The following is a 70,977-nucleotide window of genomic DNA, read 5'->3' as shown; positions in this document are numbered from 1 at the left end:
CTTTTTCTTTACCGCTATGGCTTCCAACAGTGATCGAACAAAGGTTTTCACAACGAGGAAAATGGATTTGGAAAGAAAGGGGCTGTTCAGATAGATTTTAGATAGGGAACTTTGGAGGGGTGTGTCATTTTATTATTTCTGATCTGGAATTTAGATCATTTCATTAGGAAGCTGCCAGGTCAGACTTTCTATCTAGCCTAGCATTGTCTATTCTGGTCGCGGTTCTCCAGGGTCACAGATATTTCCCTTCATGGGCTTGGCCATCTCAGAGCAAAATATGGTTTTGTACTTGACCATCTCTCCAGTATTGTAGGGGCATCCACAAGATGTCCTTCCTATCCCAGTGTTGTCCCAGACTGTTCTTTCTTTAAAAACATAGGTTCTCCAGTGTGGGGAGGTTTGGACTTCCCAGGGATTTAAAAAAACCCTAGAATAGAGATGAAATTGTGTGCATGCCCACATGGGAGACAAAGGGATACAAAATCACATTTTGCTCCATTGTGCACCCCCCCCCATCTGCTAACTGGAGCTTTTTAACTGGAGATGCAATGAACTGAATGTAGGACCTTCTGCCTGCAAAGCATGTGCAATGCTATGGTCCCTCTTATTTAAGCAATGGGGATTTCACTGGCATAAAACAGTGAACTGTGCTATATTCTTTAAATTGTAAATTGGAACCACAATCCACAAAAACCATTTAAATGTTGATCTTTTAATCCATGGAATTACAGTGCTTTACAGTTTCACTTTGAGGCTGACCACATACATTCTTAACCCTTGCTACTTAAAAGCTAACAGGGAGTGGCTAGATGGGTAAAGGAAGCGATATTAAATACCTCCCTTTGTGAGGGCACATACAATCTGAATGAAGGAGTAGTAAAATTGGTTTTGTTTTTTAAAACAACAAAAACAGCACAAGCATTTCTGGATCTCTCCACTTTGGATAACTATCAGCCAGTTTCCATTCCCCTATTTGAGGCAAAGTTTCTGAGTATGTGTTGGCTACCCAGCTCCAGGTGCAGACAAATGATGCAGATAATCTTAACTCATTCTAGCCAGAGTTCTGACCTGATTTGGGAACTGAAAATGCCATCCTTGATGACTGGGACACAATGACAGCAAACTTATTAGTTCTGCTGGGCCTCTCAATGGCATTTGGTGCCATTGACCAATGATATATCCTTCTGGACCACCTTTTTGGATTGAGGCTATGGCACTGTATTTCGCTGGGTCTGATCCGCTCTGAAAGTTAGGTGCCAGAAGTTTGTGTTGGGGTGCTGTTCAGCACTTTGAGGGAGCAAGATTTCTCAAGGGTCCATGTTGCCCCAAGAGTCCTTTACAGTTACATTAGTAATGTTTTTAAGGACTCGGAGCTATCTTTAGTTCAGAGATGTGCTTGAGGATCAGGTCAATTTTTAATATATATTATTGTGACACACCTAAGGTGTAGATATGTTGGACTACAACTCCCATTATCCCTAACCACTGTCCATGCTGGCTGGGGTTGATGGACAGTGGAGTCCAACAGCATCTGGACAGGTTGCTTCCCACTCTAGTTCTAAATGAAATCACCAAGAGATATCTATAATGATCTGACAGCAGTATGAAACCCAAACCAAGTGCTTAAGGGGGGAAATATGACGGTACTCACTATGAAGTTGTTACAGTAAATGTCACACTTTTAACATTGGGGAAAATCGGTGCTGGTACTGCATACTCTGGAGCACCCTCAGAAAAAAAGTGCTGCCCAAATCTACTGTCTGAACTCACTGGTTTGGATGGCTTGGATGTGGAACTTGTTTCAGACAAAACAAGGTGCTTTTGTTCAGTAAGAACTCTGATACTGAGAAGGTTATTTCCCCTGATCTGGATGGAATAGCACCCCTTCTGAAGGATCAGGTGTGCAGTTTGGGACCCTCATGGAACTGGCTTTCCTAGCCAATAATTGTTGCTATCAAAGGGTTAAAAGAGTAGCAGAAACGCTCTAATCACTGAGCAGCTGGAGGTCATTAGGCTTCCAGGAACATGAGTCTGTATAAATAGTCCCCCTGTTTGTTTGTTCTTCCCTTTCTCCCTTTTGGGTGTGTGTTTTGCTGAGATGTGTGATTCGTCGCCAGGGTTGTTTTTTGGTGTTTTGTAAATAAACCTTATTTTTGATTTACAAACCGCATGCTCCAGGGCTTCTTTTTGGGAAGATGCTGCCTCTCCTGCCCTTCTTAGCTGCTGCGCGAAATCCTCTGCCGTGGTGAGACTTTTAAGGAAGGAAGTGCACTGGGCATTTACATTAAACTAATTAAAGTTTAATGGGACAGGTTATGGATGTTTGTACGTCAAGAAGGAGATAAGGAGAGCAGTTCAGAGTGATTTATGCAAGGACTGGAGTGAAGACAGAAGCGGTTGCCGACAACGAAAGCCTCCAAAGCAGCTTGAGTCCTGCAACGTGCCTAGAAAAGTTTTAAAGAGGCACTGCGCAGTTTGTACTCGCTGGAAGACGTCTGATTCCTCAAGGAGCCACCTCAGCAGCTGGGAGACGGTCTACAGGTGTGTGAGTATCGTTCCTAAGCCCCAGGGAGGATGGCAGAGTCCCAGGAAAGTTTTACTGTCCCGTTTACGCGACTCAATGGGAAAAATTGGCAAGATTGGAAGGCTAGAGTAAGGGTTTGGTTGCAAGCAAAAGAGCTGTGGAGCTGTACTGAAGCACCGCCTTTACAGGCAGCTGCAGACGCGTCTGCAGAAGCCAAAGCAGCAGCAGCAGCTTCACAGAAACGCGACAGGAAAGCCCAAGGTCTACTAGTTTTGGCAGTGGGACCAGAGCAAATGCCTTATGTTTCTGAGTTAAAGAACACGCATGAGGTCTGGACGGTTCTGCAGCGGTTAAATTCCAGAAACACTGCGGGGGCCAAGATCCATGCTACAAGATGTTTGTTTGATTTACGTCTCCAACCGGGAGCGTGTGTGAAAGAACATATTGCCAAAATGGTGTCTGCCTTTAATCAACTAAGACAGCTGGGCATTCCTTTCTCTATGGAGCAGCAGTCATACATATTGTTGTCTTCTCTTGATAAAAGCTATGAGACTCTAGCTCTAACTTTGGAAGCTATGCCTTCAACTGAATTAACCCTTGAATACATTTCTTCTCGGCTTGCGGATGAACAGGATAAAAGGCAAAGAGAAAGAGGTTTGTCTTTAAAGGGGAGTTATGCTGTGCCTAAGAGTGTTGATGCTGAGTTTGAGCACACAGTAAATGCTTTTGCAGCTAGACACTGTTTTCGCTGTGGTTCCCCTTCCCACCTAATCAGGAATTGCACACGTGAACCTGGTCAAGACAGCAACAAGGCCGTTACCCCTAGTTACCAGACAAGGAGTTCCAGGGGACGTCGAAGAAGAGGAGGAGGTCGTGGCTACTCCCACAGCACACAGCACATGGCTTCAGCAATGGCGTTGATGCAAGGGCGTGGCCAAGGCAGCAATCTACGCTGGTTGATCGACAGTGGTGCATCTCACCACCTGGTGGCGCCATCTAGTGTCCGTTTGCAGAATTGCAGACATTTGCAAACCCCTAAAGTTGTGACTATGGCAGATTCAACTAAACGTTCCTTAGAGACTGTAGGCACAGTGTTCTTGAATTGTTTGCAAACAGAAATTGATGCCTACGTGCTAAAGGGACTGAAGGGATGTATTTTGTCTGTGTCAGAACTTGATAGAAATGGGTTTAAAACTGTGTTTGAAAATGGGGTTTGCACTATTTCAAAGAATAACGTATCTCTTTTGCAGGTGGAATGCAGAAATGGGTTATATTATTTTGAGACAAGTCCAGATGAAGTTGGAACAGGTTCATGCTGGTTGTGTGAACACGCCTACCCATAATTCTTGTGTTCATTTATGGCACCGCCGTTTAGGGCATATTAATTTTCAGTATGTTAAAAGGCAACCTGAATTATCAGAAGGGTGCAAATTGAACAAATGTACTAAGTATTTGGATTGTACTGCATGCAAAGTGCGAAGGTTCATAGATGCAGCTATCCCAGTTCAGATAGGAAATCTGACAAAGTATTCCAACTTGTGCATATGGACCTATGTGGCCCAATGCCTGTTGCTAGCATGGGAGGTTCAAAGTATGCACTGTGTCTCTCGGATGACAAAACAAAGGTTACATGGTTTTTTCCTCTCAAAACAAAAGCAGATACTGCAGAAACAGTTAAAAATTGGGTTCATGCGGTAGAACTTGAATTCGGTACTAGAGTACTTGCTTTTCAGACAGACAGAGGGTCAGAATTTACCGGGTCTGTGTTGCAGAATTTCTTTAAGAAAAAGGGAATTAAGCATCGTCTGTCTACACCTTATTCCCCCCAAGAAGGAGGCGTGGCCGAACGTAAAAATAGGGTTCTGCAAGAGTTGGCAAACTCTATGTTGTTTGATGCTAAACTTCCTCAAAGTTACTGGGCGGAAGCCTGGCAGGCGGCTACTCATATTCTGAACCGAGTATATAATTCGGTAATTGATACTACGCCTTATTTTGCTTTATATGGGAAGAAGCCCAAAGTTAATTACTTTCGGGTGTTTGGATCTCAAGCCTATGTACTTATCCCAAAAGCGTTAAGGAAAAAGGGAAGTCCAAGGGCTAGGAAACTCATCTTTTGCGGGTACGAACCACATGCCAAATCTTGGAGGTTTGTGGACCCAGGTGGGGATACTACAAGAGTGGTCCTCAGTAGGAGCGCTGATTTTTGTGAGCAGTCCGGATGGACTCACTTACACGCTAACCCTGACATTTTGAGAGATAATTTAGGCATTCATGCTGAGAAAGAAAGTCCAGAGAGTGATGAGCCAGAAGGGGATGGTGCACATGGTTCAGATGCAGATTCTGATCAGGCACGAGGTTCTTCTCCTAAGGTAGAAAAGCCAGAATCTAGGAGTGCTCCAACTTCGCCAGTCAGTAGGCCTAGCAGACAGCAAAAGCAAAGCAGGTCACCTGCAACACCAAGCCCAAGGGAGGTATCTAAACGGAGGTCTTTATCCCTAGGGGCACGTCCAGACATAAAGTCTGAGACAGATTCTGACAGCCAACGGTCAGAGGGGGCACAAGAGGAGCAATTGCGCAGGTCAAAACGCGCCACGAAGGGCAAGCCGCCAGAGCGGTTTAAGGTGACAAGTGTATACGTAAATATGGCACAGTGTGAGCCAGAAAGCTATATGGAAGTACAACAGCTTCCAAGCTCAGAAGCCGTAAAGTGGCAGGAAGCAATGGAAAAAGAGATGGCTTCAATGAAGTCTCTCGGTGTGTTTACAAGTACAGAGCTTCCGAAAGGGCAACAAGCTGTAGGTTGTCGATGGGTATATCGTTTAAAGCCCACAACTACTGAAGAGTTGCAATATAAAGCCCGGCTAGTTGCAAAAGGGTTTTCGCAGCGCAAAGGTGTTCACTATTCTCAAATCTATGCCCCTACTTCAAGATCGGAGTCATTAAGAATGCTTCTAGCCTCTTCAGCTAAGAAGGGTAATAAGCTGTTTCATTTTGATGTCAATGTGGCTTATTTAAATGCAGACTTACAGGAGGAAGTCTATATGACACCACCACCAGGTTTTGAAGGAGACAAGCCAAACCAGGTCTGGCGCCTACACAAATCCATTTATGGGTTGAAACAGTCCGCCCGTAATTGGAATTCCTGCTTAAACGATGCTCTAGAGAGCATGGGGTTCAGAAAGAGCGCAGCAGATGCGTGTCTTTATCTAAAAGGCTCGGGATGTGAACAAGAAGCAGTTTTGATATTTGTTGACGATTTATTATACAGTGGAAAGGATGATAAACTTGCACAACAATTTGCCACAAAGCTTGGAGAAAGGTTTCAGATAAAATCACTAGGCAATGTATCTGTTTATCTAGGAGTTAAAATTCAGCAAGAGGAAAATGGTAACTATTGGCTTAGCCAAGAAGCTAAAATCCAGCAGTTGCTGGAAAGGTTTAAAATGAACAACTGTGCTGGTGTTAAAACCCCAATGGAGTTAAGTTACACAAAGGATGCTCAAACTGAGCAAAAGGCAGAGTTCTGTAATCCCGGGGTTTACCAGTCAGTGATAGGCAGTCTACTCCACATTGCACAGTGGACTCGGCCCGATATAACATATGCTGTCAACATGCTGTGTAGACAAGCTGAAAAACCATCAATGCATGCTTGGCAAGGAGTAAAAAGAGTTTTAAGGTATCTCCAAACTACCAAAAGCTTTCGCTTAAAACTATCAGCAGAGGGCAGCACACAACTTGAATGTTGGGCCGACAGCAGTTGGGCAGATGCTGGACCAGATAGAAAATCAGTGTCAGGAATAGCGATAAAATTTGGAAATGCACTAATTGGTTGGAGATCAAGAAAACAATCACTTATAGCTTTAAGTTCAACTGAATCTGAGTTCAATGCGTTATCAGATATATGTAGAGAACTGGAATTTTATAAGCAACTGGTACAAGAATTGTTTGGAGAATGTTCCCTACCTATCAGAGTGTGGGAAGACAATCAACCTTGTATTAAACTAGCTAAATCAGGTCAATTCAAGGCGCATACAAAACACTTGGATATCCGTTATCAAAATGTATGCCAAAGTGTAAAACAAGGTTTAATTGAACTAAAGTATTGTCCAAGCCAAGAAAATCTCGCAGACGGTTTTACAAAAGCTTTGAGTCCGCAATCTCATAAATGTTTCTGTTCAGGTTTAAATTTGTATTAAGGTTGGTACAGCTCAGTGTTACGAGCGAGAGGGGGTGTTGCTATCAAAGGGTTAAAAGAGTAGCAGAAACGCTCTAATCACTGAGCAGCTGGAGGTCATTAGGCTTCCAGGAACATGAGTCTGTATAAATAGTCCCCCTGTTTGTTTGTTCTTCCCTTTCTCCCTTTTGGGTGTGTGTTTTGCTGAGATGTGTGATTCGTCGCCAGGGTTGTTTTTTGGTGTTTTGTAAATAAACCTTATTTTTGATTTACAAACCGCATGCTCCAGGGCTTCTTTTTGGGAAGATGCTGCCTCTCCTGCCCTTCTTAGCTGCTGCGCGAAATCCTCTGCCGTGGTGAGACTTTTAAGGAAGGAAGTACACTGGGCATTTACATTAAACTAATTAAAGTTTAATGGGACAATAATGCTTTTGCCCAACTATGCCTGGTGCATGAACTGCAGCTCCTCATGAAGAAGGCAGATCTGACCACTGCCACATATGAATGTTTTGATTGCATCCAGGTTAGACTATTACAAGACTGCATCAGAGCCCAGTTATTTTGAGCATCTATAATTTGCTTAATTAAATTTTGTGCTTCCAATTATATTCTGAGTTCTATTCAAAGTGCTGGTTGTGATCTTTAAAGCTCTAAATGGAATGGCTTGGGTTCAGGATACCCGAAAGACAACTTGCCTATCTGTTTAATTCCTTCAGTGACAGCTTTGTTCTGCATTCTGCTTTTCTCTGAGGTCCTGCTTGTCAGCATGTGGGATAGGTGTTTCACCATAGTAGTAGCCAAGCTCTGGAGTATACTTCCTTGATATCAGTTGGCTCCTTCACTGTCCCCCATCCTGATGGGCTGTAAAGACTTGTGTTTTCCTACAGCTTTTAATGAAAACTGAGATCTTAAATTTGGTGTTGGCTATATATTGTTTAGTGTTGGCTATATATTGTTGGTTCTTTGATTGAGATTTGAACTGTTATTTTATTATGCTTATTGTTCACAACTTTGGTGACCTTCTGTCCCAAAATAGTAAAGAAATGAACTTTACTTACAAACCAAATGTTCTGATTTAGTTGGATTGTGCTGCAAATAAAAGACTATCTTATTTTAACAAGCTCTCTTCAGGTATAAATTCAGTTTTGGGATAATATCAGATAAACCCTGCGAAAAGGCAGGGTTCTTACCAACTTCATCTCGGCCATAATTTCTAACGTCTATGACCAATTTTTTTCCTGTGTCTTAAGTTCATTTCATCATATAAATCCTCATATACATGGTCAAATACCACCAGTGGAATTAGAAAGTCAATAAACGTCCATTTTTTTATATTCACAGTAAAACGTAGTACTTCCAGAATAGTAAATCAGGAGAACTGCAATTCCAGCTGACAGGGTTGATATACCAACCAGTGATAATGAACCTTACAGAAGTTAACACCTGCGGTGGTAAAACATTGAATCCCTTGCTATGTAATAAAATGCTCTCCCATGCACCACAATAATTATAACTGCTGCTAATAGTTACTGTAGTGGTTGATCATATATATACACCTGACAACACCTACCATCACCAATAGCGTAACATCTCCAAAGGCCTTTTCTTACTTTCTTCAAAACATGAACAGAGAGAAGGAACTGTGCAACGAAGAGTGACAAAGACAAAATTGAAAACAAAATTGCCTTTTTTTACGTCAGATTCCAAAGCTGGGGGAGAAATTGAGAAAGACATTTTCCCCAACAATGGAAGATGATAAAGGACTTCCCATTAGAAAGCAATGAGGGAAAATGGTGCCTGACCCGGGGGAGAAAAGGCGCACAAGCTAGTTCGAATAACATCTTGAAGTGCAACAACTTGCTGCCATCTCCTAGAGGAAACTGATTAATGAATCCCCAGCTGCTACTACAGAGCCTTTATTGTGGACAAATATTGCCTCTCTCCACCTGAGATTTTTTCCGTGGTCACAATTTGTCTGGTTCTTGATGCTCATATAACATCATGAATTTCAGATGTCTATGGAATGGCGTCTATTTAGTCGTTGGAGGTGCTTACAAAGTCAGATTGAAAATAGGATATGTTTTCTGGTAAACAAATGCAGTTATAAATATTAGTTGCACAGAACAAGAGGAGTCTGCGGGTATGTGTGTGCGTATCATTGATTAATACTAGGATTTTGCCACTGGATTACAGCTGGAGCTTCCACTGTTAGTAACCTAATATTGTTATAAGGTTCATACTTCTTCATGGTATACCTGTATGTATATTTAAGAAGTCTCATAATCTTTTCTCTAAAAGTTATAACACCTCTAGCAAAGTTTGTACACCACTTCGTGGGGAAAACCCATTGAGAAGACTAATTAAACATACTAACTATACAGTATGCACCAAGTCTGAAGAACAAGGTCAAATAGAAAAAACATGTTTAGTATTTATTTTGTAGCATAGAACTTTACTGTCCCTGAGCTTTGCCAAACTGAGCATCTCTAGATATTAGATGTTCTTCTTCAGGCGACAATACAAAGGCCAGGATTAAGCAAAGGTTATTTTCTGATTTCCTAAAGGTTCTTCTCTATCCAAAGTCCTCTCGAACTCACAGAGCAGCAGTGTCAATAAAAGCATGTTTGAATCCTGGCAAAATAAGAACACTCCTTATGGGATCTAGAGGCCTGAACTGGCTGGAGGTCTGGGTAGCCTTGTTCTGCTTCCAGAAATGGAGAACTTCACACAGAATTGTAAGACCAATAGAGAGACTACTGATAGAGAAACTTTTTGAAAGCCTCAACCTTTTAACATTCCTGATGCACTGTAGCCCTTTCTATACCCATCTTTTGCAAACAAAGCTGATTTGATAATGCTTCCTTGCCCAACAGATATTATTGCAATGGGCTTTCATTTTAGGCAGGTGCTATTAGAAGCACAATATGGGTGTTTTCTTTAAATATATATAATGACATAGTAACACTTGTCCCAAATACCTCAGGTGTTTGTCGCTATCCACAAACATTTATAAAGGCTTTGAAAGTTGGTAGTGCAGGGATGAAATAGTCACAGTGTTACTCATAGCTTGTCAATGTGGAAACTAAATAAGCACATATTATGTATAATTAAGTACGTGATCCCATTGCACCTCTGCAGACACTCTAGCTAGTAGCTAGATTTCCTGTGTTCCATATTCCTGTCTGTGGTCAGTTTTCTAGTTGCTCATGTACATCTTTAATTTTAATGCACTCAGGGATCGAGTCTTTGAACATCACAATTCTGCATGGATGAGGTCACCCACTGAGAATTGTAAAACTGTTAGTATGCTGGCATTGTTAAAGGGTATGAAAACTGTAGACTTTGCTGTGTTCTATTACTTTGCTTTCCAATGGGGATGTACAGATAACCTTTGCAGATTGACCTTCTAACATTGCTTACTTTCGCTCAGGTAAACACAGTAAACATTTTGAACAAATTCAAAACCTGAAAAAAAAAGCTGGAATCCATACTCGGCTTTTCTAATATTCCAAATTTTGCACCTGAAATTCAGCTAAAGGGAAAACAAGTATAGTAAATTATGTATCTAGAAACTGTCAAACTAAACACTTTTCTAATTTGGGAGTGTAGGGTTGTTGTTTTGTTTGTTTGTTTTAAAGACTCAAATTAAACAACATAATTGGAAATGTTAAAAAATAATATAATTAATTTTATTCAATAGCAAATTTAAAAGAAAATTCAAGTTAAGAAAATTAGGCTGAGAATAATTTTACTCAAATATTTTAGTTGAAGAACTTGGAGCTATACACAGCTAAACCATATTATATATTTTTAAAAATGGAATATATGCGAAAAAATAACTTCATGTTAAAAAATCAGCAAATGTGATTTAGATACATTTGCTAGTTAAGGAAATGTGTCTGTTGCCTTGTTTACCTGATTATCATACCATCCAACAACAAAAACACATTAATTTTCCAGCTTTAGCTAAAAATGAATTTTGCTCATAGGCTTAAGTCTCAGCAGGCCCTCTAGACAAAGTAAGCAGGTATTACTGTGTTAAAAACAGCATGACATGGGGCGCTTCCAGAATATCGCTGTTTTGTGAGTATGATTCAGTTGAATTGCCAGGAAATTCAGGTTGCACAATTAAAGTGGATTTAGGCTCTTGCATAACAAACCCCCTTCCCAAAAAAATTGATTTTTTTTCAAGGAAGGCAGCAAGGAAATGCATTAGAAAGTGTGAGATAACAATGGCTTGACACAATATTCTATAACCTCCCTGTAAAATTTGTTGCAAACCAAGCAGGATGAATATTCAATAAACAGATTGTCTGGAAAGTGACCATGGTAAAGGGCACTTGCAAAATCTAATTCAGTCCATATGGACATTGCCAATGATGCCAGAGCTACTCAGCTGCTTTGAAAGACACGTTCTGTTAAATATGTTGGCATCTTGAAGCAGTGTTGTTGTAAGCATGTGGACCTTTCCAAAGTAAACATAACTGCATTCAGCACAATATTGTATGTTTATATACTTTCAGCCAAAGGAAGCTGATTAGTCAAGAATCTCTTATTTTCTGGGGCAAACATGAAGGGCTTAGCTTTAGCTGCAGCTCAAGAAGGGGTGGCTTTTTTGTGGCCATCCTTGTTGGACTCCACATCCCATCAGCCACAACTAGCATGGATAATATTCAGGGATGCTAGGAGTCCAGCAACATTTGGAGGACCACAGGTTAACCACCCCTGGTATATGTAGTTCAGAACCTGTTTTTCAATGCAACTCCATAGCCCAGGGACATGTGCAATGATAGTAAATAAAAGTGCATTTTAACATGTGCAACGTATATTCTGCTCAGTGCTACAATATAATTATAGTCAGCCACCACCCATTTAGGATTTGTTTTTTTAAAAAAGGACGTACAGGGGAGAATATGTGATTTCCAAGCAGACGCAAGCCCTAAAATTTCTTGTTTTGAATTTCATGCTGCCAGTTGAACAACAGATACGGCTACAGAACAATACAATCGACACAAGACAAGTTTTCTTCGACTTGGTGGCTGTTTTGTTTGATGGGGTCGCATTACCTCAAAACCACATAACTCAGCCACTGGCTTGGCAAATTTACACGGTCACGATTTTCACGGAGTATCTGTTTTCCTCATATTCCCTTCTACGTACTGATTAATCAACTGGACGACAATTGATAACAAGAGGCAAGCATTTCTCTTTGTCTGGCTCCTGGTGCTACATCCCCTACCCAGGGACGGCAGACAAGAATTGTCTTCCCCATCCCCCACCCCACCCCCTTATGTTAAGCAACGGCCAAATAATGACATTATCTGCCAATGCACTTAGTCGCTGGTGCCTTAGACAGCCTCTGGGAGCTGTGCTTTAATTATAACTGCATTTCCTAACAGGCTTCAGTTCATATCCCCATTAAAAAATATCAATGCACAGCAGCATTTGCGCGACACAAGGCCTGTCTGCCCTTCCCTCTGCGGAGTTCAATAGAAGCTGCTAATCCGCGGTGGGGAATGGGCTATAGCTGGTCTACATCTAAGGCCTTTGAAGATAAAGCTTCAAGAATCCCGAATTCAAAGAAGCATCAGGCTCAGACGGGGTCAGTTCATCCCCGCGGAATGCCTCATGAGCTAGCTAGAGGGCTATGGCAATGTGTCTCGGTGCAGCGGAACAGCCACATTTAGCTACTATGCCCAGGGAGTAAATGGTAGTCAAATTTAGGGTCAAGAAGAAATTTCTCCGCATTTTAAAACTGCTTAGTGGTTCTGATGGTTTTTGGCCTTCTACGCCGTCCTTTCCCCCTCGAATGAACCCGGCGGGCTTTGTTTCAGAGTGCATTATTGCAGACCTTCTCTTCTTTGACACGTGGCATGGGTAACATTCCTGCTCCTTGAGACATTGAATCCTGGTCTCATTTTAAATACCTGCTGAAAGTAGTGTTTGAAGTAGCTCCTTATTGTAATGCTCCGTTCCTGCCATTGAAAATGAGGGTGAGAACACATTTTAATGAAGGTCGCTCAAGGACAAAACACCTTGTAATGTTGAGGCATAATGAGGAACATCAAGCTTTCTATAAACTAGGGCATGAAGCAGTCCATTATGGAGAGCCACAGGTTTGTCGGAGATGAAGGTGATCTCTGGAAGAACTGGAGTTTTTCTGGGATACTGCCTGTTCTGCATTGTGTGAAACTAAAAGAAACACTGAATTAATTTGTAGCCCTTTTCAAATTGGTTACAGAGATTGCTAAGGTTTTAAAATTAGTTATCACTACTGTATTATGATTATTACTATTCTTCACCTGATGTTTCATGCTATGAAATTATTTTTTCATCTGGAATGCTTTTGCAGCTTTCATGTTTGTTAATATTTTCCATGACCTATTTGATAGATTTGCAACAGCCTATGGCCATTTAAGCCAATGATTCCATTTGCTGGCCTACCCTATGGACCTAGGGAGGAATTATTTATAGAACAGGAGTGTCCCAAATAAGAATCCTGAACTGCCTAGAAAAGGAGCCATTCCTAAGATATCATGTAAGATTATATTCAACACTAGTCCTTTTCAGTGTAGACCCAGTGACGTTAATTAATTTAGCTGCATTAATTTCACTGGGTCTATTCTGAGTATGACCAGCATTGGCTACAACCCTATGACATTTGTGTGTGCATTTTGCCTGCTAGTGCAGAAAGACAGTGCTCTGTAGTGCCTAAAACAGGCATAGGCAAACCTCCGGCCCTCCAGATGTTTGGGACTACAATTCCCATTATCCCTAGCTAACAGGACCAGTGGTCAGGGATGATGGGAATCGTAGTCCCAAACATCTGGAGGGCCAGAGTTTTCCTATGCCTGGCCTAAAATGTAAAGGCACAATTGCCTGCAGATACAGTCATACCTCATGTTACGTTTCCTTCATGATACGTTTTTTCAGGTTGCGTGCCGTGGCAACCCGGAAGTACCGGAAAGGGTTACTTCCGGGTTTCACTGCTCGTGCAGGCACAGAAGTGCTAAATCGCGCTTTGCGCATGCGCACAAGCGCCAAATCGCACAGTGCACCTGTGCAGATACGGCGCTTCAGGTTGCGGGCTTTTCATGTTGCGAATGGGCCTCTGGAATGGACCCCGTTCGGAACCAGAAATACCACTGTACACACTGTACACACACCCAAACACACACACTTCTTCTGCCTCCACTTGTGAGCATAGCTTCCTCACAAGTCAGGAACAAGAGACAAACTTGACATTAGTAAAAATCCAGCCCACCAAACTCCTACCCTGCCACTTAGGTTCTGGGCTTTCCCTGACATTCCACAATTTGTTCTCCATGCTGCGGCTGATAACATCTAATCAAAATCCTTGTCTCTTTCAAAGTGTGTGCCACACTTAGACACATGGTTACAATCAGTATTGGTAAAAGGACACAGGAGGCCGTCTTTCCTTTGCAGAACTCTCACCGTCAGCTATGCCTCGGTTTCTCTATGGTGTGGCAAGACAGATAATGTTCCAGTAGTCTGGTTCTTCCGCCCTGGGAGGAGGCTGCACTGCTCCATTCCCAACCCTGCCTTAATTTGCTGTCACAACACAATGGACAATACCAGGCAATGTGATCAGGAGATTGCTAGCGCAGCAACAGCCTGCAGGAAGGAGGAAGATGCGTCAAGTACCAGCCCCTCCACACCACGCTAAAAGCTTCGATTGTTCGGCTGCGTTAACAGGAAGATAGGAAACCACAAAGCCCATTAGCTTCATGAAGAAAGCTCCTAAATCATTAATGGCAAAAAAAAGTAGCCTGAGATGTCAACTCCCAGCGGCTGGCCACAAAGTCACTGGCCTCAGTATCCTACCAAACCACACTGTACAAGCCAACATATTTTTTTGTGCCACTTTGCTCCTGTTTTCTCACAATTGCCATTTAATTGAATAAAAAAAGAAAGACAAGTGTAGCTTGGAGAATGAGTTGCCGGCCACAAGAGGCCCCTTGTAACTTTAAGCGCCTGCTTGGAAAAGGTTGCCCCCGCAACCTTTTCCCATCATAGTGCTATGGTGAGAGAAAAGCTGTCTTTGGCTGAATGTGCCCTTCCACGCAGGCACACGTGGCATTTCCAGGCATCCTCAGGGATCCGATTGCTTCTGTGATGACCGGAACACTGATTACTGATTCGAGCCAGCAAGTGAGAGTGCACTGACCTCAGTGCTGATCTTGTATCCTACTTTACAGAAGATGGTCCTCTGTTTGAAGGGTTATCTGGCTCAAGTTCAGATAAGAACCCCAAGAAGGGAAAGGAAGCAGGGGCCTTGAAACTGCCCATCAACAGTTAGCACACAGCTCAGCAAGCATACAGGTTATTTGCTTACAGATTTCCCCCACTATGGGAGGGCGGGGTATTAATATTATTATTATTTGTTATTAAAATTGCACTGGTTATTTCTAAATTTGCATCTACACATTGAGCGCATGCAAAGTCTACACGGCCTCTTTTGTCCTGTTTTTTATGATGAATTTCCTCTTTCCGGCACTCCACTGTCTCTGCAGACTACACTTAGGATTCTTTGGGAGTGGGGGAGATAATTAAATTGGAGCAAAAGGTACGGTATATATACGTTTGTCTTGAGGAACCACTCCTGAGCAACTCTCCGGTTCAAAGCTGTAAGAAGAAGAAGAAGACGAGTTTGGATTTGATATCCCGCCTTTCACTCCCTTTAAGGAGTCTCAAAGCAGCTAACATTCTCCTTTCCCTTCCTCCCCCAGGGCGGCTGGATGCACCAGGGTTCTCAAACCAAAGGACTCACTGCTAAAACTGCCAAAATCAGAGCTTTTGATTTATAATAGGTGTGAGCAATTCTATATGTCTTGCTTACACCACCTTTGAGCCTCTTTTGCAATCTCTGGGTGGGGCCAGTGGGTGCTTCCAGGCAACCTGCTTGTTTATCACTCATCCCAATTTGCTTGCAGAGAGTTCAGACAAAGTTATCTATTTAATGAGCAATCACTCTGATTTCCTTGCAGAAAGACTAGATGACATTGCGTCAAAGTAAGCACTTCCTGCTGCATTTTACATCACTTTCCTTCTCATAAAATATCTAGTCTTTTTTTGGGGGGGTGAGTTAGTTGGACAAGAGCAGAGGTCAGCAAACTTTTTCAGCAGGGGGCCGGTCCACTGTCCCTCAGACCTTGTGGGGGGCCGGACTATATTTTTTGGGGGGGGGAAATGAACGAATTCCTATGCCCCACAAATAACCCAGAGATGCATTTTAAATAAAAGCACACATTCTACTCATGTAAAAACACCAGACAGCCCCCACAAATAACCTAGAGATGCATTTTTTTAAAAAAGGACACATTCTACTCATGTAAAAACACGCTTATTCCCTGACTATCCGCGGGCTGGATTGAGAAGGCAATAGGGCTGGATCTGGCCCCCAGGCCTTACTTTGCCTACCCAGGGACAAGAGCTTCAATGGCATGAACCAAATTTACTAGTATGCGACTGAATCCCACCTGAAAGTACCAACAGTCTGGATGTGCCCTTTATGTGAATATTTCGCCTTTTTTAATGCAGAAAATGGTGGCTAGGCATTCTCTGGCTAGTCCCAATTGGACATTCACATATTAAATCATTTGAAGAGGGAATTTGTTTTAAACCTTTTGTAAAATAAACAAATCAAGTGCCTCGGTGTAACAGAGGAAAGAGCAGCACCTAGGAATTGAATTCTTCTTTCATTCTGGTTTCATTTCAAAACACTTTTTGCACAGCTCCCTTGAAATAATGTTTCCTTGGAGGGATTGGAGTGTGGGTTACATTGCCAGTATTTGCAGATAGATTCTCCCTTTAGCACGGAATGTGGGTTTTAGGGATGGCTTCACAAATCTTCAGGAGAAATAAACAATGGATCTGTCTTTCGGACGAAGGGAATCTCCAGCTACCCATCTTACCTGGCAGTGGAAACAGCAGATGAATAGCCTGAAGGCATATGACGCAGGTTTTGACTGCTGAAGCTAAGCAGGCATTGATGTAAGCTGCCTGGATGTAAGTTGTCTGAAACCTTCCAAGGAAGAGAGGGGAGTAAGTGAAACAAATAAGCAAAGAACAAGACAGAGTCCCTGCTACACCTCTGCTTCTTCTCCAATCTCGGGAAAGGTTTCTGGCACTTCGGTGATGGTGCATGGCCCCAGGCGTCCCATGGAATGCTATCCCATAGGGCTTCCCACTCCTAGTCCTGCAGAGACAACCCACAACCAAATACAGAAGCTGACCTTAGAAGGAGGAGCACTTTCTTCTAGCATCCCATCTTCCAAGGCAAAAACTCAAGTCGCTGCTATTTTCAGAATAGCTAGGGGTGGAGCCAGTTGGATACCCCTCTAGGTACCAGTGCAGCAGGCGTTGTGACCCAGCATGTGCCTATGACCTCAGCCCCTCCAAGTTTCCCTATTTTCCAGGAACAGCCCCAGGTTTACAGAAGCCGTCCTGGTTTCTGATCTGATCCCAAAATGTCTTGCTTTTCCTTAGGACATCCCTATTTTCATCAGAGAAATGTTGGAGGGGACATCTCTACAACCGTACCTTGGAAGCCAAACGCCTTGGCACTCGTATGTTTTGGCTCTCAAACGTTGTAAACCCGGAAGTGAGTGTTCTGGTTTGCGAAGGTTATTTGGAACCCAAATGTCTGATGGGGCTTCCACAGCTTCTGATTGGCTGCAGGAGCTTCCTGCAGCCAATAAGAAGCCGTGCTTTGGTTTCCGAACATTTTGGAAGTCGAACGAACTTCTGGAACGGATTCCGTTTGGCTTCCAAGGTACAACTGTATTTTCATTGGACAAATATTGGAGTGTATGTGATAGAAGTCTTTTTTTCCTTGTCTGCCTTGAATCTTCCAGCATTTGTTCGGAAGATGCCCCTTGCTCTTGAGCAGATCAGACCTGGAATAGTCTGTCACTCCATGTAAACAAGATGTGCAGTTCGGTGTTAGAGCGCACACCACCAAGGCAATGAAGGAGGCTTGAGCACAATATACCAAACTGCAGCCCCTTCCTCCGGTTCCTTGCATCCATGTTGTGGGAAGTTCCAAATGGAAGCGAAGAAGCTTCTGCTATGCCCTCGAGGGCCCTGGCAGCCGATCCTCAAGGGCGACGGTGCTGGGCTAAAGGTTAAAAGCAAAGGGTGAGCTTGTCACATTTGCAGATCGGGAGCCGCGGGCAACAGCGCTGATCTCATCGCAGGCAGGGAAAGATGTTAATCCAGAGCAAACGATCAGCGTCAATATTTCAAGCAGTGCATTAGGCGCAGTCAATTTCAGTTAAGGCTGCGCCTGGCTTATGTATAATTCAGCAACACAGCCCTGCCGCCACAGCCAAGGGGCTTCAGTTCTCCATAGCCTTATTGTTTATTAATAGAAGCACTACACGGAATGGGGAGGGGGAGAGGCTGTCTATATTAAGCCTCAAGATTACATGCGCACAGCTACGCAACCCCAGAGGTACCCACGTTTCCTCTCCGCCACCCCATTGCCTGCAAGAGGTCGCGTGCCCCTTTTTGGCCCTCAGAGAAGGCCCAGCTGCTGAACATAAAGCTTGCCACCCTCAGATGAAAAGGCCGCTTTGAAGGCTGCATCTTCTCTGCAAAGGAAATTGCAGCGTTTTCTCTTTCCGCAGACGAAATTGTTGCTGCTCCCTGGGGGAAGCTGATTTGATGAGCGAGGGCGGAGCTTAGGGAGAGAAAGCATGGAAGATGGGGGCAGGGGAGGCAGGCAGCAATGGAAGTGGGTTGGAAGCCAAACTCCTCCGCGTTCACTGTGACAGGAACTGGGAGCCACTGGATGCAAGGACGCCTAGACGGCTGGATACTCAAACATGGCGCTGGCCTTAACCAATCAGCTGGTGTGATTAATCAAATGAAGCTCAAAATTATTTCGTGGGGTTGGCAGGGGTGTCATTATCAGCTTCCTGTGTTCCAATGAAAGAAACCAAAGACTCCAGAAATTGGGATCCCTGAAGAACCCACCATTTTGCAAGGCCCTCGTGCCCTCCTCAAAATTCCAGACAAGTTTGATTGGGGTGGGGGGTGCGACGGGGAGAGAGAAAATGGAAGTAAGTGGATGAATTGTCTTCTAGGGTGAAACTGTAGTGATATATCTCTCTTGTGGCCAATGAGAACGGCAAACAACTGAAGGTGACAGCGGTCAATTGAAATCAACATTCATGGGCCTTTTAGATGTGGGTTTTCCACATGGCAATCTTTGATTGCTGAAGCTGTTTTGAAGCTGGTGTTGGTGTAAAATATGGAATTTATGAGCATACTGAAATTGAAGCTCAAGAGCGGATATAGTATAGTGAGGGGTGGGGGGCCTGTGGCCCTCCAAATGTTGACTCCGGCCCCCATCAGCCTCAGCCAACATGGCCAACTGTCCGGGATGACAGGAGCAGGAGTCTAGCCACATCTAGAGCACCACAAATTCTCCGCCACTGATGTAGCGACTGGAGTACCGAACTAGTAGTGATGTAAATGAATCACCTGCATTTCCATTTCATTTTCTTTTGTATACTTAGCTGCTGCGTGTGGCTTGATTTTAATCAGGAACTGCGGGGAGCAAGGGGGGGGCTTAACCTTTTCATCTGCCATCATAGTTGTGCTTTGCAGCTTCTGCTATTGGTCCAGACAGGAAAGCTCCCTGTGGCATCAATGGAAGATTCCTTTCCCCAGTTGATAGCAACTGGGGCAGGGGATGGCGGCATTTCCTTCATAAGCACGGTCCATGTGGAAACGGGTTAAAAGCAACACGCCCACATGCCATGTCCTGACCCAGACCCTCCAGTGTCCCTATTTTCCAGGGACAGTCCCAGATTTACAGAAGCCACCACAGTTTCCAATTTGATCCCAGAATGCCTCCTTTTTCCTTAGGATGTCCCTGTTTTCATTGGAGAATGGAACGTCAGATGGACGGGGTATTATTATTATTACAGTAGTACCTATGGTTAAGAACTCAATTCATTCCAGAGGTCTGTTCTTAACCTGAAACTGTTCTTAACCTGAGGTACCACTTTAGCTAATGGGGCCTCCTGCTACCACCATGTTGCCGCCACACAATTTCTGTTCTCATCCTGAAGCAAAGTTCTTAACCTGTGATAATATTTATGGGTTAGTGGAGCCTGTAACCTGAAGCATCTGTAACCTGAAGCGTATGTAACCCGAGGTACCACTGTATGATGATGATGATGGAATAGGGCATCCCTATTTTCATCAGAGAAATGTTGCAGGGTATGAAATCCCTCCTCCTTTGGTGAAAATTATAGTAAGAAACAGAGCTGCAAGGGGAATGTTAAGGGCCACATCCAATATGGTCCCAGGCACTGGTGATTGGTGGCCATTGGGGCTGGTAGGGAAGAAGAAGAAGAAGAAGAAGAAGAAGAAGAAGAAGAAGAAGAAGAAGAAGAAGAAGAAGAAGAAGAAGGGGAGTTTGGATTTGATATCCTGCTTTATCACCACCCTAAGGAGTCTCAAAGCGGCTAACATTCTCCTTTCCCTTCCTCCCCCACAACACTCTGTGAGGTGAGTGGGGCTGAGAGACTTCAAAGAAGTGTGACTGACCCAAGGTCACCCAGCAGCTGCATGTGGAGGAGCGGGGAAGCGAACCCGGTTCACCAGATTACGAGTCCACCGCTCTTAACCACTACACCACACTGGCTCACTGGGAAGAAGACAGGGAGCCCCTACAGTAAGTGGAGGCAGAGCCAGCTGAGTCCCGCCTCATCCCCATTGTTCACTTTCCTGCATTCTAGAAGGGGCAACACTGAGACTAAGGAGGAGGAGGAAAACGACAGCCAGGGCCACCCCACCTGGACTGGATATAGTAAGGAAGGCCAGACTGAAGTTGGTGGGGCAGTGCCAAATGGACCAGGCCTCCAGTGAGCCTAAACTACTGAAGTGCAAATCAGGAAGTCGTCCATTTCAATGTCTCCTCCATGACAAACTCTCTCTGCTTGTCCTTAGGCAACCCATTATTCCAGCAGCTTCGCTGAGAAAGACACCTGCCTACCCATTCAGGCGGCTGTTATAAGGATTAAAATACGGCAATGCATTTAATTTTTAATATAGCATTTTACTGTTATGTTTCTTTTAAATGTGAGCCACTTTGGGAAATTAGTGTGAAAAATCAGAGTGTGAATAACCTGGGAATAAATACATAAATGAAAAGGGATTTTCCTTGCATTTCATTATTACATTTCTATTAAAGTGCTATATAAATGCTGTCATTAGTATTCCTACATGAAAGCTGGGTAGATTGATTTAAAACAAGGCAATTGAAAGCTGGCTGCCAAGTTCCTCATCATGTTAAAATTTGTATTATTATTTTTAATTGTTTAATCCAGCCCAGATGAAAAAGAAGACAGCAATATGCATTTTTCCCCCTCAGCAGTAAGTCTTGCAGTTTTCAGCTGGTCTTATGCTTAGGTAACTGTATAGAATTGCTCTGTATATTTGACTTTTCCTTCTGACAATGAGTGGTGGCTTTCAGTGGCGTAGCGTGGGTTGTCAGCACCCGGGGCAAGGCAAGTAATTTGCGCCCCCTAACCCGTGGATTTGCGCCCCCTAACCCATGGATCTGCGCCCCCTAACCCTAACCCCCAGATGTTGCGCCCGGTGCAGCCGCCCCCCCTGCACCCCCCACGCTACGCCACTGGTGGCTTTGTATTATTAAGCTGTCCTCTCTATTTAAAAACAAATGTAGCTGAGGCTGCATTCACACTACAGTTTATTCCATTTCCCCAGTGTTTCCCTAACTCTTAATTTCCGTATTATAATTGAGCTTTCACATGACGTGAAAGCCACTTCTGGAAATCTAGTGGAATGTAGTGGAAATTTAGCGCTTATTTCCATGTTAATTGCCTCCAGAAAAAAAATCTGCTTGCAACCCCATTAAGCCAGAAAATTGCAAAGTGACAAAATCTGTTATTTCCTGCTGTTTTCATGGGTGCATCATGGAGGAGCAGTAGTGAGCAGGGAAGTTGTTCATGGATGTGTATTCTTGTGTCACCACACTCACTGCTATGAATGAAATTTAATACAACGTACATACCGGTACAGTCACACCTTGCGTTACAGATGCTTCAGGTTGCGCGTTTTCGGGCTGCGCGCCGTGCTGAACCCAGAAGTACTGGAATGGGTTACTTCCGGGTTTTGGCGCTTTGCACATGCGCAGAAGCGCTGAATCGTAACCCGGACGTGTGCAGAGGCGGTGCTGTGGGTTGCGAACGTGCCTCCCGCACAGATCACGTTCTCAACCTTAGCGTCCACTGTATATTGATCAAAAAAAGGTGCAGTTGCATAACATCAGGTACTGTACAGTGGTACCTCGGGTTACATACAGTTCAGGTTACATACACTTCAGGTTACAGACTCCGCTAAGCAAGAAATAGTACCTCGGGTTAGGAACTTTGCTTCAGGATGAGAACAGAAATCGTGCTCGGTGGTGCGGCGGCAGCAGGAGGCCCCATTAGCTAAAGTGGTGCTTCAGGTTAAGAACAGTTTCAGGTTAAGAACGGACCTCCGGAACGAATTAAGTACTTAACCCGAGGTACACTGTATTACAAATGGGAATGTTAGAAAACAGAAGTGCTAGCATTATAATCAGGAAAATGAATACAAAACTACCCATGTTAAATAGGAAGCCTCAGGAGGCTGTGAATGTCAGGGAGGAATATGGGCAATGCCAGGGTGTGGGGAGGAGGGCAAGTGCCCCAATCCAAACAAGGAGCTCACCCTGCCGTAAGCCCCTGCCCCATTGCGGGACACTTCAGTAACATATGCTGTTGTTGTTTCTTTACTTTCAGAAATCTTAACATGTGGCATACAACTCACTCACTTAGAAATATACTTTGCCCCTTTCTGTCCCTGCCTCAAAATGTTTTCCTGTGCTACTACAGGATAGGCACGGTGTGGGGTTGAGAGGATCCATATGAACCTGTTCGGACCCTGAGATCATCTTCTGAGGCCCTTCTTCATGTGCCTCCTCCACAAGATGTCCAGAGGGTGGCAACACAAGAATGGGCCTTTTCTTCAGTGACTCCCTGTTTGTGGAGTGCTCTCCCCAGGGAGGCTCGTCTGGCGTCTTCTGTTCCTTTTCAACCAGGCCTTTGGTTGATTGACATCTAATGCCTTTTTAAATGTGTTGTGGGAGGGGGATTATTGGTTCATTTTTGTTATGTATTTTGGGTTTTTTATCTTATATATTTATGTTGTGAACTACCTTGAGATGTATGGATGACGGGCGGTCTACAAATTTAATAATAAGTAAATAGGATCTGCTTAACCCAGTGGAGGCTGGTCCATTAGGGTGAATCGGTCTCCACTAGTCTCAGTCTGACCTCACCTAATCCAGACCTGCCTATCTTCTTACTTACAACCAGTCAGTGGTGAGGTGGCTCTGCCTTTCAGCAGCTCTAGCGCCACCTACTGTTGGCCTCCTGGCCTTCTGCCCTATGAGCGGTAGATACCACTGGCTTAACAGTTCTGCTTCTCAAAATCTGTTCCCTTCCAACTTCTTTTCCTCTTCTGATGAAAAAAAAGATGATGCAATTATCTACATCTTTTTCTCTCAAGTAGGAAAGTGTGCTGGTCCTGGGAGGATTGCCCGTGAACTTTATCTTCTGACTGTAGCATCAATAAGGCGGAAGGGTTATGCATTGCCAAAAAGTAGATTCTGATCTGAAGGGAAGGGTCCCATCAGGCTTCGCGTGAGTGGCAGAATCGTGCAGTCTGCATGTCTGCGATAACACTGCTATGTTATGCTCTGCACTTAAATATATATATATCCAAAGTTCTGCAGAAAGAACAGCTGACCCGTAGATATTATGCAAATCATGCACATTTGCATATACTTGCTTATTTTGCATATAATCCATTCTGCTTCTGCGAGTCACGAGAAGAGGCACTGCAGCCTTGCCTGCCTCACGTCCACCAAACTGTCTGCTGAGATTTTAGATGTACTGAGCTGCTTTCACCACATGGTTCCCCCTACCCACCCACACTCATCCTCCTATCTTGACAGCTGAAAAATTGCTCTTTTTTTTTTTAAGTACCTTGAAATTCTCTGGATGTTGAATTCTGCACTTGCTAAAAATGGCTGCCTTTGAGTTGCAGGATTGCAGGATCCTCACAGCTCCAGGCCTGTGGGCCCTGCCAGAGGCAAAAGATGCTGCGATAGACTTTACCTAACTGGCTTGTCCAAATGGAAAAAAACAAGGTGTGTGTGCATCCACTATGGGTGTGGCAGATATGGCATGCAAACCTCTGGTCCACTGGAGACTGGTCCAATAGGGTAAATGGACCAACCAACCACTTGCCTGCTTTCTTACTTGTATCCAGCCTGGCAGAGTGGGGTGAGTGGTGGGATGGCCCTGGCTGTCACCTTGAGGAGGGATCCTGGAGCTTAGTTTAGTCCCTGCAGAACGCAGCAAGGAGGAGGGGGGAGACCCAACTAGAATTAGTTGGTTTCACCTGTTACTGTCTGGCTCCCTGCATCTTGGTGCTTGTCGTTGTTTTGCAAATGTCCACATTTCCAGTTCAGATACAGGAAAGGCACACCTGAACACCTGCAATGCAAGACTCTGGTGCTCTCTGAGACAACCTGCTTCCCTGTTTCTCCTGATTTGTTTGCACAAAGTCTGCACTGGGTGGTTATGTTGGCTATTTGCTGATCGCTCGTTCTGATTTGTTTGCATGGAAGACAGACCAGGTTGCATCAAGCCATCATTATCCCACACTTTTCAGTTGCTTTTTCCTGCAGCTTACAGCAAAACTCTGTTTTTTTAGGTGGTAGCAGGTTTGTTGCACAAGGCCTTCCAAACCACTTTAATTGTACCAGAATGTGAAACCATAGTCCACCACCCCACCCCCCGCGCAGAGCTAAAATCCCGGGACCCCTTAAGAAACTACAATTCCCAGTTCTAGTGAATATAAGAGCAGAGAGGCTGGAGGCATAGCATGATAAAGTTAGAAGCCAGAAAGACTCCCTGGTTCCCATAGGAGACAGCTCCTAGGGGCCAAGGTCCCTTTGCCCGCCCCCCCCAATGAAATATTCGATGGGGCCGTGCCCCCACAAAGGTGATAGCCATTGCCATTCAAATAGTGTGCGTGCTCCGCTTCTTGTGATCGATTCTGCAGGGTGGGGCTTACCTGCCCCCCACTAAATATTTTATTCAAGTTGGCACCCCTGCTGGTTCCTTAGAAATCTAAACTGGGGCAGGATACAAGGCGTGGGAGGGGGGAGGCCGACTGGAGCGGGAACAGGAGGCGGGATGGATGTGGAGGGGGGAATCGGCGTGGCAAGGATGTGCGCGCTTGCCTTGTCATCTCAGCTCCGAGAAAAACCAAACGGAGAGAGAGAGAGACCGTCTGAATTCTCTTGATCAGATTCGGGGGTGCTACAATGCAGTCGCCTGACCCAATTATCAGAATGCACTCCCCCAATCCCCCGCCCTAAGTTAGGAGCGAGCGCCTTGAAGCTTCAAAGCGCTTTGTAGCTGCGCAAAAGCGCAGCGTGCGCCCCGGAAGAAAGGAAGACGCCATCAAAAAGATCCCGCGCCTGGCGAGGCTTTCATCTTCCAGACACGCAGACACACACGCCAGCTGTCGCATCTCCAGCTCCTCTCTCTCTGTGTGTGTGATTGTGTGACACATAATGAGCCGTGCCTCCACTAGCCATTTATTTATTGCGCGCCCCTGCGCCGGAGTTGGCGAGGGTGGGTGTTTCAGGTCAGGGAAGTTCAGGCCCAGCCGTGGGAGGCCGGGCGCGTCTTTCACGGGGCCATCCGTAAAGGGGGTCGGGGGAGCGTTCAAAGGCGAGGCGAGCACCAGGAAAAGAGCATTTTTGCCTTTGCAAAAGATAAGATTTGCACGCGAGAGCGCTGGGAGGGAAAGCGATGGAACGGCTCATGCGGCAACGGCGGAGATAAATATTATCTTGTCAAGTCCAAGACTTAGGCGTGTGCGCCAGGGCGGGGACGGATCCACAGATGTTTTTGATTCCTTTGGCGTCACCGAGACGTGGGTGTAAAAAACAAAAAAACCAGGAATCCAGAGCCAGGAGGGACCTGGGGCTGGAAGGACGAACCTGACCTTAAGCAACTGCCTGGGATCGCATTCCACTTCACGCAGACTCGACGGGGTGGGATCGAGGAAGGCGCTCTCCTGCCCCCTTTCCTCGTTCTTCTGACACTGATATCCAGCGAGAGACACGAAGGCTGTCAGAAAAGAGGGAGCGTTGCTCCCGGCGTGCAGACTCGCTCCAGTTTTGGCTCCGGGGGTAAAACAGGTCGGGCAGGGCTTTGCATTGTTTCAGGAACCTGCCAAACCTGCTCGACAGCGGTACAAAAGACGCGCGTGCGCGCGCTGCAGAAAAGTCAAGCTCCCTCGAACCACTTTTCAGTTCCCTTAAAAACGATTGTTGTCAGCCTCGACGTGCGGTCTCAGTCCCATAAACTGCTAGTTATAGATTCAGCCGTTTCTGAAAGCCTCAACACCATACGTCTAAAGCACCTTGCTTCCCCCAAATAAGGAATTTAAGGGAACAATTCTGACTCTTTGGCTGCATATGCTTTACCCTTGACTCCGACTCTCGTGTGCTCCCACTGCTAGTGTTTGAAGCAGAGTGCACATGACATTAGCCGCAATCCATATGCATCCTGTAGCTTCTTGAGAAATGCTGCTCTTTGAGGCATTTCCCCGCAAACCTACTTCTGTCCGATTTGAAAACCTAAGCCACATTTGGTTTACAGAGGTGCGCACATTTGAGACAGTCATTGCGCATGTGCAGATGACAGCTTTGTTGATAGGAGTTTGGGTGGCTGGAGACATCCTCAACCCACTCTCTTGTGTGTACAGCGATGTTTAAAAAGTGGCATGAAACAAACAGAAGCTGCTAATGTGCCCACTGCCTGTGTGTTATGGACTAGTTGGACACAGAGAAATGGTGGGAGGCACCAGCTGGGGAACCACCAAGAGAAGAAGACTCAGAGCCCAGGGCGTCATGGTGGGATGACAATGAGTGAGAAGAGGGAAGCTGAAGAGGTAACAGGGCTTAGTGAGCTGGGAGAGCCTGCGGCAGAGAGAAGTCCAGAATGAGGGGCAGAGGCTGAAGAGCAGCAGGGTCAAGAGGCAGAGATGAGCCAGGTTGCTGAAGAGTCACAGGTGTCTCCTCCTGCGACAAGCTTTTCTCTCCCCTGATCTCCCAGAAACAGAAGAGGTATGAAAAGGGCGGAGAGATCAGTGATGTGCAGACCTCACCTCTTATTGCTTGGAGAAAGCCCTGGAGAGGAGGAGACTTAGGCAGCTGTGGGGAGGTGGGGACCGTCAGTCTCAGCAACTGCTTCATGGGGCAAGACCTGCTGGAGATGAGTGTCTGTGCTCATTAGGGTACGGACGCGGGTGGCACTGTGGTCTAAACCACTGAGCCTCTTGGGCTTGTTGATCAGAAGGTCAATCAGCTCATGAGGCCTGACACTTCTATGCCAATTGTGGTTTTGGTAATAAAGAGTTAACTCCAAGTTGCAGGGTGTGATTTACTGCTGGCTCACTTCAGATACTAGGTGTGGTGGGGAGGAGGCAGGGAAGAGGATGCCAGCTCCAGCAAGCCCTGTTTCTTAGCAGTGGTCGGTTTCTTAGAAGCTTTGGGATCCAACAGATATTTGCAGCCTTCAGATCGAAAAGCCTAGCCCTCATCCTCAGACAGCTCTGTGTGGGATGTGCTGTGATTCCACAGCAACAAACAAAAATGCCCTCTGCATGTGCTCAGAGGAGTTACCGTCCACACCATTAGGTCACCTGTTTGTGGGCTTGGAAACAATTTACAAGCGTTGGCTGCGGTGAGCAATAGTTCTGGATCCTTTCATGCCAGCCTGCTTAAAATTAACGACTGTCATGGCACAATGTATTTAAAGCCTGGAGATGACCCATCCTGCCTCCTTGCCTCTCTGCCCGCCCCTGAGATAGGCCCCTGCCCCTCCTTGTTCCATGCCCAGAGGGGGAACGCACTGACTCAACCTTCTGGTTTCAATGCTCAAAGCCAGCACCCAAAAATGCCAAGTTCAGCAAAGCAGGAGGGAGGCTATGGTGAGGCTGGGCCAGGGTGTGGGCACCGGCGAGCTTGGGAAAGGCCTCGCTCGTTTCTGCACAGGAGCTGGCTCATCGAGAGCAGAAACAGGCTTGGCACCGCCTTTGCCTGGGGAAGTTGGCACCCTTGGCATAGAAACAGGCAGACTGTTCCCACCGGTGTTTCACTGCCAGTTGGCCCATCACACACACACACACACACACACACACACACACACACAGAGTCCTCCTTGCCTGGTTGGCACACACAAAAACAAGGCCTTATCATAAGCTGCATCCTTAGTTTCCTCTCTTCCTACAGAGCCCAGAGGAGAAAAAAGCTAGGAGAATTCCCATCGCCAGTTTCCAAAATTGGGTTACCACTGTTCTGAGGGGCAGAGAGAGAGGTGTGAGCATCCAGCCACAGCAGGAATCAAAAAGTCATCTTCCTCGATCTAAGCATCTCTACAGCCCAGATAGTCACGTTCTTGTGGCGAGTGCTGCAATTGACGATGTAGAACAGAAAAAGAGAGACAGGGAGCGTCAAATGTTAGCATTGCCACTGTTTCCCCCCACCAGCCCCCAATGGGCACCACCTCCACTGAGTGAGGAAAATGCACTCCGCAACTACTCTCCATTATTTATGCTGCAATCCTGTACCCACTTCCCTGGGAGTACAGTGGTACCTCAGGTTACATACGCTTCAGGTTACAGACTCCGCTAACCCAGAAATAGTGCTTCAGGTTAAGAACTTTGCTTCAGGATGAGAACAGAAATCGTGCTCTGGCGGCACGGCAGCAACAGGAGGCCCCATTAGCTAAAGTGGTGCTTCAGGTTAAGAACAGTTTCAGGTTAAGTAAGGACCTCCGGAACAAATTAAGTACTTAACCTGAGGTACCACTGTAAATGAACTAAATGGGGAGTTGCTTCTGTGTAGACATTTACAGAATTTCCTATGGGCTTTGCTTATGGGCTGAGGTTCTGGGACTTATCACTTGCACCCAACCTGTCAGGGGTGGAGCCAGACACAGGTTGGCAAGAAAAAAAGGAGATGTCTGATGCCAGTGATGCTCAAGGAAATGAAACAAACTCAGCTCGGCCTCGTGGTCTCAGCAACCCTTCCCAGAAGAACTTGCTGCTATGGGGCAGTTGCCAGGACTAAAGGTTCTTGCCCTCCACTGTCTCTAAAGCTCCTCCTCTCCCGGATGTTTCCCAAGCAGTTTCAAACTGTGTCTGCCCACCTCTGTTACACTAGTCTCATTACTCTGCAAGTTATTGGAGACCAGCCAGGAGGAGAGCCTGTCGCAGCAGGAGACTCCCTGGATTATTCAACAGCATATTGACCCCCCCCCGTCTGCTTCAGTCTCAGAGTCTGAACTGCTCCCTGTCACCAGCTCTTCTTGCTCACTAAACCCTGCTGCCCCTTCAGCATCTAACTCCTTCTCCCAATCTTCTCACTCTGACCTCTCCTCAGTGTCCCACCACCAATCCCCGGGCTCTGAGCCTTCCTCCTCTGGGTTTTCCACCACTCCTCTTCCTCCTCTGGGCCTCCCACCACTCCTCTTCATCCAGCCAGCCCCTGACACAAACTGGCAGCTGCATACTCCATACTAGAATCCTTTACCCCTCATCTCCTACTAATGATTTTTTGTGGAAGATGGGTTAACAGACTATGCTCATCATGAGGAAAAGGCAGTCCGTACATGCCCAGCAGCTTTTGCTTTCAAGATAACTGGTCCCGCTCCAGGGCTGTCATGTTTCTCTCAGCCTCGTAGTTCCTGTGCATGTTTTACTTGAGAGCGAGTCCTTCTGCGGTCCCAAGGCGAGGCCCGGCTCAAACGAAACCCTAATCACAGGCCTGAACAGGTAGCCTTCTGGGAAAGAACGTAAGTGAGCTGCTGTTAACCTAGAGAGACAACACACACCTTACAATTCCCCATTCCTTAGAAATTACTCTCATGGCCAAGTGACATCTGCTGCGCTCTCTCTGTGTGTTGCCTTCTCCTAGATGCGGAATGGGAGGACATAGTCATGCTCATTAAGAATTAAAAAATAGAAGTCCCGTTTTCTCTGCCAAGCCTGCTGCAACATGCAAGAGAGATTTAAAGCCATGCGCGGAATTGCAGCTGAAGGCTGGAAAATAGCAAGTCTGCCGTCCTCCTGGCTACAAAAAGAAAGCATTGGTAGGAGAAGCCTGGTTGGTTCTCACCTCTATGTTGACTCCAGAGTAGGGGTCAGCAAGGTTTATCTTGCCTGGGCTGGATTGGTCCATGGAGGTGCCTCCGTGGGCTGGACCGCGTGTGTGTGCGCACGTGCACCTGTGATTTTCGGCATCTGTGCAGACGCAATTTCTGGTGCCACGGAAGTGAGTCCCTGTGCTGCCCTGCACTGGTTTAGTGCTGTGTGCAAGCGGGCGGCTTGGTTCACGGGGCCGGTCCTTCACTGGCCACTTCCGACCCATGGGCCTTAGGTTGGTGACCCCTGCTCCAGAGCCTACCACAATTGTGTCTTGGGGGTAGATTTATTTCTATACTAGCCTTGTGTTGCTTGTGAATTCTAAGAAAGAAAGAAAAAGAAAAAGAAAAAGAAAGAGAGAGAGAGAGAGAGAGAGAGAGAGAAAGATCTTATCCAAAATTTCATTGAGTTATATCCACACAAAGATGGAAACCTGTCCCTGGATGTCAGGAGCCACCACGCAAAATTTGATGAAGGTTTACAAGAGGTTTACAAAAGCATAGCAAAGAGACTTTTTAAAAATTTAAAACATACAGGGCGATATCTGATTAAATAGATCTTCTTATGCAAAGACTTTGGGCTGTGCAAAGGACTTTCCCGTCCCGTTCCCTGTGCACCCCCACACCCATTCCTCCTAAATCTTTTTTTTTGGGGGGTGGGGTTCCTCCCAACCTTTGGAGCAGATTTGGGGAGGCTGTGTGAGGCACACGGGGAGAGGAAGGGGAAGCCGTATTGCCCAAGTAGAAATCCTTGCGCTGGTAGATCTGGTGGAATGCTGCTCCCAGCACGTTTGAACAAATTTAGGTACCACTTCATCATAAAAGATAATTAATGAAGTGGTGAATGACAAGGAAGGATAAAAGGCCTAGCGGAACTTGCTGCTTAGAGGGGGGCAAATACAAAGGGTCACGGACTTCCTGCACCTTTGGCAGTGAAGGAGGCATTTTCGGCAAGCGTGGCTTCTCTTTCATTCCTCCATAATTAGTTTTGCACCCAACAACATCCTTTTCTGCACCCTTCTGGCCTCTGCCTTTAGCCAACCTGCTGCTGCTTTGGTTCCATTAATTCCAACAAATTAGTAAATTGTTCTTTTTGAGAATACCAGAAGTCTCAGTCTCTCTCTCTTTCTCTCTCTGTGCAAAGACTGTCCAAGAAGCTCATATTGTCGAACAAAGGAGGAAGCGGAACAGTATCTTAAGTGGAGCACGTTCACAATCGAAAGATGTGGCAGTAGCCACTCGATCGCATGGCTTCAAAAAGAAAGGGGGGGGGAAGTATTGGGCAAAGCTAAGGAAGAACATCCGTTTCCTCTAATAGTGAACTAAAGTGGTGAGTGCTGATGGGAATGGAACCAGCACAAGGCTGATGAGAAACAAGAGTTTCTATTAGCAGGTGGTGTGTGTGCGTCTGTGGACTGCTGGATCTGTAAGTGCTTTTTCAAAACACACACACACACGGGGGGGGGGCTAAGGTGTGGCACCTCCCTTGAAGCCCAATGAAAACTGAGCATACTTGGTAGATGTTGAGAATCAGCTGGAAAGAAGAATGGAAAGCCTGAGGGTGGGGGAGCCCTAATGGAGCTGTTCATGGCTTGCAATAATACTAGTACTGTACATAGCAAGCTGGAAAGCTGAACACACTGCAACATTTTGTTGAAGGTCTCCATTCAGTTACATAATGAGTAGTATACCTGTATACCTGAAGAAGCGTCTCCCAGTGGCGTAGCGTGGGTTGTCAGCACCCGGGGCAAGGCAAGTAATTTGCACCCCCTAACCCGTGGATTTGCGCCCCCTAACCCTAACCCCCAGATGTTGCGCCCGGTGCGCCCGGCCCCCCCTGCACCCCCACGCTATGCCACTGGCGTCTCCACCCCCATCATCCAGCCCGGACACTGAGGTCCAGTGCCGAGGGCCTTCTGGCAGTTCCCTCGCTGCGAGAAGTGAGGTTACAGGGAACCAGGCAGAGGGTCTTCTTGGTAGTGGCGCCCGCCCTGTGGAACACCCTCCCATCAGGTGTCAAGGCAATAAACTACTATTTTACTTTTAAAAAACAACTGAAGGCGGCCCTGTTTAGGAAAGTTTTTAATGTCTGATGCTGTATTGTTTTTAATAATTCAGTTGGAAGCCGCCCAGAGTGGCTGGGGAAACCCAGCCAGATGGGCGGGGTATAAATAACAAATTATTATTAGTATTATAGTATCTGAATGGAATCTTTGTGTACACCTCTTTGAAGAAATCAGAGAGAGAGAGAGAGAGAGAGAGAGAGAGAGAGAGAGAGAGAGAGAGAGAGAGAGAGAGAGAGAGGAAGTCGTCATCTTGATGGCCTTATTTTGAACACCTAGCAGCTCACAAATGACAGAGGGTGAACTAGTTTAGGGGTGTGGAACCTGTAGCCCTTGGCCTAATGTCATGCAGGTGGCAAGGAGAGCAGAAGGAAAGTGGGCGGCCCTCCTCCTTGGGGCTGGTGCCCCTCCCTCCACTGGCATGTGGCTCCAGACAAATTGCATCGCTAAGAGAATGAGGTCCTTGGCAAAACAAAGAAACAAAATGTGTGTGTGTGTGAGAGAGAGAGAGAGAGAGCGCACACGCGCCAGGTTCCCCACCCCTAGAGCGGAATCGTAAAATTGTAGAGTTGGAATGGACTCCAAGAATCATCTAGTCCAACTTTTATATTCTGATTTTGTCCTGTGAACTGCCCTGAGACCTTCGGGTATAGGGCGGTACATAAATTCAATTAAAACAACAACAACAACAACTCCCTGCAGCTAACAGAATCTGAAATATACTCGGAGTCGAGAGTGTATTTCATGCTCTTTATTCAGCTCTTAGTGGTGAGGAGGAATGGAAGTTCCCCCAGAATGTCTGCTTTATATACATTATTTACACAATGCGCCCCACGTGATTGGCTAATAACGGGATTCTCCTGTAGGCCAATCAGGTTGGGGATTCACTTCCATCTGGAGCTGGATTGGGTGGCTCCTGTGGACCAATCAGACTGCTGCATTCTGGGTCCTATTGTTCTAGGACCAATCAGACTGCTCCATTTTGGATCCTATTCAACTCAGTACATAACAGAATCAGTAGATGGTCTGATTCAGCAAGAAAGCAGAAAAGTATTCTCAAAATCCCCCCACCCCCTTTTATTGTTAAGTGGGCACCCAAATCTTTTTAGCGGGGGTTGGGATTTGAGGATGCTCTCTCTTGTTTTCTTGCAACCAGTCCCTTCCCTTCCTAGTTTTGGCTTCTGATGCAGCAAGGCAATTCTTATATTTTTATGTGTACAGATACAGCTTTCGCGTAAGCGCTGGGCTTCCTTTTCCTTTTTTTAAGAGCAAGCTGAGGTTCTTAGTAAGCTGATTTCTGCAGAATGCTGTAAGGATATAAAGGGAGACTGGTCAGGTCAGGTTAAAAGTTCTACCTAATCCAGCATCCTTTTCTCACAGTGGCCAAACAGAAGCCCAAAAGCAAGGCCTGAAATTCCTTTGGTCCTGCAGAACCGCAACATAAAACATAGCATACTGTGGTCCTGTAGGATTGAGACTGGGGATCAAATCCCTGCTCAGTCACTCTCCCTTAGCTTCCTCCCTGAAAAATGAGAATAGCAACAATGCAAGTGTCCAAAATCACTGGGAACAAAAACAAAGCTATCTGTCAATCATTTTTACCTGTTAAAATGATGTAAAAGTAAGGTAAAGGTACCCCTGACCGTTAGGTCCAGTCACAGACAGCTCTGGGGTTGCGGTGCTCATCTCACTCTATAGGCTGAGGGAGCCGACGTTTGTCCGCAGACAGCTTCTGGGTCATGTGGCCCGCCTGACTAAGCCGCTTCTGGCAAAACCAGAGCAGCACACGGAAACGCCATTTACCTTCCCGCCAGAGTGGTACCTATTTATCTACTTGCACTTAATGTGCTTTCAAACGGCTAGGTGGGCAGGAGCTGGTACAGAACAACGGGAGCTCATCCCGTCGCAGGGATTCGAACTGCCGACCTTCTGATCGGCAAGCCCTAGGCTCTGTGGTTTAGACCACAGGACCACCCGCATCCCTTTTGATATAAAAGTAAAACGCCACAAAAGTCAATACACACTCAACAGCCAGCGGTATACAATGTCCATTGCTACCACTGCAGAAAATCAATGCAAGGAAACATCACCAGTGCATGATGTGGTTTATGGTCTTTGTCTTAGGTAGCATAAAAATGGATTAGATAACTCTGCATTAGATTGGGCTAATCAACAGATTTTGGCTATGGAGCATCTAGATGCAGGGGCAGTCTAGCCCTGGATACGAGATGCTGGGATCAAAGAAAAAGTTGCCTTCATGAGCTGTTTGTTGCAATCTTCCTCAAAGCATCCAGTGGAGTTTATGGAAATGGGATCTTGGTCTGATCCAGCACTGCAGTTCTGCTGGCGCATGCAAAAATTTCACGTGTAGTTTTTTTAAAGAAAAAATGCCGCCCCTGATTCTGTATTCGCCATCCCTAATAAGAAATCTTCTGTTATCCTCAAAATAATGCAAAGGAGCAGGACGAAGAAAGAAACCCACCCAACACTATTTTAGTCCCATGGGGTTCAAGTACAGAGAGGCGTTTAAATTGCCTTAAATTTCTGCACTCAGCAACCTTGAGCGTGTACCCAATGGCAACAGTGGCTGGATGGGGAGACCTACCCCCTTTTTCTCCACTCCACCGCAAATATTTGGGATAAGGGTCTGTTTAGTCCAGACAGACCTTGGCAACACTCACAAAGCCAAGCACAGGATCCTTGCTTTGGCAGTATCAAAACACCGACACAGAAAATGCCTTTCCCCTCGGTTTCCAGCAAAGGAGCTACTGCCAGGGCAACAGAGAGCAGCCCGCCCCCTCGCACGAGAAAGGAAACCGCCGTCAAAATCTTTGCTGTATTATGTGTATGTCAAAACATAACCCTTTGCAGGTCAACAACGCTTCGCGGTATCTAAACCGATTTCCCAACGGGAGAGAAAACACAGAATTAAAATTCTGCTCACTATAAACATCATCGCTTCATCCAGTGCCCTCTTGCATTATTCTTATTATTTTTGAATCTGTTGTGCTGCCGAAGAGCCGCTGAATTTGGCTTGCTGATGTATTGCAGGCCGGCTTTTCATCCGTGCTGGGGCTCAGCCTTGGAACCTGTTTTCCGTACCCGGGACATCTGACATGATTAAAAGAAGTGGGATTATAGTGGAGACGAGGGTATCCACAAGCATGGGCAGGGTGCTTTGTTCTCAGTGGTGAGTCATCACAGCACATATTCTCTCCCCCACCCCCAGCTATTTAGGAGACTTTCAGGGCAGAAATAGTTGTTTATAGGCAGGTGCTTCTCTTTCAGGCTGCAATTCAAGCAGTGGTGTAGCGTGGAAGGTGTTGGGGGTGTGTGCCATGGCCCCGGGCACAAAATTCTGAGGGGGCACAATAAGGTGTCCCAAAGCAAGCGCTGGCTTCCATGGGGATCCCTGCCCCACCCAGCAGCGCAGCTCAGGCCCACAATGAGCAGGCACAGATGGAGGGAGGTGGGTAGGCAACGGAATGACTACTGCATGGAATGGCACTCTTCTCCAGTGGCGTAGCGTGGGTTGTCAGCACCCGGGGCAAGGAAAGTAATTTGCACCCCCCAACTCATGGATTTGCACCCCCTAACCCTAACCCGCAGATGTTGCGCCCGGTGCAGCCGGCCCCCCCTGCACCCCCCACGCTACGCCACTGCTCTTCTCCATGGGCACTGAGGGGATTCACCTGCCAAGGGTCATGTCAGCTGGCCAGGCCCCTCCCCCTGTGCGGGCACACGGCGTAGTGCAGCTCAGCGCAGTCCTGCTTGGCTCTGTGTGTGTGTGTAGTCCGGTGGCATCAGCAGCTTGCCCACCCCGGGCGCCAGCAACCCACGCTACACTACTGAAGCCAATGAACAATTGACTGGAAGTAAGTGGCAGTGAATTCAGTACCTCCGGAGTAGACAGGCATACGATTTCACTGTTAGTCATCTACAGGAGTGAGCAGATTTAATGGGGGAAATGGCTCTTCTACCTTTCACAGTGGTGCCAGAGAATTTGGGCAGCTGTAACTTTTCACCTCCACAGGAAGGAAAACCCGGCATCTGCTGAAATAATGATTTGGAGAATAAGGGAGATAATCAAGGAAGGTTGCCACCCAGACAGAAATTGGTCTGGTCTGACCGGAATTATTTTTACTTTATTTTTTATCTTCTGGGCCTGTTGCCAAAACTGGAGGATGAGCAATGTTAAGATGATGAAGAAGAAAAAGCCAGCTGAGTCTGTCGCTGCCGTCGCAGCATGGGCACCTGTATGCTAAGGTGTCGCACTGGAGTGATGGGCTGCATTGGTTTTGGAGTCGCTGGGTGTCATCCCATCCCAGGTCGCCCAAAGGCAGCATGGCATCGGTTGACACAACTGGAGGCACGTAGGCTGGAGAAGAGGGATGGTGCTAAATCCCACGATGCAGAAGAGCCATGTTGGATCCAGCAAGGGCCATTCCATCATCACAAAGAAAAGATATTCTGCACATGCTCAGAGGCACGTGGCTTGTGGGACACACACATGTATATAGTTCCTCTTTTCTTGCTGGCACTCTGCACATGCTAGGAGGCACACAGCCCTAGGTGTCAAGCCTACTAATTAAAGGCATGTTGCCTTTGGTATGTTCCAGATACTGCTGGCTCCCATTGTCAAAGGCAATAGTGGTTTCTGGGAATTGCAACTGGAGAGGGCTGGTGCGCTCATACCTTGCCTATGAGCCTCCCACGGGCATCTGTTTGGCTGCTGTGAAAACAGGATGCAGCCTTTGGCTTGCCCCAGCAGGGCTTGTGCGTTCCAGACCCACCCCAAGTGTCCCTATTCTCCAGGGACGGTCCCATACTTACAGAAGCCGTCCCAGTTTCTGATTTGATCCCAGAATGTCCTGCTTTTCCTTAGGATGTTCCTATTTTCACTGGAGAAACATTGGAGGGTATCGAGTTATGCACCCCCTGAGCCAAGGAGATAAAAGTAACTCTACAACTTTTAGAGGGCATCTGAAGGCAGCCCTGTATGGGGAAGTTTTGTTTATTTATTTTTTTAAAAAGTTTTATGATATTTCTATACAGTGCTTTTTTCCCTAAAAAATGTTTAGGGGTACAGTACTCTCATTTTGGCTCAAGAAAATCACCATTTCATTGTTCAAATTGGGAAAAATAATACAGTAAATGGACAAAAGGACAAAGATTCACAAAATGTTTAGGGGTATGCATATCCCCTGCGTCCCCCCAGAAAAAAGCACTGTTTCTATATATGTTGGGTGCTGCCCAGAATGGCTGCGGCAACCTACTCAGATAGGCGGGATATAAATATTATTAGTAATAGTAGTTGTATTATGGAATAGAACACCTCTATTTTCATTGGAGAAATGTTGGAGGGTATGGGATCCCCAATTGCCTTTGCAGCCTGAAGATGAGAGGTCAGCAAACCTTTTCAGCAGGGGACCGGTCCACTGTCCCTCAGACATTGGGGGGGCAGACTATATTGGGGGGGGGTGAACGAATTCCTATGCCCCACAAATAACCCAGAGATGCATTTTTTAAAAAAGGACACATTCTACTCATGTAAAAACACCGATTCCTGGACAGTCCGTGGGCCGGATTTAGAAGGCGATTGGGCCAGATTCGGCCCCCGGGCCTTAGTTTGCCTACCCATGCTGAAGATGCACCACTTTGCTGAAGTGCTGAAACAATGAACATTGACTTCACTTCCTTCCTTGGGCTGCCAACCACAGATGCCTGTCCACCTTTTCCCATATACTGCTGGTTCCCATTATGAGGACGCGAGGAGCTATGCTGGGAGGTGTGGGAGCTGAAAACCATCTAAAAAATGATTTCATGGCTGGTGCTAGGTGAAGTCATTGGCCCTCGGGAGAGGCCGGGATGTCGCAGGACGTAATGAGAACCCTGGGATGGTTATCCTCAGCGCACCTGAGCCTGTGGAATGCTCATAAACCCGTTGCCAGGGAGTGGCGCACGGTTGCTAGGTGGGTACTGGCTGCAGGTGGAGCCCCGCTGTCATGTGACTGGCGGTGAATAAGCCCAGCTTTTGTGCCAAAGGGCTTCAGGGAAGAGTTGAGCTGGGTGGGGCCTCTGCTAGAAGAAACTGGAAGGGGGGAAAAGGAAGGAGGAGCTCTCAATACTCGACATTACTCAGTGGAAATCTGGGAGGGGAGCACCCTGCAGATTTTATACCTTGCGCAGCAATCTAAGATGTGGCAGGGGTGGGGAGACACAGAATTTACCCTTGCGTTACAGGGCTCACCCACAGTGGAGTTGAATGTGCATTTGAAGCCGACTGTGTCTCTTGTTGTTGTTGCATCCACTCCCCCCCTGCCAAATTTGGGTTTTCTCAATCCACAGATAATCGCTAAGAAAGAAAACCATCCCACATAAAACCACACATGACCCAACTGTGGACGTGCTGAAGTGCATTGCGTGGGCATTGGGGCTTGTTCTTACAACTGTAACGACATTTCGCTGGGTGCGATATCCATCGCATCCCTTATGCTCCAAGGTGTACATTTTGTTCCCATCAGCCAAAAGGATGCAGCCTGCCTTTATAAACTGGCTGCTGCCAACAGCACATCCATGGTATTTTCATGTTAAAAACCACTCCTTTGCACAGAACTCTTGGGCAAAATGGCTAGTTTGAAATCTATCATTTGGTCTTGCAGGTATAAGAGAAGGAGAAGGAGAAGAGGAAGGAGGAGGAGAAAGGAAGCAGCAACCTTTCATGTGTTTGGCTTCAAATCATTGCCCAGTTTTTTAAATTATTTTTGACTGAGCTTTTGTGCATGTCTGGTAGATTGAAACACTTGTAGTTCATTAAAAAATATATATGTAAAAAGGTGCACAGGTAAACAAACACCTACCCACGTGTAACAGGTTTCTGGCTAATAAAGGACTCCTGGACGGTTAAGTCCAGTCAAAGGCAACTATGGGTTGTGGCTCTCATCTCGCTTTCAGGCCAAATGAGCCGGCATTTGTCCACAGACAGCTTTCTGGGTCATGCAGCCAGCATGACTAAACCGCTTCTGGAGCAACAGAACACTGTGATGGAAACCAGAGTGCACGGAAATTCCGTTTACCTTCCCGCCGCAGTGGTACCTATTTATCTACATGCACTGGCGTGCTTTCGAACTGCTAGGTTGGCAGGAGCAGGGACAGAGCAACGGGTGCTGACCCCGCCGTGGGGATTCAAACCGCCGACCTTCTGATCAGTAAGCCCAAGAGGCTCAGTGGTTTAGACCACAGCGCCACCCTGTGGGAAAGGATAGCCCACACAGAACAAATAAATCCCATCAAGCACCGCCCACTAGTGTGGATGGGAAACACTGAGGGAGATTTCAGAGGCATAAAAAACAGACCAAAGCACACAAAGGAACAGCAACCCATGTATGCATTAACGCCTTATGTGGACACAGTCAAAAAGTCAGGAGCAGATATTGGTCGATCCTCTTCTACAGTGTGGTCGCAGGCTTCATTATTGACAGCTGGATGTGCGAGCAGCCTCAAGGGAAAAGCAGGGTTTTTTGGAGAGGGGCATCACTTTATACATGAGGAGGCAAGGTGAAATGAAATGCTGTGAGGGCAACTTCCATTCACACAAGCGAATTGCACCATTAAGCAATGAACGCACAGGTATGAATCAGCTCTCAGTTTCCCATTTGCATGGGTTTCTAGTACTGATACAAGCTTTTATTCACAAAACCATATGGTTGTGGCTTGGATCCAAAGCCAACTTAATGAAGTTCATGAGAGGAAAGGTTTCAGTCTGCTCACCCCACCCTTCATTGTTCTGTGAGGGCCCCCTGGAGAGGATGGGAAACCTTTTTCCTGTGAACTCCCTTCAGGATCAAGCCATTGTATTCGCCCTCAAAATGTCCCAGTAAGGTAATCCCACATCAAAGGCATGGCTGAGGCCGAAATGTTAAAAAAATGAGAGATCTACCTGGGAATTTCATGATGAATAAGGATTTGAACCCAGAACTCCCTGGTTTAAACATTCTATCCACTGAATAAAGAATATGCTTCGCTCACACCAAACAGTCTGAGACTCCTTATTGTGCTCAAGATGAAGGTCACCCACAAATGCAAAACTGGATCCTGTTAATCTAACAGCTGGGTGGTTTTAAGAGGTGGCACAAATATTTCGTAACAAGAGCCACACAAACCTCTCTCTCAATCCTTGCAATTCCATCCTATTCACACAGAAGTCTGTAGTAAAGATCGTGGGGGAAGCATTTTGCTCCGAACTTGCCGGATACCTAGTGGAGAAACGTTTATCTCTCCACCATTACAGACTGGAATAACACAATAATAAAATGTTTTGTTAAAAACAGTGTGCACAAGGAATGCTTCCAGAGCTGGTTTGCTCAAAGCTCAAAACTGCCACCTGGTGGAAAGCTGAAATATTATGTTTCACCAGAGACAATGGCAGATCCTCTATTAAAACAGCTGATGGGGATGCAGCTGGGGTGCGAATGGGGTCATAGCTATACCTTTCTGGTTCAGGAGCAGACAGAAACCTGTCCTATCCCTTTCCCATTTTTGAATGAAACCTGACAATTCTTTGATTTCTGAAAAGCACAACCACTCTTCTTCCTCCGGCTGTTGGCGTCTCCGCCCCACTCCAAGAGAAAGCTGGGCCTGTTATTTTGCCTTGCCCATTACACCCAAAACATATCTGATAGCACTTGTTTTGTGGCACTGAGCATTGATGCTTAGAACCCTCCTACTGAAACAACAGGCAAACCCTTTGTTACACATGCGTGCAAGACCCGACCCAAAGCCCACAACCAAATACAGTGGTACCTCGGGTTACAGACGCTTCAGGTTACAGATGCTTCAGGTTACAGACTCCGCTAACCCAGAAATAGTACCTCGGGTTAAGAACTTTGCTTCAGGATGAGAACAGAAATCACGCGGCGGCAGCGGGAGGCCCCATTAGCTAAAGTGGTGCTTCAGGTAAGAACAGCTTCAGGTTAAGAATGGACCTCCAGAACGAATTAAGTTCTTAACTCAAGGTACCACTGTAACAGAAGAAAATAACACTAATTCTTAGAGCTGGTTCACAAGTGTATGTATATACCGGGCTCAGTATGTAGCCTTTTTGAGCAGTTGTTGGTAGGTGTGGCCCAGTGCTCTGGCAGAGTCCACCACTGGGCAGATGCTGCGCTCTGAAAATTGTCATTCAAATTTCCCACAATGCCCTGGAGTGAGACGGCAGCTGGGGCATTAGGGGAAATATAAATGGCAGCTCCAACCTCCAAGCCGTCCCGACTCCACCAGGTGAGGGTAGCTGATGGGTCTCAAAGCTTCGGTGAGTTAGCGACTTCACCTGCACGCGAAGACAGCCTCTGTGTTTTGAGCGGACTAGACCAATAGTGGGTTAAACGGTCAAGAAGGCGCGTTCTGCCAGTGTCATAGAGGGAAGTAAGGGGCAGATGGGGCTCGTCAACCGGGGAAAGGAGCCCATCTAGGAGAAGGAACTCTGCTCCTAAACCTCCAGCCACAAAGAAGGCTGACCGCCGAAAAATTGATGCTTTTGAATTATGGTGTTGGAGGAGACTCTTGAGAGTCCCATGGACTGCAAGAAGATCAAACCTCTCCATTCTTAAGGAGTGAGTGCTCACTGGAAGGACAGATCCTGAAGCTGAGGCTCCAATACTTTGGCCACCTCATGAGAAGAGAAGACTCCCTGGAAAAGACCCTGATGTTGGGAAGGATGGAGGGCACAAGGAGAAGGGGACGACAGAGGACGAGATGGTTGGACAGTGTTCTCAAAGCTACCAGCATGAGTCTGACCAAACTGCGGGAGGCAGTGGAAGACAGGAGTGCCTGGCGTGCTCTGGTCCATGGGGTCACGAAGAGTTGGACACAACTAAACGCCTAAAAAACAACAACAACAAACCTCCACTGCCTTGCCACACAAAATAATTACAGAGGAAGCTCTTCTCTAAGCCGTGAGACGGTAAAGGGTTGCAGATTTGGATAATAGGTCTTTAAAAAAGAAAAAGAACCAACATGCTCAGAAGACAGTCATAAAAGAACTGGGAGGTATTTTATTAAAATCCAGCTAAAATTATAACAAAAAGAAATCTGTACAATGCAAGGAAAAACAAAACAAATTAAATTAACTGACAACAACATTACAAAGGCAACTCTGTGAGGTTTAAGAAGGCACAACTTGACAAGCCAATTTGAACGTACCTATCGCTCTGTTTTAGAACCATGTCAGAAGGGAGCCACGGCCTGCTGAGGTCTAGCGCACCATCTGAACAGTCAGTACCAGGCAAAAACAGAGGAATGCATGCTGGGAGCCTGGTTCTTAAGAGAGCCAATGTTCTGTGAGGAAAGGGTCAATGGCTTAAATTTGGTCCTGTTGGGTAATCAGTGGCACTAAAAATACCCAGCTGGATAGATCACTACCGTGTGTCTGTGTGTGTGTGTTTGCCTGACTAGCCAAAGTCACTGGCTCCCCGCATATCTGAGGTCACACTGGCAGAGCCCAGGGTGAAACCAGAAGCAGACGCTGTGCTGGTCACCTCTCCCACTTTTGCATGGAGGTTTGTTACGAAGCAGGGCTCTCCTAAAGCGAAGTACCATGGGGAAAAAACACAGCACCTTGGATTGGCTCAGAGGCACCCCATGCTCAGCCAATTGCATTTGGGGTGGACTGGAAAATTCTATGCAGGAGGTACTGGGAGGTAGAAGACCCCCAGCCTTGGAAGAATCTTTAACAAGGGCCAGGAGGTTGAGGTTCCCAAGGCAGGGATCTTGTTGGAACACCATCAGGGGCGCATCTGCCGGTTCCAGACAGCCCACTTCAACCCTGGTGGGCGCAAGGAATCAGAACACGCACCCCTCACCTACAGAGGAATGCAGGGACCACACCGCTCATTCGAGCCCCTCTGTCTCTGTGAACAAAGAACACAGTGCGTTAAAGGAGTCCGTCCTCGGCCTTCGCAGGTGCAGGAATACTTGCCAAAATGCTGCTTGCACTCTCCAGCGAAGTCATGCCATGATGCGCGTGCTCACTGCTGCCCCCTCCAGGATCCCTGCAGCATGCACAAGAGTCCACCTGCCAGCTCCGGAACTTGGACGCAAGAGGAAGGGGCGGAGCATGCAGGAGAATCGGCGCCAACCCACCGGGGAGCCACAACAGCTCTCTCCTTTCCTATCCTTCTAACGCTCTTTGCAATGCCTTCTGGGAGGTGCCTGAGCTCTAGAGCCAAGCTTAGCGTTGTCGGCAGGCAAACGGCTGCACAGACACACATGGATGGGAGCAGAGGCGGCACATTGGAGACACAGAGAGGAGCGGGGGGCGCAATGCCAAACAGGAAAGGGTGTGAAGGAATCCAGGAGGGAGGGTAGGAGTGTGGACACAGGACCAAGCCACACAGTAGGGAGAAAGGTCCGGCCTTTCAACGTTGCCATTAATAACCTTGGTCGGCCTTGTCGCCTTTCGATTTTGGCTCCTGCCACCACTGGGACAAAAACCCTTCTTCGTAGTCACCCATGCCCTCGAACTCGGCATCCGATGGCAGAGCCGGATCCTTCGCTCTCTCCTCACCATCGCTCACCTCCGCCTGAGGGAGGAAAGGAGAAGATGTCACACAAAGCATAACAGCTTGAGAGGGCAGAGTGTGTGCTGCTTCCACAGAATGAGGAAACTGGGCATAGACTCCCATATCAAAAGATTACCAAGTTTCCAGTCCATATGACTGTCAAAATGTCTTCAAATCACACGGATAATGCCTGATGTAATTTCAGAAGCTGTGGCAAGGTGGAAGTTGATTGGAACTGAGCTGACTCCTCCTAGTACATTACCTTGGATCCCAAAGGCCTTGCAAGTTGAACGTTTTGGCTCTCGAACATCGCAAACCCGGAAGTGAGCGTTCCGGTTTGCGAATGTTCTTTGGAACCCGAACGTCTGACGGGGCTTCTGATTGGCTGCAGGAGCTTCCTGCAGCCAATCAGAAGCCGCACCTTTGTTTCCAAATGTTTTGGAAGTCGAATGGACTTCTGGAACGGATTCCGTTCCGACTTCCAAGGTACCACTGTATAGGCGAGTGGTGTGATATATTTATAGCAAAACATTATCTACGAATCAAGGTTGCCAACCTTTTTCTTTCTTTTTTTTAGGAAAAAAGGTAGCATCGTACCAAGCTATGATCAATTAGAAAACAAAACGATGTTCCTAGCATTTCCTGTATGTAAAGTAAGAACTCCATAAATCACCTAAGATCATTTACAGATGTTTGTGAGATGAGCAAGCCTCAAAGGAATTCAAAGGAGTCGGCTTCTCTGGATGCCCGGGCAGTGAAATCATGATTGCGTCTGTATCCTTTATGCTAATAGTGAACTCATTCTCCAAGTGCTGATACTCAGGTGGCCAAAACAGCACCATCAAGCCTCAAGAGAGATATCAGCCGCCTTTGGAAAACCCCAATTAGAAGAAACATGGAGAATTTGTGTGTGAGAGAGAAGAGGAGAAAGGGAATAACTTAGAAAAGGCATGGCTATCTTCCTGAATGGTACTTCAGACTATGACATTCTGTTTTATATGTATATTCCCACGTGTAAATAATATCCAACACCTTGGTAGATCTGATGGGACTATTGCCACAGTAAATCTGCACACTATGCTGGTGCTGCAGGACTTGTTTTTGCTATGCCTTCTCCCGTTTAGGAATAAGATAACTGAATGCCTGCTTCTATTTCACGTTTTATAGTTCTGCATGATTCTGCATGATTTCTGCATGATTTCAAACCATATTTAATTTTATTTTTTGATAGACCACCTGAATGAAGCTCATGGACCCCTAGTGGTCTGTGAACCGTAGCTCAGGAATGCCTGGCCTATCACCTTCCTATCCCCACTGCTCTTCCTGTGGCGTAGGTTAGGTCAGTTGATTGGCGGTTCCTGCAGCTACCTTTTTGACCCAGCCTTTACCTGCCTCTTGCCTCTGACAGGTAGGCGTGGCTTGGTCAAAACAGCCTAGTGAGTAAAATGGGGAGGCCCTGAGGGCTGGAGGTTGCCCATCCCTGGGTTTGCATTAGAGAGAGACCGTGTGTGTGTGTGTGTGTGTGTGTGTTTCTGGCCCCAAGCCACCCAGGAAGCCATGATATGAGCTTGGGCATCTCTCATGAAGCATTCTGGCAGCCGCCATGTCATCCTGCCTCTGGCCTCTCACCTCATCGTCTGGCTGGAGATACTGCCTGGCAAACTCCAACAGCTTCTTCTGCGCAGATGTCTGGTTGTGGTAGCGCAAAGCCTCCTGTGAATGAGACAGAAGTCAGTCGTTGGAGGACGGTAGGGTAGGAAGGGAGGCCCACCAAGGAGATAAGCTCCATAGGCAGAGCACGAGATCTCAGGGCTGTGGGTTCGAGTCCGACTCTGGGAAAAAGATCCCTGCGCTGGAAGGGGTTCCCACCCAACTCTACAATTCTAAGTATGAAAACACTTTCCCAGCCGCTCTGTTAATTCAGCTCTGGGCACTGCACATCTGAGCACAGAAGCCCAGATCTTAGCTTTCATTTTAAAAGGAAGGAAGCTTCAAGACTGAATGGCTTGAAAGTCTGGAGCCGACAGCTGCTGAAATCTCCAAAGGGGCTTGCGAGGTTTCCAGTGGTCATGGGGCTGATCTTTGGCCCTCCCCGTGCCAAGAGGAAGCAGGGGGGAAAAGGCAGAATGTGCGTAAGAATGCACAATGAGTTGCTCTGCATAGTAGGTTGCACAATTTCTAATTTAATATAGAATCATAATTTTATTATTTATACCCCGCCCATCTGGCTGTGTTGCCACTCTGTATTTTTAACGCCAAGGGACAGCGTTCTCTGGGATGTCGGAAACTTAATGTACCGTATTTTTCGCTCAATAAGACGCACTTCCCCCCTCCTAAAAAGTAAGGGGAAATGTGTGTGCGTCTTATGGAGTGAATGCAGGCGGGAGGCTCTGCTCAGCGCTCCCTTTAAAGAGCTGCGTGGAGCGTATGTGCGGCTCTTAGGGGCTTTCCCCCGAGGAGGGAGAAGGGCAGTCCGCCAGTCCCTTCTTGGGGAAAAGCCCCCAAGAGCCACACACACGCTCCACGTGGCTCTTTAAAGGGAGCGTGGCTCTTGGGGGAGCCTTCTGCCTTAGCTGCGCACAGCCTCTTCTAGGCAGGGGAAGCCTTTATCCTGCTGCCCGGGAGAGGCTGCGCACAGCTATCCCATAAGCCAGGACAGCAAGAGGCTATCCCAGAAGCCAGGTCCCTCTTGCTGTTCTGGCTTCTGAGATTCAGAATATATTTTTTTCTTGTTTTCCTCCTCCAAAAACTAGGTGCGTCTTGCGGTCTGGTGCGTCTTATAGAGCGAAAAATACGGCACATTTGGTTTTGCTGCAATAGGCTGCTCCTTAAGCCAGCCCCCTAGTCACGCCCTTACCGGCCGTGGGTTGAAGTCGCCTTCCTCCAGGTGCCAGCGCTCCCGATAGAAGCGGTAATAGACCAGATTCTGCTGCATGACCTCATCCCCAGGGTCAAAGAGCATATAGCTGGCCACACTCTGCACGGCATTCTTGATATCATTCACTGTGCAGAGAGAGAGAGAGAGAGAGAGAGAGCGCAAATTAGTGGGAGAAGCACTTCATTCACCCATTGTCTGTTGGCGAGAGCATGATCGGAGCTCCCACCTTCATATCAAGGATGACTGGTGGGCAGATTTGGTGATTTTGCTATTTTATATTGTTTCGATTGGTTTGTGTTGTTTTGCAGAAATGTGCTGGTCACGTCTTTGGGGGGCTTTGGCCCAAAACACAGTTTATAAATAAGTCATAATGTACCATACACATCATTTGGGAGCGAGGTAAAGGGGTAAGGGGTAAAAAAGACAGGGGTAAAAATGTCCTCTAGGCCAGCTGGCATGTTGTGAGCCAGATCTAGCCCCCAAAGTAATTTTAGCCTCAGCTGGCCCTACCGATAGGTTACTCTGGGTGTTCTAATCCCACCCCTGCCCCCGGCAATGTCTCAGTCTATGACGTCCCCTCGATGCAACTGTGGATATATCTGCAACATATGTTGAAAGCACTATTATACCACTTTAACAGCCAAAGCATTCTGGGAACTGGAGTTTGTTAATGGTGCTGAGAGCTGTCAGGAGAACCTACAGCGGAACCTCAGGTTACATACGCTTCAGGTTACAGACTCTGTTAACCCAGAAATAGTGCTTCAGGTTAAGAACTTTGCTTCAGGATGAGAACAGAAATCGTGCTCTGGTGGTGCGGCAGCAGCAGGAGGCCCCATTAGCTAAAGTGGTGCTTCAGGTTAAGAACAGTTTCAGGTTAAGAACGGACCTCCGGAACGAATTAAGTACTTAACCTGAGGTACCACTGTATTTGTATCGCAGAACTACACTTCCCAGAGTTTCATGGATACAGGGATCGACTCTCAAACCACTCTGGGAATTGCAAAAACATCAGAGAGATTGGGATGCCACAATGAGTGGAGGAATACGAAACTCTAATTCTCTTAAGATGTTAGGAATCTGATAAACCTGGTGGACTATTTTTATCTTCTGTTATGCTGGTGGCATTCTGCAACTTGGGTGATTTTTCGTTTTTTAAATAAAAAAATCATACTGCTTGATTCCAGTAAAGCCTCTAAGCAGCTTACAAGAAAGATTACAATAATAAAAAGCCAGTTAATGCGGCAGAAGAAATTCTCATATACGCATTTAACGTGGGTGAAAATATTTTCTTGTTGTTTTTGTTTCGATGGAAAAATCACTTAAAAAAATAAAAGCCAGGTTTTAAAAAATATGTATTTTTTAAAAAATACATTTAAAGATAAGCTTAATTAACAGTAAAAAAAAAAAAAAGAAACACACATGTCAACATCTAAGGCACAGTGAAGGTGTCAAGTGGCAGGGAGTTCCAAAGTGTAGATGCTGCCACACTGAAAAGATTGATTACTTACCAGTGCAGAATGAGCATTTGGTACAGTGCCAGTTCCGCAGATTGAAATGGAGTGTGTGGGGCACAGGACAAGAAACCTCTGCCCTGGTATAGGGGCGAGGAGAAGAGGGAATTCTGGCCAGATCCTAAACTAGAGAATTCCACAACAATCTGCTAGTTACCAAACCAACCCTCCCCGAAGCAACATTCCTCCCCACCCTGAGGACTCACACTTGTAGTACGCAAACTGAAGGTAGTGATACATCGTGGCCACAAACTTCTCCACAAAGTAGCCGCCTACATTTGGGATCAAGTCGGTTTCGCAGTCTACTTTGCACTGCAGGACATCGACAAAGTGATCTGGAGGGTGGGTGGGTAAAGGAAGGAAGGAATCCACAGGGTTAAACATTTATATCAACTGATGGTTGCCAGGTAGCTAGAAAGCTTCAGAGATTTTATCACCCTTTGTAACCATTTATGGAATTATATTCTGCAGCTAACTTTTAATTTGCTCAACAGGCAAATGTTGAGCGCTGTAACAGCCTTCCCCACTTTTCTGGAAGCTAACTTCCCCATACCTGACCCCACAGTTTCCACTTTCCTTGGATATGTCTGGGTTTGGCTCCCATTTAGCTCTCTCAAAGGACTGAGCCAAGTTGAGACCTTGGACCAAGTCATAGTTTACCATGACAAGAATGAATGATCACACATAAGTTTGTGGATGCCTGAAAAAGGTAAAGGTAAAGGACCCCTGGACGGTTAAGTCCAGTCAAAGGTGACTATGGGGTTGCGGCGCTCATCTCGCTTTCACGCCGAGGGAGCCGGCATTTGTCCACAGAGCTTTCCGGGTCATGTGGCCAGCATGACTAAACAGCTTCTGGTGCAACAGAACACCATGACGGAAACCAGAGCGCACGGAAACGCCGTTTACCTTCCCGCCACAGCAGTACCTATTTATCTACTTGCACTGGTGTGCTTTCGAATGGCTAGGTTGGCAGGAGCTGGGACAGAGCAATGGGAGCTCATCCCATCACGGGGATTCGAACCGCCGACCTTCCAATCAGCAAGCTCAAGAGGCTCAGTGGTTTAGACCACAGCACCACACTGGACGCCACCAGAAACAGCCACCAGGCTAATGAGAGCTCGGAATAGAACAAGGACAGACTGCAATGCCTCCCTGAATAATGGCTGACCTTCCCTCAGTGGCCTTCCTTTGTTGTGATGGCAGCCGTCACTGCCCTTACCTTTAATGGCTGCCCCTTCCCCAGTGCCCTCACCTGCAATGGCGGGGTAGAAATCCTTAAATTCACGGAGTTCGTAGCTGCCTTCACAGCCAGTCAAGCAGTTCTCATAGGCCTTGTAGTACTGAGACAGGGCGTGCTCCATGTCGGCAATGCTGCTCCGGAAATCTCCAGCGTTGTAAAGTTTCACGGCTCGCACAAAAACAGTCTGAAAACAGGGAGGAGGGAGACTGGCAGGTCAGGTTGAACAAAGAAGCCCACAGACCTGGAACTTAACAAGGAATGGCCATAAAAGGGTGAATCCCCATTGAGCCTTCTTTTTCTTCTCTTAATTTAAAATATGTTTAGGCTGTCATTGTTTAAGTCCAAAGGCCTTCCAAGGTAAAAGATAAAAACATACATATATATTATTATTCTTTATTCCTTCACAAAGCATTTCCTATGAGGCATTTTGAAGGGATCTGCAGCATACAGAACACAGCAAATAGATAAACAAGTGGCAAACAAGAAAACAGCCAGCCAGCCCCCAATTATTGAAATTCGTTAACAAAACTAAAACCAATAACGGCCCAACAATGTACAGTGGTGCCTCGCTAGACGAAAAGAATTCGTTCCGCGATTCTCTTCGTCTAGCGGTTTTTTCGTCTTGCGAAGCAAGCCCATTGACAGCTTAGCGGATTAGTGCTAGAGCTGTCAAGCGGCTTCCAGCGATCAGCTGTTAAGCGGCTTATCAGCAGAACAGCTGATAAGCGGCTTAGCGGCTTAGGAAAAGGGCGAAAAAAAGCAAAAAAAAAACCCACCGGGGGACGCAAGATTTTTTCGTCTTGTGAAGTAACCCCATAGGGAAATTCGTTTTGCGAAGCGCCTCCAAAACGGAAAACCCTTTCGTCTAACGGGTTTTTCGTCTTGCGAGGCGTTCGTCTTGCGGGGCACCACTGTAGCCTGTTTTAAAAATGCTGAGTTGGTTGTCCGTTTGTTTCTGGGCCCATTCAATGTGTTCACAGTAGTATTTTAGAGCCCTAAATGACGTAGACCCCAAATATCTGAATACCTTCTTCCTCACAGAGCCTCTCAGGTGTTAAGATCGACAGAGGAGGCTCTCTTGGTAGTTGGGGGGTTGGCAACCCTGAGCCTCCTTTAAACATTTTTGCCTCCACATGGAAATAACATGCAGAGAGGGTTCATGGTGCCTTCTAGATCCCGGATGTTCAATGGATTCTAACTTCTCAGAGTTAGTTTTCTGGGTTCCTCAAAAAGTAACATGACATTTAAGCACCTTATGTAGTGCGTTCCCCAAATTCCCCTTATTAACTCAAGCTTACTTGGTCTGTGGTTACTTTTCAGAGTTTTAGAAAAAGATAGATTCTAGCCAATGTAAGGACAGATACTGTAGATAGATAAGAACTTGACTTTGTATGCAACACAGTTTTTGACCAAACTGAATAAATGCGCCCAAGTCCACTATCATATTAAGCTGGGAGAGGAATCCATTTATTGAATGAACCGTCATTCTCCAATATAAAATTGCCTTCCTGTACTTCTGCCACTTGTGGGCGGAGGGAAAACGTTCTCTTGGTTCTCTACACATCCAACTCTATCCAGCTCCCTATTTTGTTCATTTTCCAGCCAGGTAAGCACTACAGATTGGTTCAACCTTCTTTTTGGCCCACAGAGACTTGCAGAAACCAGCAGGCCCACCCTCCATAACAATGGACACCTTTCGCCTGCCACAAATACACTTGATTCTTTGCCCCTGTGTACATCCAAGCCCTTGAAGGCAGGGATGGGGAATAAGAGGCCTTCTGGATGTTGTTGGGACTCCAATTCCCATCAGCCCCAACCAGCGTGCCCAATGGCCAGGGATGATGGCAGCTGGAGTCCAGGAGACTTTTGGAGCTCTCCTATAAGGCTTCCGACTGTGGTCCCGCTTCAGGAAATAAGCTCCCTCTTTCCCCAACCACCCCTGAAAACCTCCCTTGCTCCATTCACCTCATAGGGCTGTGCTTCCAAGTCTATGAGGTACTCATCCACATCGACCATAGTTTTGTAATAGTTCATGTACTTTTGGGTCATCTCGTGCTTGGGGTTCTTCTGCAGGAAAGTATGCGCGGCCGACACAGCTTTTTCAATCTTATTTGCCTAGGGAAAACAAGGGAAAGTAGTTCAAGCAGAGGGTTTCATGCTTTCCAGTCCCAGGGCCCTAACCTGCATTTGGTGGGTCCACTTCCAACTTTATTTTACCATATATGGCAATGCTGCTGTTTAATCTGGCTATTCCCACATATTCCATGACCTTGTACTGCCACTCTTCTACCGTTGGCAATTGTTGTTGCTTCCAATTCGACAACAGGGCGATGAAACATTCCAAAAAGAATGGGAAAAAATTATGTTATGCATTGGATAAGGTGAAATAGTGAAATCAGTAGAATGGAAATAAATCTCATAATGGGAAATTAAAAGGAACTTCATTGGATGTTAAATGACAATATGAATTAAAATGTAAAATACAATCAAGGTAACTAATTGTATCTGTAAATGAATATAGACAACAACAAGACGTTTATATACAGAAAGATTTGTTTGTATATAGACACTGTACGGATAAAGTTGAAAGAAGAACAACAACAATACACAAAATTGATAAAGACAATGCGAAAAACTTAAGAGACGACATAAAAAAGCCAGATGAAGGAAGGAGGGAAGTCAACTCTTAGGAGTAAATGTAAATGTAAAGTAAGGTGTATATGTATAATATGTAATCATAAAATCAATAAAGATTATCTTAAAAAATAAAATGCTGCTGTTGCAATCAGGATTAGATCAGGTCGTCATTCAGCGAGAAGACATATGGTTTAAGGACCCCCAGATGTTATTGGACCCCAACTCCCATCAGTCCCTGCTGGCATGACCTATGCAAAGACAATTGTGGTTCTTAAGACAAGGGATTGGAACAAAGTTTTGAAAATTTTCACTAAATATTACGCAGTTTGCACCTTCCTTGAAACAAATGCAGACTGTAAGGGATTATGTGTGCATTTGTGGGATTGCATTGCCCCAGATCCTTAATTTTCTGAAATTTACCTAAATGTTTTTGAAACAATTGGTCCCGTTTCTATTTTTTCCATACAAAATATTGTTGCTAGCTTCAGAACACAACTAATCTCCATTCCTTTCTGAAGGGGAGGTCGGGCTGTCGTTGGTCTAGAAGCAAATAGAATCGAACAGAATCTGCTTTGGAAGTCCATTTGACTTCTGAAACGTTCAGAAACCAAAGTGCAGCTTCTGATTGGCTGCGCAGCCAACAGGAAGCCGCGGAAGTCCCGTCAGACGTTTGGCTTCCAAAAGAACGTGCGAAAACCGGAACACTCACTTCCGGGTTTGCGGCATTCGGGAGCCAGAACATTTGACTCCCAAGGTGTTTGGGAGATGAGGTACACCTGTACCTGGCTTGGTTTGCATCTTACAGCCTAGAAATGGGCTCTTTTCTTCTTGGGCAGGGGAAGAGGAAAAAAAGAAAGAAAGAATGTTATGCTCTTCATGAAATACTAATGGAGTGTGATCACATAGCAGAGCCATTATCTGGAACGAAAGTGTCCCCTCTGAGATCATGCAGGCGAATAAAATGACGGTGAAACCAGAGACACAACATAAAAAAATAAGTTACAGAAAAAGAGATAATGGCTTGCATACCTATGTGCTCAGAGGAAAGCAATCCCTACAATCTGGGAGTTTTAAAAAGCAGACTTCCATACCCATTAAACTAAAAGCCCCTGAGTCAGCAGCACAGAACTGCCAGGCTGCCATCCAGTGCCAACACTTGAAGTTAAAAAACACATTTGCCACCAACAGTTGCATTCTCTCTCTCTCTCTCTCTCTCTCTCTCTCTCTCTCTCTCTCTCTCTCTCATCTGAAAAGTTCCACTAAGTTCATGCCTGCTGTTCTCATCATGGTGTCAAATGCCAGGATGGTGACGTGGGCAGAAAGGCTCACCACTGGGAGCATCTCATCTGTTCCAGAGGGAAGAAAGGAGCTACTGTATTCAGGGTGCAGAAAAGCATAGGGACAACCTACTGTACTATCTCTGCTGGTTTTCTTGGATTCTCCTCCAGGCCATTTGGTGGCACCGGGAAGAGACATGCATATTTTCAAAACCTTTTTCTTTTCTTTTGCCCTCACCTGTCTAAAACAGCCCTCTCTTTAGCCAATTCTGCCCTCGCATTATTATTTTTTTAATGTATCTCTGCAAATTTTCCGGTGCAAGTTTTTTGTTGGTTTTTTTTTTTTTTTTTTTTGGAGAGGAAGTTCTAATGAGGTCTGGAAACTGGCTATTTTTTTTTTTTAAAGTAAAGTATTAAAAACCTAAGTTCTTTCCAATAGTAGTAAACCTGACTTTACAAAGGCCATATACGACCTGGTTTTAAAAAGTCCCATTTGCACCTGCATGGACTTCTTGACAATATAGTGGTACCTCGGGTTACATACGCTTCAGGTTACAGACTCCACTAACCCAGAAATAGTGCTTCAGGTTAAGAACTTTGCTTCAGGATGAGAACAAAAATCGTGCTCTGGCGGCACGGCAGTAGCAGGAGGCCCCATAGGCTAAAGTGGTGCTTCAGGTTAAGAACAGTTTCAGGTTAAGAATGGACCTCCGGAACGAATTAAGTACTTAACCCGAGGTACCACTGTACAGCCGTACCTTGGTTTTCAAACAGCTTAGTTCTCGAATGTTTTGGCTCCTGAACGCTGCAAACCCGGAAGTGACTGTTACAGTTCACGAACTAATTTTGGAAGCCGAATGTCCTACGGGGCTTCCGATTGGCTGTGGGAACTTCCTGCAGCCAATCAGAAGCCGCGCTTTGGTTTCCGAACATTTTGGAAGTTGAACGGACTTCTGGAACGGATTCTGTTTGACTTCCAAGGTACGACTGTACTGGCAATGAGGCCGGGAATACAATGGAGAAGGGGCCCCAGCCATGGGACCATGCCCTTCCAACAGACCTCTTTCAACGTTTTCTCTCCATGGGGCGTCTGAATACACTTTGCGGGTGGACAGCAGAAGGGGCTTAATTTGAATCAGAAGGGTCATGGGTGAAAGGCAGAGCATCAGCTATGCATGTAGGAGGTTCCACCTCGAGATGCCAGAAACGGAACCCAGGACCTTCTGCATGCAAATCTCTATCTCTGAGCTACAGTCCTTCCCAAAGGTCAGCAGCGAAAAGGCGAGAGCAGTGCTAGAAACTCAGATATACTGTATAAGCTAATGGCCAAATGGCACCTTAAACCGAGGTTGCGTTCCTTCGGTTCTTTCGAAGGAATTGAAAAGACTGTTTATGTACACTACTAGAGCTGCAAGGGTGCTGCTTGCCTACAGTTGTAAAGATTACAAGATGCCTACGAAGGTGGACCGGCAGATGAAATTAATGGACTATGCAGAGATGGCAAGACTGAAAGGGAAAATCAGAAATCAGGAGGATCGAAACTTCAACAGAGAATGGGACAAATATAGATTGTATTTAAAAGAACACTGTAAACACTTTAACTCTTTGGCAGGCTTTAAATAACCCTTTCAGTGTTACAAAGACTATGGGGGAATGTAATTTGGATGAATTTATAATATGCAGTTGACAAAGGTATTGAAAGAACCCACGGAATGGAGGGGGGAAGTCCTAAGATTCGGAAGAATCTTGTTCTAATTTTAATATCCGCAAGAATTTCAGGTGTGTGAATGAATTTGTAAAACCAAATAAAAATTATTTTTAAAAAAATTAAACCTAAGTTGTGGTTGCCACAGCAAAATGCCTAGGCACCTTTTTTGCATTGTGATAATGATAATGATGATTTTCTATACCACTTTATATTAAAAATATAGTCTGGCCCCCCACAAGGTCTGAAGGAGAGTGTATCACCCCCCTGCTGAAAAAGTTTACCAACCCTTGCTCTAGATCATGTGATGTACATTGCAGAGCACACCTCCAGGCCCAAAAGTACACCAAAATCTGGCATCTTCCCAAAAGTCTAGCCGCTTTCCCAGCATCACTTTGGTACACAGACAAAGGGTTAAACAGCCTGGAAACTCCACCAAGAGAGACAGCCAAGGAACAAGAAGTCCAGGGAAGATCAGAAGTGAATCTGATCATCTCTCCGCAACTGTGTCCACCTCTTCCAGGAGTCTGAAAGCTGTGGGACGTGGCATCTGAAATGCCTCTGGTCCAGGAAAGCCAGGGGAGGCTACCTCATTGGTGAAGGAGATTTGCGGGGTGGGGGGAGAAAGAGAAGGGGAGGAGAGACCAGAAGCTGCTGGCAAAAGGCACTGCTTTGCTCATCTAACGCTCCTCCTGGAGGCCCAGATTTAAAGAGCCAGGCCGTCTGGATTAAGCTACTTAAAAGGGGAAGGGTCCTGGGAGTGCGGGGAGAAGGAAAAAGAGGCAAAGAAAAGGAGGAAGTGAACAGTTTCCTCACTGGCAATGTAGCACCTTTCAGGTTTGGAAAGGCAGGGATGGGGAATAAGATGCATGCAGCACACTGTTCAACAGTTCACAAAAATCCCAGCACAGAAAGCACGTACGAATGGGCACAAACTCCTCATCTGCAGATTGTCACGTCGGAGGCTGTTGCGAAGCCTCCCAAATAGAAGGCTGTCAGGGGAGGTGACTGTTTCACGCTAATACCAAGTGCCGTGGGCTTTGAACAGGATACGTACAAAACTTGAATGAAGGATGACTTGGGAGTGCTGAGAGCAGTGGGGCTGGTTGGGGGGGGGGGCTTGCTTGAGGCAGGTCTGTCTCCCGCTCTTGACTTGCTCAAATGGCCCCAAGCAAAGGAATGTCTTCAGAGGGAAACAGCACACATCTTGAACTTCCATATTAGAAATACTGTACAGCGGTACCTTGGTTCTCAAACTTAATCTGTTCCAGGAGTCTGTTCGACTCCTGAAACAGTTCGAAAACCAAGACGCGGCTTCCGATTGGCTGCAGGAGCTTCCTGCATTCAAGCAGAAGCCGCGTCAGAGGTTTGGCTTCCAAAAAGGTTCATAAACCAGAACACCTACTTCTGGGTTTGCAGCATCCAGGAGCCGATTTGTACAACCACTAAGCCGTTCGGGAACCAAGGTACCACTGTACTGTGAGCCTGTACTGTTTCATTGTAACACATAATGATCATTCATTAGGCAGTGTGTGAACACATGTTGAGGAATCATAGCCTGCGGAGACCATGAAGTATGGTGCTCTGGGAGCGGAATCTACATGAAACAAATCACACAAGTGAGTTTTTCATTCAGGGGACAGGAACTGGCTATAGTTCCTTGACACAGTAACCTTTCCACATGCAGGATTCAGTATCTTTGAAGAGCAGAAAGTACCTTCCCTGAAAGCTGGATAGCTCAGTTGGTTGGAGCGCGTGAAGGAAGGCCATAATATGAGAAGCAACCCATAGATAAAGTCGCCTGTTGTGCATTGAAGGGGCCAGCAGAAGTAACACGCCTTGGATGTTTTCTACTGGTCACTCTGAACCCCAGTTCCGAAGAAGCTATGGAAACATTAGCTGAGAAAGAGGCTCCGGTGCAAACCTGGAGGCCGAACAGGAGCTTATTTTGCTCTTAGAAATATTGAAGGGGTTGTGGGAACACAAGAGTACTGAGAAGGCCCTTAGATCCTCTGTGGTGGCATCTTTTAATGAAATGCATTGTCTCCAGAGGAAGAGATGTGAAAACCCACATCTGGAAAGAACTCCCTTTGTCTAGAAACTTCTTCTGCCTAATATCTGATGGTTGGGAACTCTCTGTAGCCAACAGGGAGAGAAAGGTGCATTGTTTCATCTCAGGACTATTCCAATCAGTTCTTCTTTCCTATACAGTATTTCAGGGGTAAGATCTGCCCACTGAAAACAGATGTCCTGCCTCTGCTTTTACTAAAACACACCAGACAGTCAACCACCTCTGGGGACCATCAATACTTCTTACAATGCTTACAACAGGGGTCAGCAAATTTTTTCAGCAGAGTGCCGGTCCATTGTCCCTCAAATCTTTTGGGGGGCCAGACTATATTTTTTTGGGGGGGAGGGAATAAATTCCTATGCCCTACAAATAACCCAGAGATGCATCTTAAATAAAAGGACACATTCTACTCATGTAAAAACACGCTGATTCCTGGACAGTCCATGGGCCGGATTTAGAAGGCGATTGGGCCGGATCCGGCCCCCGGGCCTTAGTTTGCCTATCCATGGCTTACAATATTTAGAGCATAGAATTGTAGGGCTGGAAGGGATCTTGGGGATCATCTAGTCGTGAGTCCGACCCTCTGCAATGCAGGAATATACAGCTGTCCCATACGGGAGGATCGAACCTGAAACCATGGCATTATCAGCCCTGTGCCCAAACCAACTGAGCTACCCAGACTGTCTACCATATGCTCTGAATATTATTTTTGTATGTCGCTTAGATGTTGTTCTGTTTAGAAGTGATTTTAATTAACTAATATTTTGATTGAAACGCAATTAATTGACGTGGTTTCCAAGGAAGCCTCGAGACGTCCCCCTGCGCGCGCTCCCCATTGGCTCACCTTGAAGAGCGCGTAGTGCAGGTACTGGTAAGGGGTGCGGCGCTGGAAGTCGCGCAGCGTGTCTGCGGGCGGGTAGCTGAGCTGGAAGGCGGGCAGGCTGCGCTTGCACCTCCGCAGGCACGAGGCGCGCTGCAGGACGAGCCCGAAAAGCTCCATCTCCCGGCGCCACTCATCCGCCGCGCCCCCGGCCGGCTCTCCAAACTCCGCGCCGGGCCGTGCGCCCTCGCCGAGCGCAGCGGCGGCGGCGGCGCCTTTCTCGTCTTCTCCATGCGCCGGGGTGCCCTGGACGCCCTCTGCAGGCTCTCCAAAAACGGCACCCTCTCCAAACTTCTCGCTGGCGGCGCACTCCTTGTGGCAGTGCGCCTCGCTGTCCCGGAGCAGGCGATGGAGGCGCAGGCTCGCCTCCAGGTAGCGGACGCTCTCCCGCCAGTTCTCGGCCTCGTACTGCTCCAGCGCGTAAGCGTAGGCGCTCTGCAGAGGCATCAGCTCGGCTTCGGGGAAGCCGCGGAAGCTGTACTTCTCATACTGCGCGCCGCCTTCAGGCGCCGCCGTGGCCAGGAGCACGAAAGCCAGCAGGAGCCCCCGGCTTCGCCGCTCCATGCCGCCCGCGCAGCCGGCGGCTCGGTGCTCGAGAGCTGCTGCCCAGCCGCTTGGAGGCCCATCGGGAGTCTCCGGGAAGCAGGGGGAAGGAAGGAAGGCGGCGCGGGACAGCCCAGGCGGATTCCGCAGGGTCTTAGCGCGGCCCGGGATAAGTTGGGGGCTCCGCCCACCAGTTTCTTCCTCCATGAGTAGGGCTGGAGTTCTGGAAAAAGTGAGGCCGATCAACACTATATGATCCCGCGCCCTGAACTGAGGCATCCCAGAAGCTAGCGAGTTGACGTTGCTTGTTGTGGGAGAGATCAAGGTTCTCTTCTCCAAGACCTATCTTGCTGCTGGCATCATTCATGACGGATTCCATAGATCATATTTGTACCCCAATCCATTCAGAACAATGTGTATGAATGACAAAAAAGAAATGCAATGCAAAGTTACATCACAGCCTAACACAACAAGCAAGCTAAAAACAGTCAGGGAAAAGCAGGTCAACAGCAATGTTGTCAACCCAAAGTCTAAAGGAAGAGGCCTACAAACAGATAAAGAACTATATGACTTGGAGAAGGCCTGTAGGAAGCCCTGTACAGGGAAGTTTTTAATGTTTGATGTTTTATTGTGTTTTTATGTTTTACTGGAAGCTGCCCAGAGTGGCTGGGGAAAACCCAGTCAGATGGGTGACATATATTTAAACAAAATGGTAGCATCTCTGTGAGGGGGAAACTGCAGTTCCCAGGGTTCTTTGGGGGAGTCGGGCACACTGAATGCACTTTAAATGTATGGTGTGGGTGTGCCCTGTGATTGGTGGGGCAGTGCCCCTTTTTGCACAATTGACCAGCCCCCACTGCACCCCATAGGCAAGCCAGGCACTTCCAAACTGTGGCTGTTTTGCAGGTGGGATTCAATCGCAAATCCAGGCTGCACCAGTAAACTGGACCTAGTGCTCTTCTGCACCACAGACACAGCAAGCAACTAATAAAAGCAGAATGATGTGTGGGTGGTATAATAATAATAATAATAATAATTTATACCCATCTGGGCAGTATACCACTCTGGATGGCTTCCAATAATATATTAGAAATACATTAATACATTCATATACATCTGCAACTAATGCACTATGATTGATCCATGATGTGTTGCAAAACATATCTGCCCCCAAACACCAGTCTGGATAGACCTCAAGCAGTCCAGTTCGTGCCAATCTCTTGCATATTTATTTTATTTCTAAAAAAAATATTACCGTGGTGCATAACAGCCTGTAGAGAGCTTCCTGGAGAGAAAGAGCACCTTCATTTGGGGCTCATTAGAAAATTGGTCCAAAAGAAAACTGCTGTGTAAGGGGCAAGTGGCCGTTCTGGCACTAAGACCTGAAGGAAATAGGATTCTTCTTGCAAGGAGCTTTTGTGCATTAGAAATTATTTCATTTGCTGTTTTCCAGACATATTTCATGCTTTTAAACTGTAGGCTGTTGTTCCAGCTCAGTGGATGGGGTTGTAAAAACTTGTTTGCGAGCTCAAAAAGCTGCTGCCATATTCAAGATGGACAGCTCCACAAACAACCGCTTGGCGGGGGGATGGGGGAAGTTTGGACAAATTCTAACAAAAGTTTGAGCACCTGGAATACTTTGGGTCAGGGTATCTAGTGTGGTGACCACCATGTCTGACCACTGGCTCTCCTGGTTGGGGCTTATGGCAGAGTTGGCATCCCAACAATATTGGCATCGTGTTTTTAATATTCTGTTGGGAGCCGCCCAGGGTGGCTGGGGAAACCCTGTTGGATTTACTAACAGACCCAGCCAGATGGGCAGGGTATAAAATAACAACAACAACCACAACCCTCTGACAGACACGCACACACACACACACACTGGCTTTCTGCCTCCAGAGAAAGTCTGTGAATTGCATCTTCTTTGCTTTCTGCTGCAGCCATCCAAATATGTGGCTGTAGCGTTGCCTTGATCTCACTTTTTAATAGTTTCTGGATGGAAAAAAAATGTCAGTTTGAAAAATGCACTGATCCTAAACTCCAGGAAAGAGATGGACGACGTCCTCTGCTGTACTCTTAATAGGAACTTGAAAACTAGGTCAGAGAGTTTGTATTGTCTGAGGGCAAAGCGTGGTTGCAGTTCCTGGCATGATGTACAGAGCTCCCATCTGTCCCTTATTTTAAGGCATGGTAGGCAGCATAGGGTTTTTTTAGCCCTTTCCTGCTTGAAAGCCACAGCCCGGTGGAGCGCATTTCAATAGTCTCTTATTCTTTCCGATTTACGATCTGGCAGGCAGAATACAAAACAGCTTTCCTTGCGAACACTGCCTCCTCCTGCAGAAATCCTGCATTAAATTGCTTTTATCAAGCCCTTCCATTATAGAGGGTTTAAAATCATCCCGACTTCTCTGACTGCCTTTGCTGCAGACACAGGTCACAGCACTCTTGAGTGCTTGTAACATATGCATCCCAGTTCTATCTCTGCAGGTTTACTTAGAAGTAAGTCCCACTGACTTGCTTTTGTTTTTCAGAATATTTTAATTAATTTGTAGTGAAATAACATCAACCAAGTCCAACAAAACCTGTAGATTGTTGCGTACTTACACCAATCATGTGTAAGGAGAAGATTTGAGTGGGGAGATTGTCAGATAACTGGACTACTAAACACATCATCGAGGTCACAAATGGGTGGGGCCCCTCCTTCGCCTCTTAGATAGTTAGAAGGACAAAGCCTGAGTTGAGTTTGCAGTAATGTGACTTGGAAGCAAAGCAGCAAGCAGGAGAGTCTGGTTGAAGAGAGATCTGCATTGGCTCCCAGTACGTTTCTGAGCACAATTAAAAGTGTTGGTGCTGACCTTTAAAGCTCTAGATGGCCTCGGTCCTGTATACCTGAAGGAGCGTTTCCACCCCCATCGTCCAGCCCGGACACTGAGGTCCAGCGCCGAGGGCCTTCTGGCAGTTCCCTCATTGCAAGAAGTGAGGTTACAGGGAACCAGACAGAGGGCCTTCTCAGTAGTGGCGCCCGCCTTGTGGAACGCCCTCCCATCAGATGTCAAGCAAATAAGCAGCTATCTTATTTTTAAAAGACATCTGAAGGCAGCCCTGTTTAGGGAAGTTTTTAATATTGAATGCTGTATTGTTTATAACACTCAATTGGGAGCCGCCCAGAGTGGCTGGGGAAGCTCAGCCAGATGGGTGGGTTTTAAATAATAAATTTATTATTATTATTATTATTTATTATTATTATATATGATTATACTGTGAACTCCTCCATCGTAGGCTCAGGTTGTATATAAGTAAACCATATATCCTAATGACACCACAGCCTCCTCCGTGTCTTATTCCCAAAAGGAAACACGAATCCTAGGTAAGCAGCAGGAACCCCTGGCATCTCTCACCGCCTGCAACCGTGCAATGAATTTTATTTAAACGAATAGTGTGGATCTGCCCTCTCTCCGACACACACACTTTCTCCATCTTATTGCCACTGTGGAAGATGACTTGACAGCCTTTCTCATTGATCAGGCAGGCTTCTCCTTCATGTGTTGGCCTCTTCTCATTCAGGCTGCAGTCCTCAGAAAGTCTTGACTTGGCAGTTGGAAAGGAGCTGGGTGGAGTGGAAGGGCTGTGGAAGTTGCCCTCTGGGTTGAATAATGGACCTCGCCACAGGGAGCGGGAGAAGAAGTGTGTCTGGGACCCGTTCAGCACCCACAAGCCACCCCAAAGATGCCCAAGAGTCTGTGCATGAGCTGAGTCTGAACCCCTCTCACTGCCATGCCTCCTGCAGTCCATAAACAGCACCTGAGCCATGGCACCCACTACCTGTGGTACACATTTACCATTGAATTCAGTGAGGTTCAGTTCTGAGTAGACAGGTATAGGATTATATACCTGAAGGAGCATCTCCACCCATATCGTTCAGCCCAGACACTGAGGTCCAGCTCCGAGGGCCTTCTGGCGGTTCCCTCACTGCAAGAAGAAAGTTACAGGGAGCCAGGCAGAGGGGCTTCTGGGTAGTGGCGCCCACCCTGTGGAACGTCCTCCCATCAAATGTCAAGGAAATAAACAACTATCTGACTTTTAGAAAACATCTAAAGGCAGCCCTGTTTAGGGAAGTTTTTAATGTTTGATGTTTTATCACGTTTTTAATATTCTGTTGGGAGCCGCCCAGAGTGGCTGGGGTGGCCTAGATGGGCGGGGTATAAGTAATAAATTATTATTATTATTATTATTATTATTATTATTATTATTATTATTATTATTACTATTATGTTCCTGTTTTCCAGATACATATCCTAATTTCTGGCACTGGTACCTCATAAATCACTGCCCACATCTTGCCTTTGTGGAAGGTTTTGGTGGTTGTCTTTTCAATTATCTTTGTCAAGGTGCACTTCCTGTGCCTGCAAATTATCATTTCTGATACTCAGCCCCCTCCTTAAGTTTCTAGATGGGGTAGCTTAGTTGTTAAGACTCTTAATCTCAGAGCTGCAGGTTCGAGCCCCACGTTGGGCAAAAGATTCCTGCATTGCAGGGGGTTGGACTAGATGACCCTTGTGGTTTCTTCCACCTCGATGGTTCTTTGAGTCTCTCAGGTGCAGGGTTGATGTGTCTTGTGCCCACCTAGAAGCAAAGAGCGGGCTTATCTGTGGAAGGCTGCACAAAGACCCTTATGGGATGCCAACGGAACAAACATAGACAAAAAGCTTGTGGTTTTGTGTGGGTGGAGTTTGTGGGAAACTGAGGGTCAAGTCATGAAGCAAACAGAGTGAACTTGGGTAGTAATAATAATACTAATAATAATACTAATAATAATAATTTATTTGTACCCCGCCCATCTGGCTGGGTTTCCCCAGCCACTCTGGGCGGCTTCCATAGAAACCAAAAATACACTAAAATATCACAGATAAAAAACTTCCCTGAACAGGGCTGCCTTAAGATGTCTTCTGAATGTCAGGTAGTTGTTTATCGCTTTGACATCTGATGGGAGGGCGTTCCACAGGGCAGGCGCCACTACCGAGAAGGCCCTCTGCCTGTCTCCCTGTAACCTCACTTCTCACAGCGAGGGAACCGCCAGAAGGCCCTCGGTGCTGGACCTCAGCGTCCGGGCAGAACGATGGGGGTGGAGACGCTCCTTCAGGTATACCGGGCCGAGGCCGTTTAGGGCTTTAAAGGTCAACACCAGCACTTTGAATTGTGCTCGGAAACGTACTGGGAGCCAATGTAGGTCTTTCAAGTTATGTGGTCTCGGCGGCCGCCCCCAGTCACCAGTCTAGCTGCCGCATTCTGGTCAGCCTGGGTTTTCCCTCTTCTCATCTCATATATAGAGGGGTACCTAGGCTCCCCTGCATCCTTGGCAAGGAGATGTATTAGTGCCCCCCCCCAGAAAATACCAGTGGTATTTGACTCCTACTAACCTGGCAAAAATGTATAGCACAAGTACAAATGTCTGTTGGAAATGTAAAGAAAAAGAAGGTACTTTTTATAATATGTGGTGGACTTGGAAGGTGGTAAAAGCTTTTTGGGAAACGATACACAGTGAAATGAAAAAAAAAACCCTTTGTTTAAAAAACCCAGAAGCTTTCTTATTAGGAATTACAGGTACCGATATCCCAAAGGACCAGAAAAATACTTTTTATGTATGGAACAACAGCTGTTCGGATGCTACTAGCCCAGAGATAGAAAGAAGACAAGGTACATGGTCTAGGTTGAGACTTTCCTTGTTAGGCCGTATTGCTGTTATTAAGATGAATGTATTGCCGAGATTGTTGTTTCTGTTTCAGACACTGCAAATTCTGGACAAGATGGACTGTTTTAAGAAGTGGCAAAAAGACATATCTAAATTTGTCTGGCAGGGCAAAAAGCCCAGAATAAAATTTAAGATTTTGACTGATGCAAAGGATAGAGGGGGCTTTGCCCTGCCGGACTTAAGGCTCTATTATGAAGCAGCAGCTTTTTGCTGGTTGAAACAATGGCTACTTCTTGAGAATACAGACATCTTGGACCTGGAAGGGTATGATAACAATTTTGGCTGGCACGCATATTTATGGTATGACAAGGTTAAGGTCCATAGAGGCTTTAAAAACCATATTGTTAGGAAAGCATTGTACAACGTATGGAATCGGTATAAAGATTTGCTGGAAAGTAAAACCCCTAGGTGGTTGTCACCAATGGAAGCTAGGGCGGTAAAAAAACTTAATATGGACTCAGATTGGCCGAAATATTGTGAAATTATAGAATATGATGGTGAAAAGCTTAAATTACAGAGTTTTGAGAAACTAAAATCTAAAGTTCGAGATTGGTTACATTATCATCAGATTAATGAGACTTTTAAACAGGACAGGAAATTAGGATTTCAGAAGGAGAGGTCAAAGTTAGAAACAGAATTGTTAGAGCCCAATACTAAGAACCTGTCTAGAATGTATAACCGGCTGTTGAAATGGAACACACAGGATGAAACGGTGAAATCAGCTATGATCAAGTGGGCACAAGACATCGGTCATGATATTATGTTTGCAGACTGGGAACAGTTATGGACCACAGGTATTAAATTCACGGCATGTAGTGCCTTAAAAGAGAACATAATGAAAATGATCTATAGGTGGTACATGACCCCAGTCAAGCTTGCAAAGATATATCATTTGCCCAATAATAATTGCTGGAAATGTAATGAATGTGAAGGAACCTTTTATCATCTTTGGTGGACCTGCCCAAGGATCAAGGCCTACTGGGAAATGATCTATAATGAAATTAAGAAAATCCTTAAGTGGACATTTGCAAAGAAACCGGAGGCCTTTCTCCTGGGGATGGTCGGCCAAACGATTCCAAAGAAAGATAGAACATTCTTTATGTACGCAACCTCAGCAGCAAGAATTCTTCTGGCAAAGTATTGGAAGACTCAAGAACTACCTACTCTGGAAGAATGGCAGACCAAGGTGATTGAATTTATGGGACTGGCAGAGATGACCGGCAGAATCCGTGACCAGAGGAGAGAGGCAGTGGAAGAGGACTGGGAAAAATTTAAAGTTTATCTTAAGAACTGTTGTAAAATTTCGGAATGCTAAAAGATGTCAAGGGGTATGAAATAGAGAATTACAGCTGTTAAAGTTTAAGTCTAAATTTTTTTTTTAAAAAGAAAGTTAAATATAAAAATGGATGAAGGATTGCTAAAAAGAAAAATTTTAAAACAAGGATGCAGGGAAGGGGAGGCTTGGGGAAGTCGTTCTGTTTTTGTTTGTATGTTGTTGTTTTCGTTTTTTATGTTGTAAAAACCAATAAAAAATATTTTTTTAAAAAAAGAAAGAAGACAAGGTCCCTACCAGAGAAGTATGGCAAACCAAGCTGATGGACCATGCTAAAATGGCAAAGCCGACTAGAAAACTCAGGAATCCAGAGGATAAAAACTTTACAAAAGAATGGGGAAAATGTATAAGCTATTTAAAAGACCACTGTAAGCAGAAGGAAACATTGGCAGGATTTTGATTTCACTTGTAGTGTATCAATTACCATGGAAAATATAGATTGATATAATACTTACAGTTTGAAATAAGATGCAGTTTTAAATGATTAAAACGGGACTCGGGGGGGGGGGAGTCCTGAGATTCGGAGGAATCTCTATACAGTATACGGCTATATTTTTGAATTTTTTATAATTTTGTTTTGTAAAATCAAATAAAAGTGATTTCAAAAAAGAAAAGGACAACATTCAATAACCACCAATGACTCTTAAACTGGGCATTTAACAGCACCATCCTGTAAATGTCTAGTCTAGCCCTCCAGGACTTCCGACTGGGACATTACCAATTTGCTCCGCTGGTTCCGCCCTCTTCCCCAGTTTGTGGAATCCCGAGCCACTCAGGCAGAGATAGCAATGGCACAGCTTTATTGGCACAGACACGCGAGAGGAACAGGTCTGGACATTTACAAAACGCTCAAAACTTATTTAGAATCCGCATCGCTGCCTCTTCCTTCCCCGCCTGGTTTGGCCTGGGAAATGGGTCACTTAGGCCTCTCCTTCCAAGTCCTCAGAGCTTCGCCGTCCAAAGTCCATCCAGCTGGGGTAATGAGCCTCTGGGTCCTGCACTCTGCCAGCAAATTCTGCAGTTGGGGACAAGACACGGTGCAATTAACTTGAAGGCAGGCGGTGGATTGGCAAAACCTGCCCTCAATCTCAATCCTGCCAGCCCACTCTCTGCAGATCATCAAGAGCTGATGGGGTCTACTGGAGTTTTCCTCCTAGGGCTAATAGCAGCTTCAGGGCAAGGGATTTATGGTACATCAAGACCCGGGGGGGGGGGGGGAGATGGCTGAAAAAAAACACCCCTCCCTGTCTCTGCCTCCAGCATCCCCAGTTCTGACTGCCCACCCTTCTACTACCATTTAAAAACAAAGCGAGTTAGTCACATTCAGTCCGTTAATACAATGTCCCATTTTCTCTGTCGCAATTTGGAGGCAATTCCACTACCAATGGAGACCACAAAGTACTTCTTTGGCATCCTGAGTTTCCAGAAGTTAGAGGTTTTAAATTGTGCTCTCAGAGCAGTATGGAAACACTTGAAAACCACCCAGACAGTTTAAAGATTGAAGCCAGGGAGTGGTTTGCCTGTGACTCTCCAGATCTTTTTGGGAGTATGGTTCCCATCATCTCCCCTGATCATTGGGCCATGTTGGCTGAAGCTGATGGGAGTCCAAACAGCAGAGGACCACAGGTCTGTCACTCCTGGTTCCATCAATAAGGAGGCAGGTTTACATTCAGATTGGAGTGTCCCCACTCGGCTCACTTCAAATCTACCTTCCCTGTCCCGGGTTGAGGACTGGGAGGGAAATGGCAGTGCAAATTTGGAGCAGAAGCTCGCTCTGCACAGTGATTGGCAGCACCCTCTAAGATGTCACCAAAAAACGTCTTCCTTCATCCTGTAGCAAGTTTTGCATTCAACACTTTAAGCCCCCCCTTTAAAACTAATGAAGGGTGAGTGAATGCACGAATATTCATAACATACTTGCATGTATTCAATACCATGCATGTGGGGAGGAGCAAGACGGAGGGCTGAGCAAATATTTTATTTAATGCTTCGCCTCTTGTTTCATTTGCACGGCCAGCTTAGCGGAGGGAGATGCACACCTGTTAGTTCTCTTCACACTTTGGGAGTGCCTCTCTCGCTCTGAAGGAGCCCAGCCTTCCACTAAGATCATCCGGCAAGGTCTTACTGAGAATGCAAGAAGCATGTGTGTGCAGTTTCTCCTACCTGTACGGAGGTAAGGCAGGAACTGGGCAACCAAATCCTTCTGGTCCTCAGAAAGATGTCCTGGCCACTCCCTGCGGATGGGACCACCACTGCTGCTCCTCTGCATCCTCTCCTGCTGTGGTCCAGCCTTGGCTTGCCTGCTGAGCCTGCCACCCCCCTGATAGGATGTGGACACAGATCTTAAGAGGCTTGTGGCTATGAAGGTGGTCAGCAGCAGGCTGGTAAGTACCTTGGTGTGCATGCCTGGAACTTGGAAGATAGTAAGAGGAGGACTTTAGGGGGAGCGTTGCCCAGCATCAAATAAATTATGGAGCTGATTAAGTTCTATTGCATAGCCTGGATTGCTGTTTACCTACCTTTCGTTAACCTAATGTACACATTAATCCCATCATGCATTTGCTAGTCTTTAAAGTCTAAACTAGTGGTTCCCAGTTGGTGGACTGAGGACCCACCAGTTGTAGTGCCGGCCAACCAGATGTCTGCACAGTGGCGTAGCGTGGGTTGTCAGCACTCGGGGCAAGGCAAGTAATTTGTGCCCCCTAACCCGTGGATTTGCGCCCCCTAACCCATGGATTTGCACCCCCTAACCCTAACCCCCAGATGTTGCGCCCGGTGCGGCCGGCCCCCCCCTGCACCCCCCACGCTACGCCACTGTGTCTGCAAGCAATTCAGGAGTGCAGCAGCGCTCTCTCTACTAGGCAGCCGCAGGAACTGGTGTTAAGACGCACTGCCTTCAATACCGGAGACAGCAGATCACTGCCATGATTGTAGTAGCCATTAAAATCATAGAATTGTTGGAAGGGACCCCAAGAGTTATTTAGTCCAAGCCCCTGCAATGAAGGAATCTCAACTAAAGCATCCATGGCAGATGGCCATCCAACCTCTGCTTAAACACCTCCAAGGAAGGAGAGTCCACAACCTTCTGATGGAGATGGTTCCATCGTCAAACAGTTCTTATTTGCCTTATTTCCATGTAGTTCCTCCAACCCCTTTTTAAAGCCACATTGATGGCCATCAGAACAAATCTCCCAGTTTCAGTCTGCACTCTGTGGAAGCATGCCTTTTGCGTGTCCTGAATCTTTTAGATCATGCATCTAAGAAACCCTATCTACTCACGAGTAGCCTTCCCCAACTGGACGTCCTCCAGATGTCTTAGACTACAACTCCCATCAATCTCAGTGGATAGGTGTTATAGTCCCAAACACCTGGATGGCACCTGGTTGGGGAAGGCATGACTCAAGGATTCCTTCTCCTTACCTGTCGGGAGTCCTCCGTCAGTGCTCTGCTTCTGTCTCAACAGGATTCTCTCTTCTCTAAAGCAGTGAGGTGCCCTCTTAAAGGCTTGTTGGCTTGCTCCTCCCCCTGATGGAGAGAGCTCCTCCTACTCTCTTTTACATCAGCGGTACAGGATCAATTCCTGCGGGGGGGGGGTTATCTTTCCGCCCATTCCTTTCCTATCTTTTATTGGTCACCAGTGAAAGCTGCTTTCCTGCAGCCACTTAAAACTCAGATAAGCCGTTTCAATAAAAGTCCAGCATTCTGAGGACTGTTCAGCCTTCCGCAACCCAGTGCTCTCCAGATGTTGTTGGACTCCAGCTCCCATCATCCCTTGCTGGCACGGCCAATGGTCAGGGATGATGGGAGTTGTATTCTATACCATCTGGAGAGCACCGGGTGGAGAAGGCTGGTGTAAGGCAACTCGACAGGAGCTAGATTTCTTGGGGGTCTGTTTTAAGGGGACAGTGGGAGGTGGTAGCATAGGTCAAGCCCCTGTCTATCTTCTTAGAGTTATCATCCCCCAAGCTTCCTCAAATCTCAGTTTTTTTCCTTGGGTAGCTTTAAAAGAGGATATGCCTTTGAATACCAGTTGCTGTGAATCACAGGTCAACACACACCACAATTGCCTCATTACGTAAATCATGTTCAGAATACCACAACACAATACATTAAAACAGTGAATCAAACAATCCAGAATAAAACAAATTCAAGCTTCAAGGAAAATATTTCAAACCCTCCAGCTTGCAGGATTTCCACAGGTAAAAAGGTGAAGTACCCTTGGATGGTTAAGTCCAGTCAAAGGCAACTATGGGGTTACGGTGCTCATCTTGTTTTCAGCCCGAGGGAGCTGGAATTTGTCCAGACAGCTTTCCGGGTCATGTGGCCAGCATGACTAAATCGCTTCTGACGCAACAGAACCCTGTGGCGGAAACCAGAGCGCACAAAAATGCTGTTTACCTTCCCGCCACAGTGGTACCTATTAATCTACTTGCACTGGCATGCTTTCGAACTGCTAGGTTGGCAGGAGCTGGGACGGATCAACAGGAGCTCACCCCGTCACAGGGATTTGAACCGGGCATTGATTGGCAAGCCCAAGAGGGTCAGTGGTTTAGACCACAGTGCCACCTGCATCCCGTTTCCACAGAAACCTGGCTGGCCACAGTGAAAACAGGGTGCTAGGCTAGATGGGCCCCTGACCTGATCCAGCAGTCTCACAAGATGTCTTATGTAGAAAAAGTCCTGCAGCTGTATAACCTTCTGAGCACATACAGATACATATGAACCGGTTTTGACAGAGAGGTAAACCTGACCTAGCAACTGTCTGAACATCACAACGAAGTCTTGGTGTTTGAGGAGGGAGGGGGAGAGAATTTAAATGGAAACCAAGGGTACTTGACAACAAAACATGCATCAAAATAGTTTATTTTAAAAATAGAGCACATCAGCCATCACAATGCCACTGGAGGAGGTGGAGAACGATCTAACAGCGACGGAAAAGAAACCACACTCCACTAAAAGCATCTTTGAAGTCTTAAGTGGCAAGGAAGGACCTCAGCGGCAAATGCTCTCTGTGTAAAGATGAAGTTTGTTTTTCAGATGCAATCCTTTGATCATCTTCTTGCTATTTCCCCTCATCTTCTTTGTGGAGCAAAAATACTTTGAGGATGCATAGATAGATCATCTTAAAACGTGCCAACTTGCTACCATAAGAGCTGTTAAGAAAGTGGGACTGTAAACATAGCCTCATAACATCCATCATGTAAGGCAATAAATTTGTATTTTGTTACCTTCTTCCCGCTACCCGCTGCCTGCCATTCTGGTTTCCTGAAATAGCATGTTGAGCTTAAAGCTCCCCAGATTGCTGCCATCCCCAAACTCTCATCTTTCAATGCCAGAAAATAAAAAAAGAAAAAAGGAAGCTTTAGGCCTAGATAAATGCAAACTGCGGGAGGCAGTGGAAGACAGAAGTGCCTGGCGTGCTCTGGTCCATAGGGTCACAAAGAGTCGGACACGACTAAACAACGACAAAATGCATTGAATTCCTACCATAAGACACCAGCCTCATACAAACCAAG

The 70,977-nt window shown here is 46.3% G+C and overlaps 2 protein-coding genes and 1 long non-coding RNA gene across 4 annotated transcripts; all 3 read right to left on the bottom strand.

Moving 5' to 3' along the window:
• Positions 1–10,439: 10,439 nt before the first annotated feature.
• LOC309354680 lies at positions 10,440–16,742 on the bottom strand. Its single transcript, XR_014162376.1, has 3 exons — positions 16,634–16,742; positions 14,154–14,333; positions 10,440–12,673 (listed from the first exon to the last, which is right to left on the bottom strand). It is a non-coding gene; the product is annotated as an uncharacterized lncRNA (long non-coding RNA).
• Positions 16,743–42,111: 25,369 nt separating this feature from the next.
• On the bottom strand, positions 42,112–58,883 carry P3H4 (prolyl 3-hydroxylase family member 4 (inactive)). Its single transcript, XM_081886337.1, has 8 exons — positions 57,801–58,883; positions 51,232–51,381; positions 49,279–49,450; positions 48,233–48,361; positions 46,495–46,640; positions 45,267–45,350; positions 43,514–43,658; positions 42,112–42,986 (listed from the first exon to the last, which is right to left on the bottom strand). The coding sequence occupies exons 1-8, from the start codon at positions 58,656–58,658 to the stop codon at positions 42,967–42,969; spliced, it is 1,704 nt and encodes a 567-aa protein (XP_081742463.1). The 5' UTR covers positions 58,659–58,883; the 3' UTR covers positions 42,112–42,966.
• Positions 58,884–66,244: 7,361 nt separating this feature from the next.
• On the bottom strand, positions 66,245–70,119 carry LOC309354038 (uncharacterized protein). 2 transcript variants are annotated; one of them, XM_081883733.1, is made up of 3 exons: positions 70,100–70,119; positions 67,625–67,873; positions 66,245–66,476 (listed from the first exon to the last, which is right to left on the bottom strand). In XM_081883733.1, the coding sequence occupies exons 2-3, from the start codon at positions 67,863–67,865 to the stop codon at positions 66,382–66,384; spliced, it is 336 nt and encodes a 111-aa protein (XP_081739859.1). In that variant the 5' UTR covers positions 67,866–67,873; positions 70,100–70,119; the 3' UTR covers positions 66,245–66,381. The 2 variants fall into 2 exon arrangements, with proteins under 2 accessions (XP_081739859.1, XP_081739858.1); XM_081883732.1 differs by lacking the exon at positions 70,100–70,119 and adding an exon at positions 68,882–69,046.
• Between the last annotated feature and the right edge of the window lie 858 nt (positions 70,120–70,977).

This window comes from Podarcis melisellensis, assembly GCF_964234715.1.
Source record: "Podarcis melisellensis genome assembly, chromosome: 13".
Taxonomy (NCBI): domain Eukaryota; kingdom Metazoa; phylum Chordata; class Lepidosauria; order Squamata; family Lacertidae; genus Podarcis; species Podarcis melisellensis.
This window is presented reverse-complemented; position numbering and strand designations above follow the sequence as displayed.

Bases quoted from the DNA above. Each gene is read 5' to 3' on its own strand.
- P3H4 (XM_081886337.1), bottom strand. From the start codon at position 58,658: ATGCCTCAGTTCAGGGCGCGGGATCATATAGTGTTGATCGGCCTCACT. The intron at 51,382-57,800 runs GTGAGCCAATGG...TGTTTTCCCTAG, and splicing joins TGCACTACGCGCTCTTCAAG to GCAAATAAGATTGAAAAAGC. The intron at 43,659-45,266 runs GTGAGAGGCCAG...TTCCTCCCTCAG, and splicing joins ATCTCCAGCCAGACGATGAG to GCGGAGGTGAGCGATGGTGA.
- LOC309354038 (XM_081883733.1), bottom strand. From the start codon at position 67,865: ATGCACACCAAGGTACTTACCAGCCTGCTGCTGACCACCTTCATAGCC. The intron at 66,477-67,624 runs GTAGGAGAAACT...CCCCAACTGCAG, and splicing joins CCTGCCTTACCTCCGTACAG to AATTTGCTGGCAGAGTGCAG.